The sequence below is a fragment of the Chinchilla lanigera genome, unplaced genomic scaffold (assembly GCF_000276665.1).
Source record: "Chinchilla lanigera isolate Chin_1 unplaced genomic scaffold, ChiLan1.0 scaffold00121, whole genome shotgun sequence".
NCBI classification, from domain to species: Eukaryota; Metazoa; Chordata; class Mammalia; order Rodentia; family Chinchillidae; genus Chinchilla; species Chinchilla lanigera.
The window spans coordinates 3,170,848-3,242,522 of record NW_004955522.1 but is presented as its reverse complement, the minus strand read 5'-3'; the positions used below and the strand labels follow the sequence as shown (position 1 = coordinate 3,242,522).

Here is a 71,675-nt window from a genome sequence, read left to right as displayed (position 1 = left end):
GTATTAAAATATAATGGTTTGTGTCCCATTCAGATTTGGAGAGCATGTGCAAGTAGCTGGAAAACCAGTGACTCTAGATACCTCCATTTCTAAGGTGGACAAATAACCTGTTTCATGGGGACACACTGATTCCCCTTTTATTCTCAACGCCCTGCCATCCTACCCACTTCCAAGGCTTTCCTGGAACAGGCTGTTGCCCAGTCATTTTTATGTGCTTGGTAGCAATAGCATTTGGAGAGCTTTTTAAAGGTACCCTAGAAGGTGGTGAGAAAATGCCAGGTCTGATCAGTTACCAGTGATTTGCTGTTAAATGGGCTGCAACAGCTTCTCTGGCACCCTGGGCCCTGTTATTTTCTCCTGTATCAAACTGACACAATTTCTGTGAGTGTGCATGAGAGGGTGTGGAGTTCTGAAGGATCTGGCTATCTTGTATTAGCCCTGCTGAGCTTGAAAAGGGAAGTACATGCTACCACTTCTGTCGCCAGTTCACCTGTCTTGGTGCATGGGTTCCAGCAAAGGGTGTCACACCATAAGTGCTACATTGCTCTTAAAAGTGACATTCCTGGTTTTTAGCCTGATCTGAAGGATTGTCAGATTCATGGACTGTTTGGAGGTTATTCTGGCATCATATCAGGAGTAAATAGACATCACATAAAGGGTCACTCTCTTTCCTTTTTTCTATGGTTTTGATCTCATATTCTTCCTTTTTTCTTAGAAGTTGCTGGCTATGATCCTGGGAAAGTCATCTCACCCCTATGCCACCCATCTACTCATCCATTCATCATCCATCCATCTATCCATCCTTACATTTATTTACCCACCAACCCATCCACACACCCATCCCTCTATCCATCCACATGAACCAATCAGGCAGCTACTCAAGACATATTTATTAAGCGTGTATGATGGCCTAAGATATCCCTGTCTTTAATGACATATAAGCAGAAAATGCTAATTCAGAGAGACCAGTCTAAGACGAAGGGTGTTCTTAGAATCCACAGGGCAGCACTCCATCCAGTCTTATGAGTAGAACTGCCAGGAAGTCTTTCTGGAGGAAGAGATCCCTGAGCTGAGTTTTGAAGGACAAATAATAACCAACCAGATACAGGATAGAAGGAGGACATTGCAGCATGAGACACTGCATGTACAAAGCTCCGAGAGTCCCGAGCCCCATGGCATGCTCAGGATGATAGCGACTGTACACAAGGAAGAAAGAGTGAAGCTGGAGCTGGGTAGAAAACAGATCACACAAAGTTTATATCCCTTGATAAGAGATTTGGACTCTGTGCTCCGGATTTGAAGATATTCGTCCAGTGAAAAACTGTTAGTACGGGTCCTGAATGGAGCTGAATGTTAAACAAGACACTGCACTTCTAGTGACATTCTAGAAGGCATTAATAGTAGCAAACATTTAAAAAATCTTTTTATTACTAATCCTTTAAAGATTTTAGAATAATGTTACATGAACCATAGCCAAGAAAATGATGGGAAGATTTTGAAGTTAATAACCTCCCCCATCCTGACTTGATCTTTGTGAACACTCCCCAAGATAAAAGAACACAACTTCCAGGTGTGCACCTTTCAACACCTTTGTCATCTCAGTCAAACCCAAGCATGCATGTACACAAACCTGTAAAATAGAGCTTTATTATTTACTTGAAAAAATAGAATTGCTTGGTAACTGTCTTTCTTTCTTTCTTTCTTTCTTTCTTTCTTTCTTTCTTTCTTTCTTTCTTTCTTTCTTTCTTTTTACTAATGAGCTTCCAGATCCATAGAATTAGCTCTAGACCATTCTTTTCAATGACTATATACTATTTCAGGAAGGTCTACAAAGATTTTATATTCATTATTCCTTTCTCAATAAATCTTCAGGGTTGTTTTCAGAGTTTTTTTTTTTTTTTTTTTGTCAGTACAAACAAACCTGCACTAAATTTTTTTTTTTTTTTTTTTTCACTAAATGTTTTTGTGCAAAATAGATTCATGTGCTGGTAGTTTTACTGTTACACAACGGCCCCAAATCAAAGTTTCTGGGATCCAAATATATGTTTGTATTTTAATTTTAATAGATCCTGCCAAGTTACCATTCTAAGTGGTTGGGTCACTTGCTCTGTCTTCTGCAATGCCTGAGAGTATCTGATGACACAGGGCACGGCCGGAGAAATGAAGCCAGGCCAGGAGAGGGAGAGGCTGAGGGGAGGGCAGGATGTGATGAGAGAGAAAGCACAAAATAGTGCTCCGTTGTGTATAAATGTCATGTTTTCTTCAGCCGGTCACCTGTTGATGCGCATTGTTATGGCTTGTGTTAGACGCCTTCTGAGAGGCCTCACACAGTCATAGGTGGGGCTTTTTCAGAGGTGGCTGGATCTAGAGTGTGTGACGCTGGGGTGAAGTGTGTGTGATTACTAACTCAGTATACTGATTGGTTTGGCCCCGCCCTCATCCTGGCAGCCTAGGTACAAGACAGAAGGGACAGAGAGAGGCTGTTAATGTCCCCTGCTTGTTTGCTTTTGTTACCTTCTGCCCCCATAAACTGTTTTACCCTTTGCAATGCCCCCCCTGCCATGGAGCTAGTGATTATAGAATGAAACCTCTACAAGCAGTGAGCTAAATAAGATTTTTCTCCTTTAACTTTGGGTGTTGAGTATTTTGTCTCAGTAATGAGAAAACTAAGACAGACAGGTAGGCCTCTTCCAAGCTTTAGCTATTATGATTTGTGCTGCTATAAACATGGGTGTGCATATATCACTGTGGTATGATGTCTTTAACTCTTTCGGGAAGATGCCTACAAAGGAATAACTGGCTTAAATGAATTTCTAATTTTAGTTTTTTTGAGGAGTCTCCACATTGATTTCCATAACGGTTGTATTAGTTCACATTCCTTTTTCTCCACAACCTCACCTTTGTTTGACAGTATTTGATTTCTTTAGGATAGCCATTGCTTCTGGGGTAAGGTGGACTCTCAGTGTTGTTTTAGTTTTCAGTTTTCTAATGGCCAGAGATGTTGAACATTTTTTCATCTATTTATTAGCCATTTGCACTTCTCCTGTGAAGGGCGTATTCATTTTACCTACCCATTTTTTGATTGGCTTTTTTATTTGGAGGGGAGGATCTATATTTTTAGAGTCAACTGTAGGAAAAAAGGGTGCACCTTGAGACCATGATGTTCAGTGAAATAAATCAGACACATAAACTTAAACTTTCTTATAGGAGAAACTTAAAATATAAATAAAGAGCAAACTAAAAGATAGATGATAGGAGGTAGGGAGATAGATCTTTTGCAAATGGCAAGGGGACAAAGAGGTGGAGGTAGCGAGACAGGGGAGGAGAAGGGGATGAAAAAAGAACTAAGATGTGTTGTGTACATCACCAACTCCCCAGAAGGAATGTGTCATTATGTAGTGCAAGCATGTGCTAATGAAAATCGAAATTAAAAGGGAGATGGCGCAGAGTGGGTGGTAAAGGTCTTTGTCTGTCATGGCTGTACATCCTGCCCAGATCACTGGGCATTGTCCAGGCTTGAGTACTGAGGGCCATGCCTGGCTTTCTCTAAACAGCAACTCCTTCCTTTCTGGACAGCGACTGGCCGTGTTTTCCTTTGATCTCTTCAATATTTCTCCCCATCACTCTTCACTGATTCTTCGCTAATTGGAGTTTTTTCATTTTCTGCCCTTTAGTCTACCTGTCCCGTGATTATTAACCGATGTGCCAACAGCACAGTCCTGGAGGTAGAAAACGTTGCAATACCCCCTTATAAAATGGTAAGGGTTTTCAAATAGCTTTGGATTTATTGAGGAGAACAATAATTTAAATTAGAGACCCAGGGAAAAATGTGGACTCAAGATTTACGTGTAGGTTGTCTGGTTGGTTGGTTGATTTTTAAGTTAAACCTTAAGGACCAAGACATTATTTTGTTCTAGGCAGAGCTAAGGAAGAAAGGATTCAATCACATGCAAATCCCTTTGAAAATAAGTATGTTTTGGAGGTTTATTCACCAACGGGGATCGCAGTGCAGTTAGTGTAACTCTTGGTAGTGTCTATGCCTCTTGGAATGTCCAGAGCAGACACAGTACCCCGAAGCTTCTTCAGGTGCTCAGTAAAGGATTGTTGAGTAGGTGGGAAGTTACCGATGAACTGCACCTGGAAAGAGTGTGCAAACGGCTTTGTTATTGAAACATGGTGAGCGCAGGACATTGCAAACAGACTGCCTTTGAAAATGTGTTCCAGTATTTTGTTCAGTAAATAAAACCAAATGAAGGATTGATTGCTTTATGTTTTTAGAACTTCAAAATTCACCTTAAAGATCTAAACTTTATCTGTGTATAAATGAGATGTTCTAATTCTCTCACTATAGGTAACCTCTATTGATATTTCTTACAAGAAGGTATGTATCTATTTGAAAAATGCAAGTAATTCAGAAAGACATGACATGAAACTAAAATCCCTCCACCAGCCTTTGATCCTTTACAGCAAAGTAACCATTGTGTTGTGTATCCTTTTGGGAAGAAAAAGTTCTACATGTACACATATGCATACGTAGAGTAGTACACACATATGTACATATATATATATATATATATATATATATATATATATAGACAGAGAGGGGTACACATATACATACACACACATACTTACTATCTTGACACTTTCCATATCAGTGTGTATAGCTCTGCTTCACTTTTAAAAATCTTGAAGTTTATATGCAAAGCAAACCCATTGGAATATACACTAGATAATTTTTGGTAAATATAAGGACTCATGTATAAACCATAAAATAAGATATAGTATATTTCCATCATCTTGAGAAGTTCCCTCATGCCCCTGGTTACATTTCATTCCAGTTTGGAAATCTATAGTTTTCATTCTCTGCTATTAATGAGGTACTCTGATTTTCTTAAGATTATTGCTTTCATGATGTAGTTTTATATCCTTGGATCCTTTTAACTCTTTATATTTAAAGTAATTTTTATGTTGAGAATCTATAGTCAGGATTTGGTTTTTATAAAATATTTTTGTCTTTGAATTATTTAGATTGCTTACATTTAATGGAATTATCCAAATGGGCTTGACTTTTTGCCGTCTTGCTTTTTGTTTTCTATTTCAACTATCTATCCTTGCCCCCTTTATACTCACAAAACTCACTGAAAGTTTTTGGTGTTCTATTTTGCCTTCACTGGTGAGTAATTATACTGATTTGTTTCATTTTCTTGCTGATTTCTCCAGGGTTTATAATGAGCTGTGTCTTCAAGTACTAGTATCGTGCTTTATGTATCGTGTTTATGGTACACTTCCAGTTCCTCCTTCTGTCTCTGTGCCGTTGTCGTGCATTTAATTTCTCTGCATGTTGTAAACCCCACCCACAGGCAATGATCTTTTAAAGAAACTAATAAAGTGAAAAAATGCATTAAAAATATTTTCCAATGTATTTATCTCTTCTGGCATGTTTCATCCCTTTTGTATATATTCCCATTTTACCCACTGTCACTTTCTTTAGCATGAGGAACTCCATTTAATATTTCTTATACTACAGCTCTGCTGTCTTTGTTTTGCTGAAAAATGTCTATTTAATTTTCACTTTTAATAAAATTTTGTAGGACAGTGTGTCTCACTCTAAGCTGGCTCTTTTAAAAATCACTTTAATTTTTTTTTAATTGTATTCTGCTTGCATTGAAGTAATTCTTACACTTGTTTTCTATGTAATTTATCTCTTATTTTCTACTTTTAAGATTTTTCTGTGTATTACCTGTTTTTATAAAGTTGTTATATCTTATTTGTTAACTGTTGTTTGTTTTTATTCTACCTTAGATTTTCTGAGATCTGAGGCCCAATAGTTTTCAACAGATTTGAAGAATAGTCAAATGTAATTTTTAAAAAGTATTTTACTTTTATATATAACCTTCTGGTATTCCAATTTTATGTGCATAGAGGCTTCATGTTGTCCCACAGACTGATGAAATTCCAATCATTTTAATTTTTCAAAGTTTTTCTCTGTGGCTGTCATTTTGGATGACTTGTATTTTTATATCTTTAGGCATATGAATATTTTCTTCCATCTATTCCACCATGACTTTTTCCTTTTGAATAATTCATTTTACAAATGTAGAAATTCTATTTAAATTTTTTAAAAAATCTCTTATTTTTCTTCTATTTATATGTTTTTCTTTAAATTTCAGATCTTGTTCATAGTAGGTCTTTTAGTCTTTGTTTGCTGATGCCATCATCCCTGTCATCCCTGAGTGTGTCTCTCCTATCTATAAGTAACACCATCCTGCTTCTTCACGTGTCTAGTAATTTTTATTAGATTGTAGACATCATGGTGCTGTATGCTTAGATGTTTGCATTTTGTTTCTTTCCTTTGAAGAGTGTTGAAGTTTGTTTTGGTACAAGTTATTTTCAGGTTAGCTTTTTTGAATTGCTTCTGACATTTTTGGGGAGGTTGGGAGTCTAAAATAGACTACTCTATGACCACTTTGTTTCTATTTCTAAGAGATATACCCTGTTGACGTTCCTTCTCAATGTTCCAGGTTCTGAGTAGTCAGAATTTTGGCATTTTCTAGCCCTATATAAATGCTAGTAATTCTTCAATGGATAGCATCCTCTTTTCATGTATGCATGCATAGCTATTTATTCAGAAACAAATGCAAGGAACATTTGCAAATTTCTGAAGCTCTTTATTTGCATAGATCCCTCCTCTCTTGTGCTATGCCTTAAAAAACTCAAGCTGTCCTCACTTTTCTGGACTTGAGGTAAGTCTTCTCAGCTCAGTGATACCACCATGCCTTGCATTATTTCACATCCTATCGTACAGTACTAAAAATGGCCTGAGGCAGAGACCTGGGGTAACTCTAGTGTTTACTTCTTTTGTTTCCTGACTCTCTTAGGGTTTAAAGTCCTGAGATCCTCATTAAATATTCAAAAACATTCATGTCATCTATTTTATCACATTTTCTAGTTGTTAAGGGTTTACTAGAAAATCCAGTACTCATTACTTCAACATGGTCAGAAATGGAAATTGTCATCATTACCCAATTTTTAAAAATTCTATGTAGTTAGGCATTTTGATAATTAACTTAATTTACATTGTAAGAAAGTAAGCCCGCCCAAGCAAATCTGGGTTATATGCCTGTTCTTTCCTTTGAGGAAACCAGAAAAAGCTGATATTTGGGTTCCTGAGCCCTTTCCTTTTGTTCCTGAGACAGATTTTTCACTGATTTTCAGTCGGTTTTATTTGGGCCCCTGAGTGTCTCAGCTCTCACACATTCCCCTGCTAATTATGAAATAAACAATGCTGAAATGTGTCTGTGATGCTCAGTGTTGGAGAAGGGAACCTGAGAAGGCTCTGCACGTGAGTGTCCCACCTTAGGATAGAGAACAAAATACGTACGAAGTTAAATTTATTTTCTAGTAAAGACGTTGCAAAATAGGACTCAAATGACTCATGAATCTCCCTTAAAAATGCTGTTGTTTGGCTCAATTTAAAGTTCTATTATTCTCTACCTATTTTCAGTTTATCTGTTGCTACTGATGGTAGACATCCGGTGCTCTGGGAAATCCACAAGGATGTCTTTACTTAGGGCACAGAATGAAGGTCAAGGCTGGGGGTCTACTGCTGTGCCATGCTTTGGGTATCTTGGAAGATGTCTTGTCTGGCCCAAGGCTCTCAGAGCAGGATATAAAGAATGAATGGTCCAATGGTCACCGCACTCCAGGGTCCCAGGCTACAGTGCAAGTGCTTAGCCACATTGGGAGCTAAGAGTGTCCCTCCTTTCTCTAGGTCATCTTTTCATTTTGACAGCCTCTTGCAGTAATGTACCCTGTTGATCCATGCACATATTGGCAGCACAGGCAAACCCTAAAGATGCTTAACCAGATCTATCCTCTCAGCCTTGTCTCTACCCACATTGTTTCAATCTCTCAGGCCCCAAGAGCTGACAACCATCAACAAGTGATTCTCTGTGTGGTTGTTTATTTAATGTCCATTAATGTCTCTGCCTCCAAGTGATTATAGGTTCCGTGGAGATAAGTGACGTGGTTTATCATTCTAGTACTGCTGTCCAGCACAGGAATTGGTACTCAGTGGACAGTCAGGAGCCGTTTGCTGTTTGAACAAAGAGATGAAAGGATATACTTAGCTGTTCTGTTTCAGTCTTATTTTAGGACCTAACTAGAGCTTGGTAGACCTGGCATCCAGGCCCAGCTTATTAGTTTTGGGATTTAAAAAGTGAATTTACTTATCAGAATGTGTCAAGCAGGGAAGATTACCTCTGTCTTCATAATTGTTTTTATTATGGACCTTCTTGCACTGAGTTTAGGAGTGAGAAAGCGGATACTAGAAGGAGAGGTATCGGTAGGTATTTGGTCTGTGTTTAGTAGAACCTGAAGAAATTTTTACTCTTTAATGACCCAGATTGCCTATTGATATGTTAACCATGACTTCATGTCCTCCCCTAAAGTCCCCTATGTTTTCAATCAGTCAAAATCTAGGTTTGTGTTCTGTCTCAGGCACTGTCTAGCTCTGTGTTCTTTCAAATTTTCTTAATATCTTTGAGCCTTGGCCCCCTCCCCACATTTTTCGTTTTGTTTTTGTAAAACAGGCTGATAGTATTTCCTCCTGTCTGGAGTAGCAGTGGGGATGAGAGCACAGCATCTGCAGAGGAGGAATAGGCACCTGGGTGCAGAGGGTGCAGCTGCTCTGAGGAATAACCTCAAAAGCATCAGCCCCCAACCCCAGGCCCGGAGAGGTGTCCGGTGGTCAGAGTCAGAGAAGGTGATGTCAGAGTGGTTCAGGATGCAGGACCGCCACGTAGATTAGTGTCATTATGTCTTGGTTGTTACTAGGTAGTGGTGGCTGCCTACAGATTTGTGTTGCAAGGGGTCTGAGGCTGTCTGCAGTCATTGCCCTGTGTGTAGTGTCTGTCTGCATTGCGTACACTGAGTCTTCTTAGTGAAACTTCTCTGACGTGCAATGTGCAGTGCAGGAGGAGAGTCAGGAATTAAATGAGGAAACCTTAGGAGAGGAGGTTTGGGAGGTCTTTGTACCGCCTGGCCTAGCCGCATCTCTTCCTAATGGCTCTCCAGGGTTGCAGAGCCTCCAAAGTGGATCCAAATCTGTTTGTTCAAAGGAGGCCAAGTTTGATTTTCCCTGAGGAGCAACCAGTTGCTTTTTGGCCAATGGTCGAGAAAGCTTTTCCTTTTATTTCTTTGATATTCCTCACTCTAGCTTCGAGCATCACTCTTCACTAATTTTTAACTAATTGGAGGATTTTCTTCCTCTCAGGGTTAGGTTGACCTTTGTGCTGGCCCCACTGGTGATGTGTAATTGTTAATCATCCTACTCTCAAGACAGGGATGGGGGATGTGAGCAAATAACCAGAGACAATCTGCGAAGGACCCCAGCAGGGGAAATCTCCAAGGCTATCCTAAGTGGGGAAGGGAAATAGTCAGCAGAAAAGCTTGGGAAATCAAAGTCACCTTGGAAATGTTTACTATTTTATTATTTTGTATAGGTTATTAAAAATCACCTGTCCTCCTGGTACTTTGCAGGACAATTTCTTATTCTGAGGTCTTGACTCAAACATTACCTATCTCGCAGAGATGCCCTTCCCGACACCCTATCAGAAATTTTCTTCTCTCCTCCCATTGCCTATCATCCCACCAGTGCTTTTCCTTTTTTTAAAGCATCTATCAGCAGTTTAAGTGGTTAGCTACAGATGTTTTTAGTGTTTCATTGCCTACTTATTTTGTTTGCTTCACTTTAGACCCACAGAAAGGACCATGTCTGTGTGATTCACCATTCTATCCCCAATAACTAGTGTATAGTTGGCACATAATAGATGCTCAGTAAATGTCTACTAAATAAATATTTGCAATAAAATGTGATCTAGCAGTAGCATTAGCATGAGACTAGAATAAGTGCCCTGATGGGTTCATGTCCTGGGTTTATGTCTTATTAGTTGTGTGATATAGGAAAGTTACCATGGCTAGAGATATAGCTCAGTGGTAGACCTAGAAAGTACCAAGCCCTGGCATCACCAGTGTCATATAAAAAGAAAAACAAAAAGAAGGCAACCAGGAAAGTTAGCTAACCACTCATGCACAAAAAGAGGAAAATGGAAGAGGAAGAGAGGAAATGATGAATATAAACCATGGCGTGCAGTAAATAAAGAGAAGCACAAATATTATCTATTAGTATTATGATGGTTAGATAGTAATTCATTCCTTCACTCATTCAACAATAATTTATTATGTGCTACACTTGGGTAGAGAGATTTTAATTAGGAGAGAGCTGTGTGTGGAAGCTTTTATTCCTCTTCTTGCTACCTCTTCCCTCTCTTCTTACCCCAAGTCTAGACCAATCCACCTGGCTCAAGAGCAGCTTTTAACTTTCATCCCAATGCAGCGTGGTCTCTTACTTCCTTCTTCTCCAAATAAGCACTAGTTGATTCCATGGAAAGAGATTCCACAACAAGATAAACTTTGGTCTACATGGAGAACTATGATCTTGTTGACTACTGGTGAAAGCTTAGACATTGATGTCAGCTAAGGAGGAACACAATAAAGAATACTAAGTTAAAATTCAGATCAATATTAAGGACTCACCTAATGAGTGCCTACTGTATGCCTAGTGCAGTGTACTTAGGCTTTCTCAGTTTTTATTTCGAGTTTTCTACCATCTTCTGAAATTCAGCAGATATCAGTTTTCCCTGCACCTCCAAAGCCTGTTTGTTGTTGAATACTAAATCACATCCCCATCCTTCCACATGCAGGCAATCAGCCCCTGTGAGCCCCAGCATCTCTTCTCATCTCTTTTGCTGGAATTTGCAGGGACGTGAGGATTTAAACTCTCAGTTCCCTCTTGAAATTAAACAGGCGCATAGAGAGGAAGATATACTGACAACTCTGGGGGGAGGGCCCTGGAATTCTAACCCTTCTGTTTCTTCACCTTAAACCCATGAAAAATCCCTGGAGTTTGTGTGAGAATCTTATTCTGACTAGACCCTCAAGAGACAATGATATAGATAAGGGCCCCTGTGTTGATACGCTGTGGGGAATTTAACTGCTACAGGGCAGGAGTACACGCTCTAGCTGTCCAGAGGCATCCTGGGTGCTCCTCCCTCCATGGAACCTCCCACTATGTCTTGATGCTCCTTTTAAACAAACGGCATCATCACTTCGTCAACTGCCTCAGCCTGTCATCGAGGACATATTCTTGGTACAGTCTTCTTCCTCACCCCATACATCCAAACAATCTCTAAACTCCCCAGATACAGCCTCCTACATGTGTCTCAACTTGACGCACTTCCCTCTGCTCTTCCCCGACTCCCTACATTCAGATGTTATCACCTCCATGACCTCCTTGCCATCTAAATCTCACCTTCCTCACTCTCCATAGCCCTCTACACCGTATCAGAGTGATTGCTCCAGAACAGTTTGGTGATTAAGTCCTATCATGAATATCTTAGTTACTTTTCTCATTGCTAAGTTAAAATACCTCAAACCTACAAGTTAAGGGAAGAATGGTTTGTTTAGATCATAGTTTGTAGAGGTTTTAGTCTGTAACTGGCTGGCTGGCTCCAAGGTAGGGTGGCATATGGCAGACAGGCATCACAGAGGAGGAATAGTTCATGGTGGGCAGCAGGTAACAAAGCAAGTGAGAGACTTTACCAGAGTCCTTTTGCCCCTTTTATATTGTATAAATATAAATTAAGGATTTATGGGATTGAGGCAGTGCCAAACCAATTAGTGGACTGATTTAGTAATCACACACCCTTAATCTCAGCATCACATACTCTAAATCCAACCATCTCTGAAAAAGCCCCTCTTATGACTACGTGAAGTTTGTGGGGGACATCTAGACACAAGCTATAGCAATGAACTTCTGTGCAGTTTCTGGAATGAGCTCTTCTCCCTGTTTCTAAAAGGTGAATGAGCCTGAAGATGAGTCTAGCAGTCTACTCCTGATCCTATCTCACTTTTTAGCTGGTAAGAGATCCAGGATCCAGATCCTTCTTGTTTGGGGTATTTCCCTCCCAAGGATTCTGTTCCCTCTCTTCTTCCTTGGTTACCACAAGTATGAACAATGCACTCTAGTGCCAAGTATGATTATATTAGTTAGTTTTTTCATTGCTTGGACAACATCTACAATTTAAAGGAGAGGACTAATTTGGTTTATTATTTCAGAGGGCTCAGTCCATGCTTGGCTGGCTGCAAGGGAGGAACATTATGTCAAAAGGATATGACAGAGGAAAGTTACTCAATTCATGGTGGCTAGAGGCAGAGCATAGGGAAGAGCATTAATGAGATATACACACCCAGGGACCCACCACCTCCAACTTGGTCCGACTTCCTAATAGCACAGTTAACTATGAACATCCGTGGATTCATCCACTGATGATTATAGCCTTCCATGATCCAATCATTTTTTCTTGAGTCTCATAATCCAGTCAAGTTGACAATTAAACATAGCTGTCACATTGCTCTTTGGGAAGACTCCCTTAATAGGCAGGTCTTTATCTCATCTGCCTCCCTGACACGGCAGGCAGGAATTAGGGTCTGCAAGAGCTCATTCTTAAAGTCCTTTGGGCTGAATCCTGCGGAGAAGGAAAAACAGGGGCTCTTCCTTGGGTTCTGATTTCAGACAAGCTGGTGAATATTCTTAGCAGAAACATAGTTTGAAAAATATATGTCCTTTGGCAACATGAAAACACTTTGGGAAGGTTCCTTTTCAAGAGGTAATGACCTTTATCACAGGTCTACCTGAGCACTCACTAGGGGACTAGGTGTTAACCACTCCCCTTGAATAAAGCAAGAGGCATCTTAGAAATGAGTCTCAAATTAGATGACAGATTTCTGGAAGATCCTGGATACTTTTCTGGAGAACTAACATTTTCTCCTACAGACTTTACCACCTCTACAAAATTCTGTCTCCCTTTCTAGACTCTTATTTCCCAACAAGGTCCAATGGGACTGTTATTATTTACCCCATTTTTAAAATAATGAATTTATCTGGGCATGGTGGTACACGCCTGTAATCCAAGCACTGCGGGAGATTGAAGCGGGAGGATTGTAAATTTCAGCTCAGCCTGGGGAACTTAGTCACTTTAGTGATGCCCTGTCTCAGCATTACAAATAGGGGCTGGGATTTGAATCAGTGCAAGGGTCCTGGGTTTAATCCTCCATAACTCTCTCCCCAACAAAAAAAAAAAAAAGAAAAAAGGGAAAGAAGTAGAAAAGAAAAGACGTTTGAAGTTATTCCCAATAACATCGGAACCAAGATGTTAACCTTGGTCTTCATGGCTATAATGGCTTCTTTCTATTCTCTGACCTTAATTCCAAAATAAGGAAACCAAAACATTTAATTAATCATTTAAAACCACATATGAGCATGACCTGTGACTATCTTTCCTAATTTCTTCTCTATGGGATGTTTGCAAAGAACAGTGCAAGCTTTCCAGGGGGAATTCGGGGCCTGGAGGACACACGGACTCCATTTACCCACCAACGCAGCACGCCAGGGTCCGTTTCAGTGGGGGAGAAAGAACAAGGGACAAGAACTCAGAGAGGCAGCTACTCAAAGAACAATGAAACATGGGCTTAGTGTTTTTAAAGTTGTAAAACATGGCATTAGATAGAAAAGAATAAAAAGTTTGCAACACCCTATTTGAGGCCTTGTTAAAAGATAGGGAACATCTCTTGTTTGTCTGTCTATCCCTTCATGCTTACTTTCTCCAATCCAATCTTTATTTGCTTTTCTGGTACTTTCCCTGTTCTAACTTACGGTTTCTGTGAAAATGTCCATATCATTCCACGATGCTTATGCATCCCTCTGTGCCCCATCACAGCCACCAATGACGGAGGGCAGCGGGACCCATCATGGCCTCCTCACAGTCCTTTCTCTGGACTTCTAAACTCGAGAAAGATTAGCCCTCTTTCCCCAGAATGCAGAGTATGAGATGAAAGAATATTAAAAACACTTAATACTCAGATTTCTACTGGGTGGTGAATACTACTTGTAGTGATCAGGAATCAGCCAGCCTGCCTGTCCTTAATCTCTGGTTTTTCTTTTCACTGGAAATGGAGAAAAACATTTCACCTCTCTGTGCCTCGAGGTACAGATAAAATGGTGTGGTCCTGAGGATTCAATCAGTTCACCAAGGGCAAGCGCAGAGCTCTATGATGTGCGCACTCTTGGTACTATACAAATATTTATTAGCAGGAGATGTAGAATCATGCTAATATTCTAGGGGAAGGGTGGGACTCCAGCTAGTGAGATAACCCTTGTGCTGGCATTCTTGTTTCTTGGTTCATTTCTAAGATCTGCTGCAGATCTTAGGGCTTGGACTCTCAACTTGCCTTAGATTCTGTGAGCCGATGAATTCCATTTCTGTCTTCTCCGGCTGAGCTGTTTTTTAAACTTGCCACAACAGCCCAATAACTAACTTTACTGAGCATTGGCATGTTGAGCATAAATGAGTCAGTCATAAAAGTAATTTGATAAAGACTCCTGACCATTAGTTAGAAGTAACGCTCTGACATTTTTGCTTCGGATTTTACTCTTTATAATTATTTTGACATAAAATGTGACAGATTGTCATTGAAGCATCTATTACCCCCCATCAGAACCATTTCCCTTTCTGTCTCCAGGGAAAATGAGTATCTTGGCAGTGTCCTTCCCTCCCACGGTTTTATATATTTACTATGTGAGTGTGTGTCAGTAGGTAACAGGTGATACTAAAATATATTTGTGGAATATCGGGCAGCATTCATTCTTCAGCAACTTGTTTTTGAAAATCAACATAGATGTAAATTCAGCTCTTTCATTTTAGGTGTTCATTTTCATTATTTGAGTGTGATATAATTTGTCTCTTTCCTTCCTGATGAATGCTTAGTTGCTTTATTTACCTATGAATGTATTTATTTTACCCTCACAAATGATCAGCATATTGGTTGATTCCTTCGTGTGTGTGTGTGTGTGTGTGTGTGTGTGTACACTGCTATACAACCCATGCTTTAGAGAAGTGTATACACTGGCCAGCCAGGCCTGGGCATCTTTAATATTACTGAAAATTGCCAAGATCCACATGCAGCAATTGTGTGTGCATGGTCCCTCCAACCCTTGGGATTATCACTTAAAAATGCCAATCTTTTAGATGTAAAGTGATATATTATAGTTGTTTCAGTGATATCTCTTTGGTAAACAGAAAAGTTGAGGAATTTCTCATAGGTTTCTTGATTATTTCTATTTGCTCTCCTAACAACTAAATTCTTGTCACTTTTGCTAATTTTTCCGTTGTGTTATTTGCCTCTTCCTTATTGTAATAGTTAGGGTTCACTAGAAGACTATATCTCATGTAATATCATACAAATGACATATAAAGGTTTAACTAAGCAGACTTAGGACTACGATGATGAAAGCATGGAAGGAAATGCTACGGGGTGGAGGGGAAAAATGAAGAAAAAGTGACATGAATTTAGTTGTTAGAGCAAATAGAAATAACCAAGAAACATATGAGAAGTTCCTCAACTTTTCTATTTACCAAGGAGATATCACTGAAACAACTATAATATCTCACTTTACATCTAAAAGATTGGCATTGTGTCCATGTTGTGCAGCCACACACAGGGGACACATGTCCATATTGCCCAGTCAAGAGCCCAAGTGTGGTCAGTACTTGGGCTGTGAGGTGCTAGGAGGTGCTCAGTACTGAGGGCTGTGAGGCGCTATGAGGTGCTCAGATGATTACAGCCCCCAGCTCCACTGTGCTCATGCCTCTTGGAGCAGAGATGGGAGGTTCCACCAGGAACCTCCTAGACAGCAGGTATATGAGCAAAGCCAAGCCCTGCTGTCTGAAGCCACTTCAACTTGAGGTGTTCCCTAGCACACAGCATATGTTGCCACAGCGTTTCCTCCTAATCCCCCTTCACAGTTGTCTTTGGTGTTTTGGAATCTTTCTCCTTTCATGTAAATTTTAGAACTTGTTTGTCAACTTCCATGGAAAACAGTGTTGGTATTTTCATTGCAATTGTACTAAATTTATTGATTAATTTGGAGGTAAGTGGATTCTTAATGGTATTACTTTTCCCACTTAGAAATGTAGTTTATTTTTCATGTTTAAATTTTTAGATCTCTCAATGATTTTTAATAGTCTCCCCACAAGTCTTACACATTTTAATAATTTCATTCCTTGTTAACAGTAAAGTACTAGAACTTTTTCTATAATATTTTCTTGCCTCCTTCCTTCCCTCCCTCCCTCTTCTTCGTCTCTTCTTCTCCTTCCTTCTTTCCTACCTTCTGTCCTTCCTTCCTTCCTTCCTTCCTTCCTTCCTTCCTTCCTTCCTTGTGTTGAGGATTGAACCCAGGGCCTTCACACTGAGCTATATCCTTAGCCCTTTCAAATAAAATTTCTTTAAACAAAATTTCACGACAAGGCACATTAAGTTGCACAGGCTAGAGTTGAACTTGAGCCCGTCCTGCCTCAGCCTCCCAGAGTCCTGGGATTACACTTGTGTGCTGTCATGCCTGACATTTTTCTATAATATTTTCTAATTGACTTGTGTTGGTTTATAAAATTTTTATCTATTAATTTGTTGTTTTGAACCAATATCTAGGAATTTTGCTAAATTATCTCTTCAGTCTTATTAGATTTGCTTTCCTGTATAAATTTTAGGATAATTATATAATTCATATATAGACACAACTCCATTAATTTCTAATCTTTAACTCTTATTTCCATTTCCTGGTCTACTTTATGAACTAAGCCCTGTGGGACAAGGAATACTACTGAATATAGGGGAAAACTTGACCTTTTTTTAGCTTTCAAAACAATGTTCCTAATATTTCACAACAAACCATGAATCTTAGAGTAGATTTTTATGAATTGCTTTATATCAGGTTAAAAATTTTCCTTCTCATGCTGAGATGTTAGATCCTGGTAGTGTTTGTCTAGCATAACCCAGTTCTTGGGTTAGAGACCTAGAACCATTACATTATTTTCCTTCTCTTTCTAGTCCCCTAAAATTTCCTTCCATGAAACAATTAAAAATTTTGTAAAATGTTTTAAGTGTGCCTTTTGAAATGATTGTTTAATACTATTGAACCATCCTTGCATTTCTGTGATAAAAATCTGCTTGATCACAGTGCTGTTTTCTGCTACATATAGCCATGAATACAGCACAGTAATTCCCTTTACATTACAATATCAGAGTTAGCTGAAATACTGACAACAGTTGGAAACCAATCACCAATGACTTGCTTACTCTTTTTGATTCTCCACTGTATTCTAAATCTCGTACCAGGTACCAGGTCAACTTGCGTCTCTTTCTGGGATGTTAATGTTGATCAGTGTATCAGATGATTCAGATGTGGTTGGGTCATTCTCTCCTGTGTAAAGTTTCCCAACAGCCTTCCACATTGGTAACCTTTGCTCTAGTTCATCCTTTTACTACAGAGTTCAAAGCGGGGGATATTCTAAATCTATTATTTTCTTCTTCATTTAAAAAAGATTAGAGTCCTTATGAAAGAACTTTTCTTCTCATCTCTCTCCTCCTCTTTCTTCTTATTCATTTAAAATTGCTCTGAGGTAGAATTCATTTAGTAGTTTGGGATTTTCCCTCCTCTATTTTCTGGTTTTTAAAATGAGTTAGTTTCACTGGATCCTGTAGAGGTTGCCAATATTTTAAAAATATCAGTTTAAAGCCGTAGGTTTTAACGGGATTGCTGTCTGTGTTTCCATCAGCTACAGAGAGTCAGACTGCCTTGCCTTTGCGTGATGGAAGTCACTGCAGGAGGACTCCCGAGTCCCTCTGACGTCACCCCAGGAGCCTTGGTAACTTTCACTTCCTGCTTATCCCAAGGTCAACTGGTGCATTTCCTTGCTAGATCTGAGCCCAGTCATTTCTGCAAGAAGCAGGTGCTTCCTGTAAGTGGGAAGTGGTGATGGCACGGGGAGGGCTCTTTTTATTTTCTTTTTTTTTGTGTCTTTTTGAGATGATCTCACTGTGCAGTTCAGGCTGGCTTTGAGCTCAATTTGTAGCCCAGGCTGGTCTTGAACTTGCAACGATCCTCCTGCCTCAGCCTCCTGAGTGCTGGGATTACAGGCGTGCACCCCCATGCTGGCGAGAGCTCTTTTTATTGGGCTGTCCTCCACACAGGTCATTTTATAAGTGCCTTTAGGAGAAACATATTTTTAAGAAAAAAGTACTTTGTAAGGTGATGCTGACAATATAAATTATTTAAAACATCCATATTTGTGGTCCATTTTGACCCTCGGGCTTATGCATTTGAAGCTCATCATCAGACTTTTTTGTTCGTTTGTTTGTTTGCTTTTGGTACCAGGGGAATCAAACTCAGGACCTTGGGCTTTCCAGGCAGGCGCTGTTCCACTGAGCTATATCCCCGGCCCATCTTCATCAAATTATTGTGTTTTAGTTACCTGAAATAATTTCATCTCAATAACGTCCTATTTTACAGTAACATTCATCGTTTTGTTTAGTTTTCAATGTTAAAGTTCTTTTTCTTATTCTGATTTAAATTGTAAATACAATTCGATTAGACATTTGCATGGTTTCAAAGACATGAAAAACAAAGGACAGTCAGAGAAATCTGGGTTTCCACCCCGATCCCAAATGTGTCTGTTTTTATAATTTTTGACACACGCATGTGATACACATCTGCTTCTTAAGTCAAAGAATACTTGTCATGTATACTTGACATGCTTTTCTTCTGTTTGTACTTTTAAAATTAACTATATTGTCTGTGGTCACTGAGTACATAGAAGTGTGTTCCTTTTCATAGCTGCATATTAGTGCATGTTATTTCACCTGGAATGGGCACTCTAGTTTAACCAACTAACTGTACTGGTGGCTTTTTGCACCCTTCCTAGGTTTTTACTCCGAAAAATGGAGCTTCAATGACTAGTTTTTTGTATCATGTCTCCTTTTTTTTTCTTTTTGTCAGTGTGTCTTTGGCATTTCCAAGTGAAAGGATAAACGGGTATATAATTTTCCTGGATATTGTAAAACTTCTCGCCGGAGAAGATGTAGCATCCACAAGTTCTCCTCGCGAGTACTAACGGCCCTGCTCTGGCTCCACCAGTGTGGAATGCGTGCACTCACACTGCCAGAGTCCCTGCAAGTCTTTTCTGCTTCTGGTGTCCCCTACTTCCTGCCCATCCCCAGGTCTGGGCAAGGACATTTCCCATGGGCATTTTGCATATTCGTTAGGCACGTGGTGGCTGCCTGTGTGTTTTCCTGTGAGGCCATTTCTGACAGCCTCAGTGTCCCCTCATCTAAGATTCCCCTTCAGATCTTAGACATTGCTCCTGAGACTGTCCCATTGCCCACTTTTTGCCTTTGGTTGCTGTAAAGGACATTTATACCACAAACACAGTTCAGGGTGTTTTGCATTGTGTGACAGGGTCTGCCTGTCCTGTGCGCCTGTGGTCAGTCTGAAATCTGTCTTCAGCTCTTCTCCCATCACCCGGCCTTGTCCCTCCTCCTCATTCCCCAAACCACCAGCCTCCTTCCTGCCGCAGTGCCTTTGCACGGCAGCTCTTTCCACTGCAAAGTTGCTCTCAGGGCATCCTCTGTGCTGGCTCTGTCTTGTTCCAGATGTGGCTCCAATGCTGCCATTGCAGAGAGGACCCTAGAGCTTCCCACTGAAGCACCTGACTGCAGCTGCCCTCTGCTGTCTCCCTCGGACTTGCTGTCTCCATAGCACCGGCCCCTGCTCTCTGGTGCAGTGTGTAATGTGACAGCTCGCTCATGGCTGAGCATGTAGCAGCTACATAATAGATACTTGTGGAGTGAAAATGAGCCAGCCGTGCACTCGTGCCCACCGTGGGTGTGCACCTGTGTGCTGAAGGTCGGAAGAGGCCCGGCATTGGCACTGAGTGGTCCCGCACATCTGCAAGATGGTCCTTTTAAAAAACTGCCTCTGGGTACTTCTTTATCTAGCTCATCTGTGTGCCATCCAGAACAGCTAGCGGCTCTCCCTTTGCGCAGATGGGGAGGACGTGCTGCTAAGCCATTCGTCATTTGCTAAGTGTTCTTGCTTCCACAGCCCTTACCTGAGCCGGCCTGGGGCTGCTCCTGACGGCACCGCCGGGATGTCTGCAGGTTACTTCCCCCTGCTCGAAGCTGGGGGTGGAGAAGGCCCAGTTAAAATAAAGTGGACTCCGCAGGGCGCAGTACCCAGGGAGTCTTCCAGCGGCATGAAGCAACATGAAATGCAGAGACCAAGTCTGAACTGAGAAGGGAACAGGTAAGAACGCAAAGAGCTCACTGGAAGGATTTTTAGTGAGAAGACGGAGCGAGGGAGCGGGGTGGGGGGGGGCGCTGGAGTGGCAGGATTCAGCCTCAGCCCCTCCTGCGGCTTCCCAAACCCTCTCTCGCTCCCTCCGCCCCGAGGGCCCGGCAGAGCAGTGAGGTTTATGGGGTGGCAGTAGCCCAAGTTTTATTTTCTCACTTTCATCAAGATTGGGGAGATCGGTGTGTCCCCAGGTTGTTTCTTGATTCTGTATCCTCAGCTCACAGGACACATCCCGGCCCTGGCAGAAAGGTGAGCGGGGTGCCGGGGTCCCGAGATCGCGCCGGCAGGTGCTGCTCGGGGAGGCCATGTGCGCAGGCCCTGTGCGCTGCCTCCTTTGTTCGAAGTCTGCTCTGCGAGGGACAAAGCACAACCAACGCCGACCTAAATCTGGGCCCAAATTCTCAGACACAATAAATATTTGGGGACAAAAGTAGAATTCAGTCAAACACATGGGTAAACAATGATTCTTAAACTGCCAAATTGCCAGTTAACTCACTTCTTCCCTTGAAAAAGCCCCTTTGGGTCTCTGTGGACTGTTGGGTTGCGGGAACCGTTTTATGGGCATTTTATGATTTTATGGTGTTCTTAAAATGTTGATCTCCATCTCGTCGGGAACTGGAGGCAAAATTCACTGGCTCCTTTTCTGCCTCGCGGCCCCTTTTCCTGGAGATATCTTTAGCTTTCTGCTTTACTTTCCTTTTAATAAAATATTGAATATCATTTTCCCTAATTATTTCTCATTGAATGGACTCCCTAAGTCCCCCTTTTTCAAATAAAAAGAATAAAATGGACCATGTAATGGGACAAGGGTTCTATCACTACTGATAATTATACACTTTGTTTTCATTGTAATTGCCCTGGTTTGAACTGTGCTTATTTTAGCAGAAAGCGTTCATTATTTTATCAACAACTGGCAGACCTCGCTGGTATTTACTGACTTTTCTTTAACCAAAACAAGGATTATGGCTCCTATCCGCGGCTCAGCTGCTAAATCTTCGCTAAGAAATTTGGGAACCCCTTTTGAATGAAACCCAGTACAAAGCTTTAAGCACTCTTTGCAACTGAGTTGTATTAAATGATAGACAAAAAAAGCCCTCTGAAGAATTGGTGCTTAATTACAACTTAATTAGCATAATTATGCATGCTAATAGCATCTCAAATGAATAGCAGTTGTCAGGAGGTTGGGACCATCTGTAAGAATGTCGGATTAATACATCATTTTTTATTTCTAACAACGCTGTAACTCTTTCCCTGAAAGTGATTTTCATTAATCAAGTTCATTTTTATTATATAGAAAATTTGGCATTTTTCATTATGGGCCATTATCCGCTTCCCCGTGCAGCCCTAATACAATACTAATGAGCCCCCGTGTGGCCGGTCGGCGTTGACAGTGGAGGTACAGGTGTATTACTATAATTGTTACAAACAGCGCATCGCACCTCCAGAGTAGCGGAGTTCGAAACTCCTAGCACCCGCATTTCCACTTGGTACCTCCCTAGGGCCTAGTACAATTTTCAGAGCTTTATGAAAAACATACATGTTTGTGGTTACAAGGAAGCTATTTAAAGAGAAAGAGGCCCACGATCACCTGCAGCGGGGCTGCTGTTTTGCTGAGAATCCCTTTCGCGCAGACTGAAAGGGGAGGAGGTGTGGGTCCGCACCCGCGCCCCGGCTGGGGAGGAGGGAGGCGGGCGCCTCGCTCCCCCATGCAGGGATGCAGGGAGCATCACTCTTTGATAAACACGGTCATAAAACTGCGGGGGGGACGCGTGTCTTCATGCTGCTTGGTCCCAAGAAACCCCCCGAATGGCAGACTGCAAATTCACATCTGGATGCCCCCCTCCCCTCGCCAGCTTGCGGCAGCGGCCAGGCCAGAGGACACCAGGCAGGCAGTCCGCGCTCAGCTACCTTTACTGTCGGCTCTGCCTTGAGGTAGTCTTCAGGGTTTATTCCTGTCCCTCCTCCCCAGCCCCCCGATCTCACACAGCAATAGCCAAACGCCTCTGCTTTCCCCAGGCGAACCCCTGCATGCACTTGGCTGTTTTCGGAGGAGCCTCGTCTGTCCCTGTATTTTTTCCCCAGACTGAAGCTCAGGGCTGTACCCCAGACTCCTAGGGGAGGGCGGCGGGTCCTTAGGCTCCTCCACCCTCAACCCAGCCCCAGGGGGCATCAGCCCCGGCCCCATGCAGATGTAAATGAAATGGCTAGCCCCGCTGCGTCCCCTCCTTGGCTTTCCGACGGCAGCAGAGGCGAATCACTGACCTCACAAAGGAGCCCCCTCTTTAACGTCACAGCGGCGGGCTGCTCGGGGTCCCCTGGGGCCGGTTGGGGCTAGTCTCCCCTGAGCACCTGCAGGTGAGAAGGGGGCTGCGGGAGAATGGGGCTCACGGTTCAGCGGGCCAGAGAGGATGTGGACCACTCAGGACTGCCCCCAGGTGAAGTCTGGTGATCCTTGGAGCGGAGATGTGCGTGGGACGTGCACACGCTCAGGCGACGGGTGGTCATTTAACTGAAAATCAGAAACAACTGCTCTCTGTCTCTCTCTGTCTCTCTCCCTCTGCCTCTCTCCCTCTCTCTGTCTCTGTTTCTCTCTCTCTCTTAGTCTCTCTCCTAACTTGCTAAGTTTGGCCACATATAACCCAGCCTTACATCTTGCCCCTGCCTTTGTAAGCTGTGTGACTGTGGGTAGATTCCTAAGTCCCTCTATGTCTTTGTTATCCTGTAAAATAAGGACAGCCCTCCTTACTTTGGAAATGTTTTAATAATCGTCGGGCACCTGGAACAACACAGGCAAGAGGCACTCGTGAAGTGACAGTTGTTACTGTTGCCAGGCAGCAGGGGTCCAGTTCAAGACCTCCCTTCCGTGTCCAAGTGGGTTGCGTTTGTGACCGCTACTTGTTTGTGTTACCATAGTGTTAACACTGGATTTGCTTTTTTTTCCTTCTCTTTTCTCCTCTCCTCTCCCCTTCCCTCCCTCCCTCCCTTTCTTTGGTACTAGGGATTGAACCCAGGGCCTTGCCACTGAACTACATCCCCAGAGTTTTTAAACATTTTTTGAGTCAGGGTCTCCCTAAATTGCTAAATTGCTCAGATTGGGCTTGAACCTGTGATACTCCTGCCTCAGCCTCCAGAGTGCTGGGATTACAGGCTTGCTTCGCTTCAACTTAAACACTAGACATTTTTGAAGCCAAAGGCTTGCTGCTGTCCTCCGGGCTCGGGTATTTGGCCAGGCCTCAGGGACAGGTGCGGTGCGTGCAGCTTTCCTTCCTCCGGAGCTTGCAGGAGGCTGGCAGCGACAGGGGCAGCTCAGAGCAGCAGCTTGGAGCCCGTGCAGGCTTTAGGGCTCTGGGGTCCCCACCCACCAACCCCTGTCAGCAGGCTGTTCTCCTTAGCGGGAAAAGGTGGCGATTACAAAACACAGCGAACAATGTGGGACCTGGGCTCAGGAGTTGGCGGAAGACCGTTGTGAGCCCTTCTGCTACGATTTCGCATTTCCCTGGACCTGTGCATTGTGTTTTCAATAAAGGAAAGAAAATAGCCACAGAAGAAGCCTCCTGCGCATGTGGCAGAGTGGGAGCTGTCTTCTGGAGGGGGCAGGCTGGAGGCTGGGAGAGCGTGCGGATGGTGGGGTGCAGGACACCCCTCCCGCTGGAAGAGTCCTTCAGATTCCTTTGCATCGATCCTGTCCCTGGTGCATTCCTGTAGCTGGTAGAACCAGCCCCTTGCTGGTTTCCCTGTTTCACTTTGTCTCACGACACTAGAGAGCTTCCCCTGAATGGGACGTGCAGCTGCCTGTCTTGTTCCTGACACTAAAATGATCTGGGGCAGACGAAGACAATCTGAATGCCCTGAGAGGACGAAATCAAATTAGAACCAAGAAACAACTCTGTGTAAGATTCTACTTGGGAGGCCCAGGCAGGAGGGTTGCAAGTTGGATGCCAGCATGGGTGATGTAGCCAGACCCTATCTCAAAATAAAAAATAACAAAAGGGCCTGGGGACCTAGCTCAGCAGTAGAGAACCCCCGGTTCTGAGAAAAAAAATCCCTCCTTTGAAGAAAGGAGTGAATCGTAGGCAGCTTTTGGGGAATGCTCATCCTGTGTCCGCCCAAGAATGGATCAAGGGGATACTGGGCTCCTCAGGACTGCAGGGAGGAAACTGAACTCCAGCCGGGAGCCTTGGGCCCCTGTCCTGCTGGAGGCACTGTGTGGGACAGAGAGGACTTCTTTCCAGCCGGGTAGAGCAGCTCCTGACCCGCGCCGGGTACGACTTCTGGCCATGTCTCTGGATGACTTCTGGGCGTGAAGGTTAGGATACAGTAACAAGTCCTAGTGGAAGAGGTATAGCAGGGCGTCCGAGTTCCCTGGGGTTGCTTTGTGCCGGGGGCTGGGGACAGAACCCAGGATCACTCATGCTAGGCAAGGGCTCTACCTGGAGCTCCCCTGAGCCCAGGTCTGCTTTTCTTGGTTTTAGTTTACTCATTTAGGGCTTTAAATTTTCTTTTTACTGTGGACATTTGCAGTGTGCAGTGTTTGCATTCGTTTTAGGGAGCTGGTAGGTAGACATAATATTTCTTTTTGTTGTTGTTGTTGTTTTCTCTGGTACTGGGGATCGAACTCACGACCTTGCACTTGCCAGGCAGGCGTTGTGCCACTGAGCTAAATCCCCAGCCCCTGACACAGCATATCTTAATTGTTTTTGTCTGTCCCACCTTCCCTCTGCTCTGTCTCTAGACCCTCTTCCTGTTTGCAAAAGGTCTATCTCCCCGTTTCCTGTTCTCTTTTATTTTGTTGTTACACTTTTACACTTTGGATTTCTCCTGTAAGAGAAACCATGCAATATTTGCACTTGCATATGTGATTTACTTCACTTAACATTATGGACTCAAGGCGCATCCACCTTCCTACAAATCACTCAAATTTATCCTTCTTTATGGCAGAGTAGTACTCCACTGTGTGTAAGTACCACATCCTTTTTATCCATTCACCTGTTGGTAGACATATGGGCCTCTTCTAAGCTTGAGCTATTATGAGTTTTGTTGCAGTAAACATGGGTATGCATGTATCACATACATACGACACGATGTCTTTAACTCTTTCGGGAAGATACCGAGAAGGGGAATAGCTAGGTGGAATGGAATTTCTCGTTTCAGGTTTTTGAGGAGTCTGCATACTGAGCTCTACCATGGTAGTTCTGTGTACACCCCACCCACTCCCCGCAGCATGGCCGGCGTTCGTTATTATTCCGTATCTTGTTGGTGGCCATTCTTTCTGACGTGAGATGGGTCTTACTATTGATTTACTTTGCGTTTCCCAAATGGCCAGTGATGCTGAGCATTTTCTCACGTAGTTATCGGCCCTGCGCACAGATCTGCGTTTGTTATTTCTGCTTCCTGCAGTGTTCGGTCCGCGGGGACAGCTTGCTCCCGAGCCCGAGCCGGCCGAGCCCTTGCGCCCACGCCCGCTCCGGGCCTGCTGTGGTGCTGGCGAGAGCCCGGCCCGCCTTGGGGTGTTTCTTACCCTCCTCCCCAGAGTGGCCCCGAGTCTCGTTACCGAGGGCTCGCGGGGCCAGCTCCTCCACTCCAGAGGGCAAAGTTCGCTTGCTGGAACTTGCCCGCGGACAACACTGCTTTATACAAAAGGAAAGGAAGGCAGAGGTTCTCCGCGGCGCCCGGCGAGGGCGGGCAGGCGGTGGAGGCGGCGCTGTTCTCTGGGATCCCCGTAGAGCAATCAAATCTTTGCATGCCGCAGCGTGTTACAGCCTGCAAATTAATATTAGATCTGATTCTGAAATAAGCCTAATGAGGATGACTTTTAGAGGGGGGCGTTGTGTTTTTTGCTGCATTTCGCAAAACCCTTTCTCTGCTTGACACATGAAGTTAAAAATACGACTTCTGCCCTTCAGCTTGCTGGTGGCTTCGCATCCGGCAGCCAGGGGCCACAGGCAGGGCCCGCGTCTGTGCTCTCAGAGTCCTTGCTTCGGAAACTCTGGGGCGGTTCCGGCGCGGACGTGCATGTGTCCCAGAGACCTCCGGCCTGTGGGCGATGGGGGTTGGGGGCAGCGCTGTCTTCCAGGGGGTGTCCTCGGAGCTGACCCCGGACGCTGTGGGCTGCCCCCCTTGCACGCACACATCTTCCACGAGCCGCTTGTTCTTCCTCAGCCTCTCCGCTGCAGTATCACCGCCCACGGATTCTATATCTCATCCAGTCATACAGTGGAGTCAGCTGCAAGGGCCAGAACTGGGGAGTGGGTTAACTAAGAGATCCTGCTTCAAGATCTGGCCTGACCCTCAATTCCCACACATGATTTTCTCTCTGCTTGGAGTGCTATGCCCCGCTCTTCTTTTATCAAGTAACAAACTCCTACCCATCTCACAAAACCCTGGTGAAATAACCCATTCTTTGTTTTTCCCTTTTTCTTTCTAGAGATTGACTTCTAACCCTGGGCTCTCAAGACATTTGGACACCCCTCTATTAAAATGATATCTGCTGATTTCTAAATGCGCATGCATGATGCCCAGACCTGTGGCATCTGGTAGGATAGGCAGTAGCCACCTGTGGTTAGGTCACTAGGCATTTAAACTGGTTCAGATTAGACACAGAGTAAATTCAGGTCCTCTGTCCCCCAGCAACATTTCAAGTGCACAGCGGCTGGTGCCCACTTACTGGGCAACACAAGCGACCACTTCCCACCCCCGGGGGGTGGGGCATTCTGTGGAGCTGTGCTGGCCCAGAGAACCGGCTCTTTCTGGCTTACACTCCTGTGCTTCACCCCCAGTGAACTCTCCTCTGACTGAGAGCAGCAGGCGTTTGACCCGTTCTCCTCCACACGGCCTTCCCACTCTCTTCCAAACCCTGAATGTCTGTGACTGGGACTGAAGGTGATGTGGTAGGTGGAATGCTGTCCACACTGTTCCTTCCCAGCTAGGGGCGGATACACCTGCTAGGAAGTTCTTGGGAGTTCTGATTGCTCAGTACTGCCTAGTCACAATGCCCCTTTGTTCTTTTTAGCAAACTGTAAGGCATTTCCTTTTCTTCTCATCACTGCTGAAATAGTGGGAACTGCAGCAACCATTTTGTGGCATGAGGTGATAAATGAAAACACTTGCAAAAGACGGCAGATAACAGAAAGGTGGCATGTACTATGACGGCACCTTTATATCAGCCCTGGGCCGCACATGTCCTCAGATTTCTCCTTGTATATAGCCAGAGTACATGCCTGTTTTTAAAAATATTAGTAGCTGAGTTTCACTTGCCTTGCAGCCAGAGGCAGTTCTGACACACAGATGGAATGAGGGGAGCCCCAGGCCTTCCTGACCTAAAGATGAGGAGGATTTTTCTTTTTCTTTTTTTTTTTTTTTTGTCTTTTTGAGACAGGGTTTTGCTATGCAGTTCAGGCTGGCCTTGAGCTCACTTTGTAGCTCAGGCTGGTCTCAAATTTGCAAAGATCCTCCTGCCTCAGCCTCCCGAGTGCTGGTATTACAGGCGTGCACCACCATGCCCGGCGAGGATTTTTCTCAAAGCACAGTGCTTGGAACCTCCAGCTATGGGCTGGAAGAACAGAAGGCTGTGACATTTCTGAGTGAACCATTAAGGGACTGGGTGACTGAACCCCAGGAGGCTTGGGACAAGGGCCCCCCAAATTTAGCCAGGATGGGTCTCTGCCTGTCTGTTCTGCTCTCAAAGTCCTTAGGTGCCCGTGGGGGCGGCTTCTCCCTGGCTCCTTCTGACGGACGCCCCACCCACCTGTCCCCAGCCATCCCCGCAGGGGATACTGAACACAGGGACGGTTCTGGGGTAACTTCGGTGTCTCTCACTTGGCAGGGCTCTCCCACAGTGCTTTTGACCTAGAGTGAGCCGGAAAGAGTACCCTCTTCCACTCAGACACAGGGGCCTTTGTTTGGTTTTTGCAGTCCCCGGGAGTGAACCAGGCAGGGCCTTCACACTGAGCTACGTCCCAGCCCTTTTTTTTTTTTTAAATTTTGAGACAGGGTCTTGCTAAGTAGCTAATTGCCTGGGTTGGGCTTGAACTTTCGACCCTCCTGTCTCAGCCTCCCACTGTGCTGGGATTACAGGTGTGCACCACTGGGCCCAGCTAATGAAGTAAAGTTTGTGCTCTGGAGAAGACAAAGGGGACATGGCTTTTAGCTCAGCCGGGCCTCCATGCAGCCCATCTTCCTGTGCACGGACAGGATGCCTGCGGCGTGCTTGTCCTCCACAGGGCAAAACCCCTGCTGACGTGAAGTGAAAAGGGAGAGCACAGCAGCTCCGTCACACTCTGTCCCCGCAGCCTGCCCTGCTTTGCCCACCGGGTTCGGCAGCCTCCGGACCCTGCGTCCGCTGCCACGCAGATGGACGGCGAGCTTGCTTTCAATCAGCACGCTCCGGATTTGCCGGGATTGTGCGCAATAAATTGCTAGCTAATAAATTTCCCATCGCTTCCTTTGGTAAATGCCAGAGAAGGGCCTGGACGTTCCCGTGTAGATTTAATTACACATTTAGTGTTCCTGTAATTTTGAATTAATTACATGCCAAACAGATTTATGTTCTATGTACTTAATAAACCTCCGTAAGTGCCCTTTTTAGCAATCAATTGGTATTTAGGACCCGGTTTGTTTTTTAAAAATAATGGTTCACGTTGCTAGGTCTTGTACGTTCCATATGTTTGGGTGTTGATAGAATTAGAGGCGCCAGATGTTGATACTGCCGTGAACGCAGACGGCAGAGATAGCGGGGTTCGGTGCCGGGCGAGGGGAGCGCGTATTCGGACTTCAGAGAGCCGGAGTGCGGGCTCCTCAGCGCCTGGGTTTCGCGCATCTGTCCAGGACGGACGTGGTCCGAGGGCTTTGGGGCCGCGATGGACGGGCAGGTGCAGTGTCCTTCTATGTCCGGCAGGGGGAGCGCTTGTTGCTGGGGGTATTATTTTGTCCTTCTAGTGGGCTGGTCGTGTCCCCTCTCTGGGGAGCCTTCCTCCCAGGCTCCGCGGGCATCTGGATCGAGTTTATTGAGCGTCTCCTCTGGGCCCAGCACGTGCGGAACGATCACTGGCCTTATCTCCTGGCTTCATCTCCCGGCCTCTCCTCGCTGCCGCCGTGGTAACGAGTCCCTGGTGTCTCACCAACGAGGGGCGGGGGGAGACAGATCCAGGAAGCCAGGCCACTGCTGGGGTTCCCGGCCAGGTGCAGCAGGGACTCAGACTTCGCAGGACAGGTGGGCCCCGCACCCTGGGTCACCATGGTTTGTTCCTGGGAACGGCATAGGGAATTCCAGAAATAAACAGTGCATACGTTTTAAATTGTGTGGTGCTCTGGGTCCGGTGCTGAAGTCTCACACCCTCCTGCGGCATCCCATGCGGCATGTGAGTCGTCGGGTGTCCAGGGTACCCGTGCCGTGTGCGTGCGCCGTGTATGTGTCTGAGCGCGCGTGTGCGTGATGCGCCGAAGGAGACCGCAGTCACGTAATTATACTGCACTGCGTTGTTCTAAGCACAGCGGGCGGAGCCTCCGTCCTCCCCGCAGCCCCCGGCGTCTGTGAACTCCGTCCCCGAGCGCGGAGGCCACTGCAGCTGCTGTGTGTTGCTCCTGGCTCAGCGCTGTGCCCGGTTGGCTTTCTGTTGTTATTAGCCTCGAAGCTTACCTGCTTGGAAGTGTCAAGTGGCTTCCGTGTGAGGCCCCTTGCTGGTGGGCTACCGCTGCTCCCTTCTGGCAGTGCCCGGCAGGATGGAAGCAACTGGAGCACAAGGCACGGATGCCACCAGAGACTGACCCACACCCCAGCCCAACTTCGGGCGCCTCCCCAAGCAGGGCAACTCAGGGAGCCCGTGGCCCGACTTGCCTTTGCATTCTGAGCCCACCAAGCAGCCCAGCGCTTCCAGCAAGCCCCTGTCGGTAGGGACACCAGCAGCAGCGCCTTTGCTAACAGGGAGAAAACCTGGCTTGGGCTGGGAGAGGCTGTGCTCTCCCAGGTGGAGATGCATGTGGGGCTGCGGGGGGCACAAGGGCAGGTCAGAGCAACAAACGCGGGGGCCCAGGAAATGGAGAAGCAGGGGTGGGATGGGAATTCCAACCTCCACAGACTCGCCTGGGTTCTCTTTCCACACGTGGAGTCTGATGTCTCCCTGGAAGAGGTCACAGGCTGGTCCGCACCGCAGGCTGAGGGATACTGCGCTTCACCAAGCTGCTCCTTCACGTTCAGAGAGCGGCGCTCACCTGCGCTCCACCCACCACCTCCTGCGGAAGATGCAGCAGCCAGTCTCTCCCTGACCACCTGGAACCCTTGCTGGGGAGACTTTGAAAGGAGCTATGCTAGATAAAGAATGTAGCAGGGCATGGTGGTGTCCACCTATAATTCCAGCCCTCTGGGAGGCTGAAGCAGGAGGATTGCAAATACAAGCTTGGCCTGGGAAATTCAGCAATGTACCAAGACTTTGTCTCAAAACAAAAAAGAAAAGAAAACAAGTAAATAAAACGAAACTTGCCCCTTTTGCTTGGTTCCCTCGTCACCTGAAAATCCACTCAGACCTGTGGAATGAAGCAGTAACCTCGCATGCGGCCATCATTATTGCTAGATAATTGACTACGGATCCCGAGTGAAACAAAGGTGGTTACAGAATGGTAAAGTCAATTATCATTTATTAATGGTGGTTACAGAGCATAGCAGAGCAATTTATAAATTGAATTTTTAGATTGAACAGCTTTCTATTTATATTTTTAAAGGCAGGAGATAGGCTCTATGGAATAAAGTGTGTGACATTTAGCTGGTGACATGGCACACGTGGTTTTTTTTTTTAAATTCTTTTGAAATGAGTTCTTAATTAGGTTACTCTTATAATACACCTTTACGGTGCACCTTGTTCCTTTGAATGAACCTGTTAAATGTGCTAATTATCTGCCATCTGATGCTAGTGAAGGGACCCGGCACCTATTAGTGTGTGTGTATGGGGAGCAGAGTACACCTTGTACCCACACCCATAGGGGGGTCTTTAAAGAGGACGTTTAGAAACACATGATGGGAGACAGAGAGCAGCCCGAGGAAGACCCGGCCAGTGTGCGCCAATCTTGTGAGACTTTTGATCACAAAGAGCCATTTCACTGGCTCTGAAACAGAAAGAGATGGATGAAAAATAAAGAGAAACATCACTAATATCACACAGTGGCTTAGGCTCTGCTGACTTCTGAAAGCATTTTTATCTTTGGGTCAGGGGACTAAGATATGCAGGGAGAGGAGGGGAGGGTGGTGAGAAGAATGAAGATGTGTTAGGTATAGGTCCCAACTCCCTGCGATGACTGGAATTATTCTGTACTGTGGACATGGACTGATAAAAATTGTGAAAGACAGATTTGACTTGTTACCATGATTAACCAACCTGCCGTCAAGCAGGGCAAGCCAAAGGGGTCTCTTTAGTTTTTGTTTCCAACTCTGAAGAGTTAGTGGACCAAGAGGGCACTGTCTGGGAGTTTGCAAGCAGGTGGGTTCTCTCCTCCGTGTGGGTGGCGCATGCCTCTGTCGTCCTTGCAGGAGCTCTTGTTTCCTGTGTGACTTCCCAGCTCCTGAGACCCTTGTTAATCTAAGTGCCAAGTCACAGTCCCACCTATCCAGCCCCTCCCGACCTGAGCCAAAGGAAATGTGTCCAATGTCTTCTTCCGGAACTCCCGCCTTCCTTTTTATTTGTTCATTTGTTTTATTTGGTGGTAGTAGAGATTGAGCCCAAGGTCTTCTCTTCACTGGTCTTTTCCCAGTTCTTTTATTTTATTGTATTATTTTATTTTTATTTTGAGACGGTGTCTCTCTTACTAACTCACCAAGTTGCCCAGGATGGGCTCAAACTTGAGATCCTCCTGTCTCAGCCTACCAGAGTGCTGGGATGGCAGGCGTGAACCACCATGCTAGAATCTTATTTATCACCTGACGATTTAGCTCATTCTCGGGGAATCTGTTCTGTTGCACAGCCCTGCCTGTCAGACCCAACAGCTGTGTCTCCTCTCACCGCTCTGATTAGATATTTGCAGCACAGGCCACGCTGCTAGTTCACTCCCTTCCTTCACCCTGGTGTTCGGGGGCCCAGGAATATCAAGCCATTTATACAGATGTTGCCTCATGTGTCACGAGCCCAGGGGACGAGTGCACAGCTGGAATTCCCGTGGACTCTCATGCAGTCTGCAGCCAGCGCTTCCCTCTGCGCGCCTCCAGCTCCCCCGTCAGCGCATCTGATTTCTATTGCAGGGTCTCTGGGTAGAGCCCTGATTAGCTTTTCTTTTGGAGCTGATCCTCACATTGCTTACAAAACGAGTGCAAATCATGGAAACGATCCTAAACCGAACCCACGAGCGGGAAGAGCGCGGGGGAGGGGAAGCCGCGGTGGCCGAGAGGCTGTAAACACGGGAGGTCGTCAGGACTCGGCTTCTCCGTGGTGTTTCTGCTGGGAATCGCGGGGCAGGCCCTGTCGGGAAGATTCCTTCTCGCTTCTTAAAAGAACTGCAGTGACAAAGACAGAAAACCCATCCTCTCTCCCAGCCATCCCACTTCTAGCTTCTTCAGCCCACTCTGCACTGACTCGGAATTCTTTGGCCCCAATTAAACCTTTGTGCCTGTTTGCATAACAGCTGGGCCCCGCTGCGGTGGGAGGGACGGGCTGAGAGACAATTTTATGCATTGTGTCTGTGTTCCGTGATTGGGTCAATAGTCCATCCCCTGGAATAAGAAACATAGCTACGGAGGAGAACAAAACCATCATTTAAATTCTCCACACAGCCGCTCCACCCACCACGGACAGGGCTGACATTTGGGAAGGGTCCGGGCTGAAGGCACAGGCGGCTGACATCCTCCAGGCCCGGGCCCAGCCGGGAAGCGCATCCTCCCCCACGGCTCTGCTCAGTTTTAGCCAAACTTCCCGCACTGGTGTGAAATATTTAAAGCCACATTCCACAGAGTTTACAGATGGGAAGTTGGGAAACAGGTCCTGTGTGCTGCACTTTCCCTGTGCCAGGGTCCACCTGGTCTGCATGGTAGAGTAAGGGCAGCAGCACAAAGCCAAGAAGGAAGGGAAGGAAGAAGGAAAGAAGGAAGGAAGACAGGGAGGGAGGGAGGGAAGGAGGAAGGAAGGAGGAGATGCAGGCAGGCCAGCCTTCTGGGCAGGTGGGCAGGCCTGAGGAGGACTACTAGCCCTGTGAGTGGCCACTGCCACTTTTTGATTCTTAGCCTTGAGTGCTGGACATGGAAGGGATCGCTGGGAGTAGAGTCTAAAGCACATGTCTACTTCCCATCTGTGCAGGGAACCTGTCCCTCTGCCAAACAGCTCTGCCAAGGTCTGTGCTGGGTTTGGGGGATACAGGGCTTAGAAGATACAACACAAAAGGCTTCACCAATACAAAAGGCTCCCTTTGCAGGACAAGGTGACACACGTGCCAACCTGGAGCCCTGGAGGCCAATCAAGGTGTCTACAGTGTGCTCCGGGGGCTCGCAAGACGGCTCCATTAGTTCAACCCATGGTAGAAGCATCTACTGTGTGTTGTTGGGTGAGTCAAGGTGGGCAAAGAGAAACGTTTTTGCAAGAAGTTCATAACCCTAACGGTAGAGGGGAGGCGGAAGGCTTGTGGAAGAAACAAGGCTTCTCCTGTCGGCAACCATTGTTGGCATTTGAAGGTAAGAATCTTCCAGGTAAAAACATGGTAAGGGGAGGAAAGGGGACATCCTTGGCTGAGGATAGTCAAGGGCCAAGGTGTGCAAACAGCCAGTGCGATTAAGGAATGGGCGGAAGCCCTAGCATTTCTTCAGACTTGCACATAACAATAGGCCAGGGCTTCATAGACCAAAGAGAACTTTCCAGATCTCCCCCTGGCTAGACTGGTTCCGTGCTGTGTTCACTCAGGGAAGGAGGCACCTTTCTTGCTGCTCCATCTGAGGGAGCCTCATGGGTGGTCTCCCAAATGCACCTCATCTCATCACTCTCTGAGCTCCACCCGGAACACAGCAGGCAAGATTCCTCCTCAGGATGACAGCTGTCGCCGGTTGCCCTGGCTCTGGAGCTCATTTTGCCTTTCTTGGCCACCTGGACAGGCAGGGCCAAGGGTTTTTCTGACAGAAGGCACGGTACCCGAGCTCTGCAGGAGCGAGTCTCAGCATTAAAAGCGAATCTCAGGTTCGGGCCCTGCCCTAGGGGTAGCAAACATGCGGCAGTTGTAAGCTCCTGAATTGTAGCTGAGGGCCACGGGAGGGCTCAGCATGGGAACCCTGAGCCAGGAATCAGCTTCTGGCGGAGATGAGCATCCCCCTTCCATGGGCAGAACTGCGCCAGTATGACCTCAAGCCTCGATCAAGAGACCCCTTGATTCAACCTCAATAAAACTATATTTTAATAATATAAAAATGGGGCTGGGGCTGGCACTGGGCTCAGCGGTGGAATGCTGTCTAGCACATACAAATCCCCTGGGTTCAACTGCCAGTACTGTAAAGAAAACAAAAGAAAAACAAAAACCAAAAAGAAGTGTTTATAATGTGTAAACTTGGCCTTGAAAACAATCTTGTCTTTTCTACTCTATTTTTCTCCTTTGATGAAAAACCAATCATCTAAGTACGCTGGAGTTTACAGGGAGTCTCTTATGTGTATGCTTCACAGGAACTTCTTAAAAACCACAGCAGAAGTGGTTAAACAAGATACATAGGGGAGAAAATTCAAAGCCAGACAGACCCCGTGGCACACACTACAGCTTGTGCCTGATTCTGCCTGTTTTAGTTCCCCTTGTTCCTCAGAAGGCGTGGGGTGGTCTGCGGAAGGATGTAAGTCCGATAAGGATTTGAACAGGATCGCAAATCCTAATCCAAAATTTGATGGAGTGCCTCGCTGGGAGGCAGTGGGACTACAAAGGCTTCACTTCTTTGCTGAGTTGCTGTGGCTGCCAGGGACTTATTTGGCTGTCGTGGAAAATGTGTGTCTTGGGTTCCTTAAGCAATGAGTTGATTCTGTGATCACGCTGCCTTTCTTTTTATTAGTACTGGGAAGTGAACTCATGGACCTCACGCTTGCCAGGCAGGTGCTGTGCCGCGGAGCCTAATTGCGCTGCCTTCTGCCTACAAAGTCAGAAAGGTGGGATCAGGCATCTGCTCGGCAGCGGTCCCCATACACTGGCAGAGTCCTTGCTGGGTTTAGTCTTGTCCTCTGAGGTCACCGACCTCAGTTCACAAACTTAAGTCACTCCACGATTCTGGGGAAGATGGTCAAGGTTGTGTTCATTGCTCAGTGCAATTTTTGAATGGAAGCAAAATCTTGCTAAATGCTCAGCAGAAGTGTTCATGAACTGAGGTAGTCCTGTACTCAGTACTGGCCGGAAGGAGGCTCCTCCTGATTTTGGAAGTTGGCTTTTTTGATTCCAGGTTGTTGTAACATTCATCCCAAGCACCAGAACCTTGTCCTCTGCCCACGAAGCAGGAAGTGTTCTGAAATCATTGTTTTTCTTCTTAAGCATGGCTGCTCTTGACTCAGTTTTGAGCTCGTCCCACTCCACGGCCTTAGTCCTTGTCCTCACCCCTCATCTGCTCTCTGAGAGGCTGCACCCACTAAACATCATGCGGACCCCAGGTGGTCAGGGCTGCACTGTGTTTGGGGGTCCCAGAAGATGAGCGGCTGCAGTTATTGTCGTTTCCTTCTGCCTCTGAGCCTCAAGGCTGAGTCCATACACACTCATCCCATTTCACAAGGCTTAAAACTTCTGGCCCATTGTTATACCTGCGTCTACAGTGGACAAGCAGGAAGGGGGGCATGGAAATTACCTCCTTTCTGAGCCTCACCCTCTCTCTCCTCTCACCTCTGCCCACCAGTATGTGGTTCTTATTGGATATAAATATCTGGTAGCCCTTGCAAAGTTGGGTCACCTGATTTCCCATTTGGATCTAAGGTGCTGATGGTTTTATTGGAGTTATGGGCCTTTAATCTGCTCTGTGGTGCATTTCTGCGGGAAAGTAATTCCGAAGTGAAATTATTTCTCTTTGTGTAGGAACCTCCAATCCTCTGGCTCTTCCTGGGCTGGTTCTACCAGAATTGAGCTTGTTTTCTGGTCCTCTGCTGGGTAGGACAGATGGCTGGGAGTGGACAAGGTGAAGGTCAATAATCTGTGCTGTAGGATGGTCCTGGCCAAACACAGTGCAGTTCCCTAGATGAGAGGGCTTCAGGCATGGTTATTTTATTTATGCAGTGAGATGAGGGATTTTTGCACAAAGACTTGCAGCTGCAGATCTTCTTCTAGGATGAAGGCCAGCTTCTCAGACACCAAACTCTACTGGACAGCAAAAGTTACCACTGCTAACCACAAGTCTAGGATCTGGATGTAATAATCAGACTCTCCTTGGAGTTATGTTTTATTTTCTCTTTAAGACTTCCCAGCATATGGGCAAGTTAAGAGGGCAGGAAAGTTTGGTAGGATCTGCTGATCTGTGCCACGGTGACTGGCTTAGAATTTTAGTTTCATCTATATTAGCTTCATGACTAGGCATAGGATTTCATTTCTATCTTCTCCAATTTCATCTTTCTGAAAAATGGGGATAACATTGCCTATTTTTGATAGGCTAAAATGCCCCTCCAAAGAAACCCATGTCCTGGAACCAGATGCTCCTGGAGTCCCAGCTACTTAGGTGACTGAGGCAAGATGATCACTTGATTCCAAGAGTTTGAGCCCAACCTGGACAACAGGATGAGACCCCCCATCTTAAAAAAAAATTATTAAAAAAGAAATCAGTGCCCAAATTCCTAGAACCTCCATATGGTGGCTTATTTGGAAAAAAAGTACTTGCTTAATTTGAGAATTTTGAGATGAGGTGATTAACTTGGATTCTCCAGATGGGTTGTTAGTGCCAGAAGAAGGGTCCTTCTAAGAGGAGAGCAGAGGGAGATTTTACAGACCCACAGAAAAAAAGAGAATGTAAATCTGGGAATGAAATAGGGAGATTTGAACGTAGAGTTTTGGATTTTGGAGTGATGTTACCAGGAGCTGAGGAATGGCAGCAGGCACCAGGGTGGGAAGGGCTAAGGAATAGATTCTTCCTGTACCCTCCAGAAAGACTGGGCCCTGCTGACGCCCTCATTTTATCCTGGGGAGACTGAGGTTGGGCCTCTGGCTTCCAGCGCTGTCACAGATTTCTGTTGCTTGAAGCTGCCATGTTTGTGGTAACTTGCTATAACAGCTGCATGAAACTAACACTTACCTCGATGGTGTTATTAGGAGGATTTAACAAAATAGTGCATGTAAAATGTTTTGACGCCTCTTTGGTATTTCATAGTAAGCCTTCACTAAATATTGGCAAGTATTATTCTAGATTTTCTTGGGACAGTGCAAACAGACAGAGTTTCCAGTGGGTGTCCTGGCTCGGTCACAGTGACTTGAAAGCTCAAGTTGAACTGCTCCTTACGCCTTCAGCAAAAGGAATTGAGTGAGTCCTGCCCTGCTCTCCTGCCCAGGAGTTGTGTAGCTCCAATGAGTTAATGACATGAAAGTGGTTTGCACATCACCTGGGTTAAGCTGTGGTCACAAAGGCCAGGACCAAACAGAGGCAGCGTCAGAGAGGTCAGGGCTGGAGCTTTGTTCCTCTGGCACTGGGAGGTGAGATCATCTCTCTCAGCTTTTGTTCCTGCTTTTCTGAGCTCATTTGTTGGTTTTCCCCTAATCCCAGCCCCTCCATTCCGGAGTGGAGCCCCAGATGACAAATCTCTAACTGTCCCAGCCAGCTCTGAGCCTCCCCCGTGGGGCACATTTCTTCTTGTTTCTATTTTTAAGAGGCACAAACAAAAATAAAAACAAACCCTGAAATATACTAATCTTAAAAATGATTTATAGTGCCTAGCATAGACATCGGGTCAATAGATTCCGATTTAACTTTACTGAGGGTTTGAGATGTTCCCGATGTGTTTTTATTTTAGACCAGAGACCCAGAAGACTGAGCACCAGGATGTCAACTTAGGTGGAACAAGTCAACCCTTGGCAAATGCTTGAAAGTGGTGAATTCATCTGTAAAGATGCCCAGCCTCCCAGGAAATGTGCTGTTTTAGCCTGAGTAGGTAAAGGAAAACACACAGGAAGCGAACAAGTCATGTCTACCCATCATTTGCTTTGTCTTTTACGGACGTTTCCCTGGCATCCCTCTCCCTGAGATGGTCACAGGCATGCTTTATGCCAACAGCCTGTTCCTGGGGGATGTGGCAGATTCTTCCGGGTCATGTTTTTCAGTCTGCTTGTCCACTCATCTGCATTCAATCAGGTAAAGATATATACTGAAAGCCCACCATGTTCCAGGCACTGTGTTAGGAACTGCGGAAACAATGCCCAGGGTTGGTATCTGGAGTTTGCAGTCCACTGGGGGTGACAGTGTAAGCCAGTTGGTGACAGGACACTGACAGCTTGCAAGGGTGCAATGAAGGGACAGTTTGCACCGCAGCATGTCCCTGGGGAGGAGTTAGCTCTGGGGTAGTCAGGTCTGGGGTAGGAAGAGAGATGAGGTGACCCAAAAGGGAGTGGAACATGTTAGAGTCAGATTAGCGTGTGTAGAGGTCCCAAGGTGACAGCAATCATGACAGATAGGAAAAATCAAGAGGAAGCAAGCATGGCGGTGAGCAGAGGGAAGAGAAGGTCTTGAGGTGGAGCTAAAGGAGAAGTAGGGGCCACAGTGGTGGCCTGGTTGGTCATCTTAGGGGGACCGGTATTGGGGGAAGATCTATCTCCCCATTCCTGCTATCCTGAGCATGTGGGCCTTCACTGCGCCTGTCTGATCTCCAGCTGGTGTGGGTCAAGCTGGGGCCATCAGAAAGCTGAGCCTCCAGAGTGAGTGTTCTGTGAGTGGCGTCTGTTCTAAGTCTCCTTCTGGCCTAGATCATCCAGGGGGGTTGGCCTCCATTTCCCCGCAGGTCTATGTCTTCATTCTGACCCACACATCTTATTTTTACCTTGAACCCCACTCTGTCCCTGGTATGTTTCTTTCATTCCACAAATGTTTATTGAGCACTTAGCACAGGGCAGGCACCAGGCAAGGCCCTGGGGATGCTCTGCTGATCTGAGGGAGGCCTGTACCTGCCATAGGGAAGCATCAGGGCCAACATGAGGGAGAGACAATAGCTTGGACCCTCCATGATCAGACGTTGCTTTCTCCTTGAGCCATGGTCCATACCCTCACTATGTCCTCCAAGGACAGCCCTCTGCCACCTGCCCTTAGCACGAGAGCATGACCATGGGCCACACTCAGACCTTGCGCAGTGCCTGGCAATGCCGTCCCCATTGTGGACCAGCATAAGTCTCCAGCTCCGTCCCAGCTCCATCCTCGGGCTGCTTGACTGCGTAGGCCTGCACTTCAGGCCGGAGCAGAGTCACTACAGGTACCTTTCTGAGATTCCCACCATGCATTGTGACCCTGGGTGCGGAAAGGCCACCTTCCTGGTTCTTCTCCCCTGGGCACAAGTCCCTGCTCACTGGGTGCAAGTCTTCTGAAGGAACATAAGGACTTTCAACCACAGCCTGGAAGCATATTCCCACACGCCACAGCTAATGAACTGTTCCCAGGGATGGTTAATGCCCTGTGAAATCAGTCATTAATTGTGGAAACAACTGATTTCAGAGACGTCGTGGCGATTAGGAGCTGCATATGACGGCGGTGGCAGAACAAACACACTACCATGTTGCCCATTCGTCACGAGTGCAAAGGCCAGCAAGGTGCCTGGGAAGCTGTCCTCTAACAGGGAGCGGTCACGGGCTGCTGGGTCCCTACAGCTCCTGCAGCCTCACTCTGAAATCCCTGGTGACACACACCAAAAGTGAGCAGTGCGCATCTGGGAGAGAAGGAAAGGCTCACCTCCCAGTGGCCAGCAGAAGGAGGCAGCATCGGATAATGGATAAAGCTACTCTTGGTGGAAGCTGCTGCTGGTGCTGGTGGCTTCTGAACTGCAGTCCTGGGCACCTCTGAGGGCCGGAGAGCTGTTTCTGCATGGTCTCCCGGTGGTCTCTGGGGATGATGGTTCTGGGACTCGCTCTCCCCTAGGTTTGTTTCTGGGGAGAATTTAAAATAAACAGCTTTTGTTAGTAGTGTATCCAGAATGTGTTTGTTCCCTGGCTCTGTTTCTAACGCAAGTTTCCCCCTCGCAGGCCAGAAGTCAGCGGCATTAATAGAAACTGATAATCTTTCTTGGAGCTGACCCTACTCATCCCCTCCTTCCGCCCTCGGTCTCCGGCTATTTCTAGAGCCCTTGGGAATGGCTTGTGTGAATGCTGGAGGACAGCCTCCTGGCCACTTCCTTCCTCTCCCTGGCTCCATCCTCAGCCTGGTCCTGGACCTGGCATCAATACCTACCCACCCCAGGCCTGTGCTTACAGGATCTGGAGAGACAGAGAGACAGAGACACAGACAGAGACACAGACACAGAGAGAGACAGAGAGACAGACACAGAGAGAGACAGAGAGACAGAGAGAAGGCCGTAAAAGAATTCTAAAGTAGCCAAAGAGCAGGGCCACTGCTGTCTCTTGTGAAGGTCCTCTAGATCGCTGTATGGAAAGGTAAGGATGCACCCTGGTTTCTAGTACGGAAGGGCTGGAATTACCCTGCTGATCAACAACTTGGAGTTAGCAGAATGCATTTTAGTCAAGAATGTGGACTCCTATGCAGCATTTAATAATTATTAAAACTTATGCTTCTTGACACAGAAACTGCCTATGGCTTATTACTTGGTGGGAAAAAAACCAGCATCCAAACACACAAGATCCCATGTATGGAAAGCCGTAAGCATGTAGGTGCATATGTGTGCAGTGAACAAGTCCCTCTGGACATACCCCAACACACGAACACTGATGGTCTGGGGAGATCTAAGGTGGCTTAGAAATTTCTGTTTTTGCTTTCAAAACGAGTCCAAATTTATTGCAGTGAGCATGTCTCGGTTTTATAATAAGCAAATAGATTTTATTTTACATTTCATTGAAATCTGTTCTATTTTACTCGGGTAATAAAAAGACACCCTATCAGAATTTTCTAAAGCTATTTCCAGAACTTGATTTTAGCAGCCAAATTAAGACAGACGACTAGTAGAAAAGTAAACCTTTTAGATTCAGAAAATAATGACATCTCCAAAAGTTTTTAAAGATGAGGTTGTAAGCATTGAGAAATAAATGGCTCAGAATATTTTATGGGTTATGTCATAAATCAAATCTAAATATCAGTCAGACAGCGTCAGAGAAGACAGACTTGGTGGGGTGGAGCCAGTGGAGGCCGGGGCAGTAACAGCCAGCAGAAAATAATGCTCTTAAGGCGATGTCAGTGACATATAAGGCTCTGTCCTGACCACAACAGTGACTCTTGGCCAAGAAAGTTTGAGACACCTGGCATGACTGAAAATTTCACTTTAAATTTAATTTTGATTTTTTTTGAATTTGTGCCTCATTTCTGATTCAGGGAAGCCTTTTACTGTAATCTTTGACTCATCTCTAAATGTCGGGGGAATTCTGCTTGGGCCTTTTATTGAGAATCGGCTGCTACAGACACCCAGGACAATGATCATCGTTTCCCAAGTCTCCTGACAGTAGGTCTTTTTCCTGTTTTACTTTACTACACATACACCTCACCTGAAAGTACTGCAGCACGGCTGGAATTTCAGCCCATGATGCTTCCAAATTCCAAGCCAGAAAGTTCTTTCTTGAAAGAACAGGGATGCAAAGTGCAAAACCTAAAACCCAAAGTCAAGAATATGTGTCAAATTTTTATCAAACGTAAAAAGGAAGCAGCTGGGAGTGGGGCAGGTTTTTTTTTTTTTTAACTAATTAAACAAAATCAAATATTTTAAAATAATCACCTCTGTGGCAGAATATAAACAACAGCACACATGCAAGACAATCAAAATCATCTTGGTAATCATGGTGAGGGGTTAATTCTAGAAACTGGGATAGCAATATGGACTTCAGTAGCATACTACTAGTGGCTAAACAAAAGCAGTACTTACAACTCCAATTTTTTTTATTTAAAAAAATTCTGTATTTTGTCCAGAGTACCTTAATTTTGAGAATATATCTTATACATAGAAAAATGCAGTAAAAACAATGCAAAACCTATTCAGACTGGAAGGCAGAGGCCGCTCACCAGAAGGTTGCAACATCGAGGTCAACAAGACAAACCAGGTTCTCTTCCAAACTACCCTTTCACAGCACACCTCCCTCACCAACGGCAGAGGTAGTGGGTTCTTTGTGCTCGGCATGAACCAGTTTTAAAATAACTTCCCTCATTGTTTCATGTATCCATATTTTATTTCTCCTGAAAGATTTTGGGCTGAGACCAAGGGGCATTAGCGCTCTTTCTCAAATTTCCCACCTTGGTTGTCAAGAGAGCTGGGCGTGTGGCACATGAGTCACAGTTATTTACTCACTGGATAAAAAAGAGTCTGAATCAGAAAATAATAGGTTCTGTAGGCCTTGCCACTGTCAGCTCATGGATGAGTTATCAACTTCTTGAAGTCTTGGGCTAAGAAAAGTTTTGATGATAAGTTGGGCTCAGCAGATAGAATATTATGGTTGTTGGATAATGTGTGAGAAGCATAAGGATTCCTATGGTCTGTCTGGTCCCTGTCCCTAAATACTGCCCCCCACCCCCAGCTACCAAGCTCAGACTTTGTGTACAACACAAACACATCTCGTTATTTCATCTGCTTTCAATAGGTTTTTCTTATAGAACTTGCAGCGCAAGGCTTCCTAAGTTATATAACCTTCTATTCATCCATCCCAAAACTTCAACAATTTTTTGGCTGAGAAATGACGAGGTTTTGCTACTAAAAAACTGTACATTTTAATAAAAAGCCACATCAGATACAGGGTTAGACATTTTTCTCAAATATTAATTATTCTAATTACTAACTGAGTAACTTCTGCCTAACTTTTTTTTTTTTTTTTGTCTTTTTGAGACAGGGTCTTTCCATGCAGTTCAGCTCACTTTGTAGCCCAGGTTGGCCTTGAATTTGCAGTGACCTTCTTGCCTCAGCCTCCTGAGTGCTGAGATTACAAGTGTGCGCCGCCATGCCTGGCTCTGCCTAACTTTTTATAAAGCTCTCCAAACCTCTGTTTTCCAATTGCAAAAGTGGGACCATAAAACCCAGGATGGCCATGAGAATTGAGGTAACCCTGGTTCACGTGAGTGTGGAGCACAGCTGGTACCTGGGGCACTTGGTGGGGTGCAGCCCCCACACCAGCCTTCTTCCCTTCTCTGGCCCCAGAAGAAGTGCTGTCCCCTGGGGCCACTTCGTGAAGCCCACTGATTTGGTAGCTGAGCTCCCGAGGCTTGGGCAGAAGGGTGGCCAGGCTTTCCTCCTGCGCAGATGGATTTCCTCCCCAGGCTGCCTGGTCATCCTGGCATTGCGTCTCTTTAGCTAGGGTGTAGTGCAAAGGGAATCTCATCAGGAGAAGAAATTCAGCGCAAACTAATATACAATTTGGAAACCTTCTGGGAGTAGAGGCAGTTTACACTTTGGAAGATTTTTGCCTTATTTTATTACTGGGTCTTCTGAAAAATTAAAGGGAGATGAGTTGCCTTGAGCCAAAGAAACACGTACAGTTGAATTAAAATTTAAATCCTGCCTGTGTTTGCTGTCAGACCAATGGAGCTTTGTCAGAAGGGACTTGAGTGGTGTGACTCTGTTTGTTTGGTTTTTTTTTCTGGCTTGGTCCAAAAGAACCTTATTGACTTTTTCTGTGATTTGTGTTGCTCTGTCACTAGGATGTCGTTCTCTAAGATAACGGAAAAAGCTGAAGCTGTAGGGAGGATGATTTAACAGTTAGGAATGGATTTCATCATCAACAAGACTTCCTAATAATGAGAGAATAATTTGAAGTGCAGGCGAGGGTTGAGTATGCATCCAGCCCCCGCTGCTTAGCAGCTGTGTGACCTCCGGCAAATTGTTGACCTCTTCGAGCCTTTGTTTCCACATCTGTGAAATGGAGATGATGCTTGTAATATTTAATCATGGCTGTAGAAAAGCTCTCCCAAATTCAGTGGCTTAAAACAGCAAACATTTTTTATTCCTCCAACATCTGTGTGCCTAACGGGCTCTTCTGTGCTTAGCTGAGGGCTCTGCTGGTCTGGCCTGGACATGTGACTGCAGGCTGGCTGGGGGTCACCTGGGGTGGTTCTGCTCAACATGCCCCCCCAGCAAGTGAGCTCTTCTCATAATGATGGCAGAGGGGCCACAGCAAGGGCCCAGTCATGCAAGCATGAGAGAAGAGTTCTCTCAGGCGTGCTTGCTTTTCACTGGCCAACACAAAGTCAAGTTAGGTTCCTCGCTTGGCTCTGGATGCCTAGGTGATGAGATTTTTGAAGAATAATTAGTCTGTTACAGTGCAGTGCTAGTTATTATGGTAGGACTGAGTGGAATAGTAGATGTTGGTAGGCGCTCCCTAGTACAAAAGCAGAGGCATCTACTTATTCTATCATCTCTTCCTCAGTGAGGTATGTGCCTACTCCTTGTTAATGTAGCTAATGACTTCAGGTGAGAAATCTGCTCATGATGGATAAAAAATAACCTGGGAAGATGGTGGCTTAAAATATCTCCACAAGTTTTTGGGTACTGTTCTGTTCAAGAGGTGGGATTTAAATTCCTTCCTCTTGAGTGAGGGGTGAACTTCGTGTTGCATTGTAGGAGCCAAGGGGAGGGGAAACGTATGAAGTGACCATGTGCAGCTTTAGAGACTATTCCATGAACCTAAGACCCAGTTCTGGTCAAGGAGACAGAAAGTGCATTCCTTGGGAGGGAGTCCATATAGCTTTGGGTTTCCCAGTGTATATATGATGTGGTTGATGTCACCCCGGGCCATTCTTGTCTTCAAGCAGACATGCTGGCTGTAGCTCTAGGCGCCGTACTGCAACCAGAAGAGAAATGATGAGAGAATTACAGAGGTGCCTGTGTTGACATTGTTATCCAAAACCAATGCTATGTATCTCTAGATTTGAAAAACAAATTAACCAGGCCAGTTTTCTGTCACATACATGTGAAAATATTCCTAACAAATACAGAACATGGACGTAGCAGGCTGAATAATGGCTCTCAAAGATGTCTATCTATGTGCTTATGGCCAGAGCTTGTGAAGATCACCTCCCAAGGCAGGAGGGATTTTCCAGATGTGATTAAACTAATGATGCTGATATGGGGAGATGATTCTGGATTGTGGAGACTTTGCCCTCTAAAAGTAGCCACAAATCCTTTATAGAGTGGGGAGAGGGAGATGAGGGAGCAGGCCAGGTGATGATGGAGACAGAGATGGTGGTGATACAACCACAAGCCAAGGAAAACAGGTGGCCACCAAATGTTGGAAGAGGCAGGGAAAATATTCTTCCCTGGAACTTGCAGAAGGAATTGGCCCTACCCACAACTTGACTTACCCTGTAAGACTCAGGTCAAACATCTGCCACCCGATCTGCAAAAGAATACTTTCGCATTAAGCTGCTAAGTCTGTGATAATTGGAACACAGCGAAGGGAGCTCCTCCACTGGGTGAGGGAAGTGAGGAAAGTGCCAGGATCTTTGCCAGAGTCCAGCGGGGAATGCAGGTGTGGTCTGAGGAGGTTAGAAAGATTTTCCTGTGGGGCTGGTTATTGAGCAAACACGGAATGATGGGCCAGGCATACCTGGATGAAAAGCAAGGAGGGGAAATTTATTTGATGCTTCCTATGTGCCAGTTGTGCTGAGGAAGATGTCGTTGTTATTTCTGTTGTGTAGATGGAGAAACTGAGGAGGCTCTCCCTTCTCCTTCCCTGCCCCTCCTGCATACCATGCCTCCTCCCTGTCCTCTTCCTGATTCCTTTCCTTTTTCTCTTGGTCTCTGTAATTTGAGGGGAAAAGAAGCCATGTTTTATTAATCTCTATCCACCTGACCCTGTAGATCCGTGATTCCTATGGACCTAACAACATATGGGAGCTGCAGTGAGCTCATGTAAATGTGTGCTGTGTGTATACACACATGCATGCATATGCACACACACGTGTGCAGTTTGAGGGTGTTGGACACTCTATTTCTGAAAAAATATGGCCTGTGTCTGTCAAATGCTTCAGGAGAGAGGAACATTTCTCTTTTATGTGATCATTTGCTCAAAGGCGGATACAGTGTTGGTTTCAATGTTCCTTCTTCCCTGATTATCTTCTACAAAGCTCTCCGCCTGGGAATACTTGCAGGGCTCCTTGTCATTTGCAGGCTCTGGTTTATATAAAAATGGATCGTTTGTTGAGGCAAACTTCAAAGCCAGAGAGTGGCCTATGTTAGAAATGGTTCCGTCTTTTAATTCAGACGTAATCCTATTAGAGACACAGCTCTCGGGGCTGGGGAATCCTTTTAGGACTCTTTGATCAAGAGGGCACTTTTGAGTTCAGTGGCTTCAGCTGTCCAAGCCCTAAAAATAACAGGGAACCCATTTGCTATCTGGAAATGCCAGTCTCACTTCTGGAGAAAGAAGCATATTTTCAAGTGGACCTGTTCTTGATATTTAGTTCAGGGGAAAAGGAGGAAGACAGGAATAACACTGTGACTTTTTTCCCCAAGTGTGGGGGTCCAACCTTTGCTGGTATGGTGGCATTAAATTTATGTATTTATTTATATATGCATTGTAAATATATTATTATTTTATTATACATACAGTACACTACGTAGGTGCACCTGCTAATTCATTGAGCATCTTAGAACCATTTTTCTGATTCTACGAGATGAAAGGTCACTCTGGTCTCTGTTTTGAGTGCTTCCTGAAATCCTGTTAATTTCTGCCCTTCAAGCAGGGCGCTCACCAGTCTCCACCTGAGCTCTGCAAGGCCTCTCTCTCTGCAGTCTCCGCCTCCCCATCCCCACCACTCCCTACCCATCCAGCCAGCTGTCCTTGCCTTTTGTTCCCACCCCGGAAAGGGTTCCCACCAGGAGACTGAGCACCGCCTCTGTCCCGGAGGCTTCCTTGCTCCGAAACCTAAGTGGCTGAATCCCTTCCTTCCTCTGTTCTTTAGTAGAATGCTGTCTTTTCTGTGCAGGTGGCTATGTCTACTCGATTTCAGATGGCCCCTTCATTTGAAAAAATGCACAGAGGGCATGCCATCATGCCGTCTCTGGCATTATAGAACGTTTCAACATCCTACGTATTATATACTTACTTGCTTATTGTAAATCTCCACTGAGAGAATGCAAGCTTTATAAATGCAGGGATTTCTGTGAGCTTAGCTCCCTGCCACACCCACAAGATTTAGAACAGTGCCTGGCAGGTAGAAGGTGCTCCTTAAATTTTTTGTGGAACAGATGAACATGAACGGGAGAGCTGGTGCTTGACTCTTCCGAGAGAGAGCACGCAGGCAGCACCATGTCACCCTGCTTTGTTTTCATGGCGTTTTTGCCTACATCTCTTATCCACGGCAAGTGACGCTAACATCTGGGCCCACACTTTCTGGTCTGAAATTCCGTTAAAATTCCACATTGTGATTCCCGAATTATCTTTCAAGGCTGCAGAGATCATGGCATTATTTAACACACTCTTGGGATTATTCCCAGTCCAGGTGAAATATAGATCTCATTGTGTTTTGAAATGTACGTTTTGAGGCCCTACATCAAGATATGCTTTTCATTTTTTTTCCCTGAGTTTTTCATATGATAGCCTATATTTTTCAAGATTTGGAGAATGAAGTTTGTTGACAGGGGGGTGTGTGCTCGTTTTTCCTGGCTTGCTTCATATATGACTGTTGGATTTATCAATCAAATTTACCTGTAAACCTTACCGCAGCATCATCTTGGAAGTTGGCATCCAACAGTAGTCTTACCAGTGATCAGGCATGTGAGGCGTGTGCAGAGTATGTATTTAGAAGGGACTCCTGTGTCCCAAAAATGAAGGGTGGTGGAAAAAATGTTTAGTGAGATATACAGTCTGAAGCCTCACTTTAAGAATCGCTTTGCAGCAGAAGGCTGTAATTCTAATTAAACAAACTTAGATGTACCTAAACTGTCCACATTCAACATTTTAGTCCATTTGCGGTTGTTGTAACAATCTGAGACTGGGTAATGTGAAAAATGGAAATGTACTCAGCTCATAGTTCAAGAGGCTGAGAAGTCAGAGAGCATGGTGGCACATCTGCCTAGCATCTGGGGAGCGTTCTTGCCCCATCCTAACGTGTAAGAGGGGATCATATGGTGAAACAGAGCAAGTGTGCTAGCTTGAGTCTCTGTCCTTCTTATAAAGCTACTAATGCTCATGACCTCATCCAATGTTAATTACCTCCCCAGTCCTCCCCCTCCAAGTACCCTAACCATATGGATTTAGGGATTAAGTTTTCAACACATGAACTTTTGGAAGACCCATTCATTGAGATCATAGCATGCAGTGACCCAATTAATTCATTACACAAGACATTTATTGAGCTCCCACCATATGCCAAGCGTTGTAGTAAGAAACATAAATTCCCTACCTCCATGGAGTTTAAATTTAGTGGGTGCGATGACAAAGAAGCCAATGCCCACAGATGTAATCTCACTGCAAACTGGGGCAGCATCTTTGAAGGGAAAATGCAGAGGGGACAAAGACTCTCACAGCAGGGTGAGGTCTCTGGCTGAGATTGGCAGTGAGGATGCCTATGATGCAAATTGGTGGTCTGAAAGTGTCACACCGCCGCTTTTCCCCAGACCCTTGTCCACCCCCGTGTTTCTTCCTGTGCTTTTCTTACCCACTTTCTTCTCCTTGGCAGTTGGTTATCAGCCCTGCTGCACCATCCAGGAGAACTTCTGGGGTTCCCTGCACCCCACACCAAATAACTCCCTGGAGCCACTTAGCGCCATTGCCAGCTTCTGGATTGCCTCTGCCGTTATTGGCTGTCATTGTTCTGGTGTCATTGGACATGGACCAAAGTCACAGACTCACCTGCCCGTCTCCTTGACTTGCTTGGAGGCTTCTTGAGGGCAGGGGTGGACTGTCCGTCTCTATATCCCCAGCATGCAGCAGGGAGCTATTTGCCATGAAAAACTAGTGAATGATAATCATAGCTTATATGACACTTCCTGGGTGCTCATAGAATTCTAATACATAACTCATTAAATCCCTCCAGTTCCCCAAGAGTTACATATTATTATTTTGCCTGTTTATGGTAAACAAAATTGAGACAAAGAGTTTAGACAACATGTAGCTAGCAATGGCAGAACCAGGTAACATAATCCTGGGTCCAGACACTTGACTACCAGACCTTAGGTGATTGAATGGATGAATGGATGGATGGATGGATGATTGTTTTGTAGATTCACCTCATTTTATCTTTAAATAATTAGTGGGTATTATGTTGGGAATGCCTGTAGGGTGGTAGGAATTTGTGCTCTCTACTCTCCCACTTTTTTTTAAGCCATGTCCATCTTTGCCTTTGAGGATTTCATTACAATTTCTTGAGGTGGTCACGGGACAGAACATTTGCAGTAGTAAATTCCTAGTTAATGACTCCTACTTTCTTTCTTCCCCCATGCAAGGTTGCTGTTCTCATGGTGCAGATTGTTGAATTGTCAGTATCCACAATTGGTTCTTCCGTGGGACTAAAGTAAGATATGGGAACTGATCATAGTTTACTAAACCTAGTACTGCAGACATTTCCTCAAGTCCTGCAGTGTCCCGGAGCCCCTTCCTGCCCTTTGTGCTGTGGAATAAGATGCAGGTAGCATTCAGATAACACCTGCCGTGTGCTGGTCTCCACACTGGTAATACACCCGCCATTCCTAACGCCAGGGCATCTTCCCCAGAAGGGTGGGCTCTCCCATCCACCAGACACCTTCTAGTTATCAGTCCTCAAACTCTGGTCAGATAAAGATCACCTGGAGAGCTTGGCAAACACACGAATTCCCAGGCACTGTCCTAGTCTCAGGATCACAGGCCAGATACAACTTCTTCCCAGCTGTGAGACCCTCTGCATTAAGGGTGCATTGCATTTGGGGTGCGTCAGAGTGACAGGGTGGGGTTTTTAAGTCCCCCGTTCCATAGCAATGTGGACTCCAGATGATCTTGATTCAGGATCATAACACATTTTGGGCTTCATTCCCAGTACCCGCTGTGTTGGGATGTGGGAAGGTGAAGGCGGGCGTGTGCCCCAAGTCCTTGGCACCCCACCCCTCACTGCCCTCACCTGCTCTTCAGTGTGCTGTGGGACACCTCGAGGCACCGACATCTGGAGACGAAGCCTGGGCTAGTGGCTGTTCTGAAAGCAAGGAGGTCTTTGCCTTTCATTTCAATTACAATGTGTTTTTGCTTTGGGTTGGTTCTCTTTATCGATGTCCAGATGAGTAGAGTTTACTATAACTTTTAGAGCCCACAACCAGATTTCTTCTCTATGCCTTCCCTTGTGGGGGTGGAGTTAGGTTTAAGGTTAAGCTTCTGGTAAATCTTCTCTGATTCTAACTTAAGCAAGATTTGATGGGACCATTTCACAGAAGAGTTGATTGAGGTCCAAGACAGAAGTAATGACCTGCTTGGGGGGTCAAGGTGAATAAGTTATAGGACCCTGGAAATACCTAGGGACATTTGGATTCCCAGTGGTCCTGAGTAGACAGAGCTGAAGGAGGGGTTTGGGTGAGGACTGTACCTTATAAGACACTCACAGACTTTAGCTTCTTCAACAAGCCATGGCAACACTAGCTTAACTTATGGTTCTGGTAATAAATTGGCATTAATGAAATCTCAATATATACCCACGAAGAGAAAAGCAAAAAATCTATAACAGCCCCTGATAGGCCATTAGGTGTTAATAGGAATAATACAAACACCCCGCAGAACCCATTACTGAACTAAGTGAGCCGGCACAGCCCAGCACAATCTGTAACTTCTCAATTGTTTCTTGCTATACACGTGCATGTGTGTGTTGGATTAATAGTAATGAAGATCATGGAAGCAAGACCGTACACACTAATGATAGAACACTTTTCCCCAGTAACGGAGGGAGTGGGCTTGGGCAAGTTACCGAAACTCTCCAAACCTCTGTCCAACCCCCAAAATGGGACCAATCACGCTCTCTTCCAGGGCTCCTGGAAAGACCCAAAGAGGCCTCGGCGTCTCACGTTTGACTTGCATTGCCCTGGTTTCTCAGTGGAGTGGATACCTTTCCCCAGATGGCGGGCTATCTGGATTCCTCTCTGCGAACTGCACTTTATGTGCTTCGTCCAGGCTTCCTTTGTGTTTTTGACCTGTGCATCTGTATCTTAACCCTTTTGTCATATATGTGCACATATAACCTCTATCTTTCTCCTTTTGAAACAGTTCTATTGAGGTGTAATTCACATATCATTAAACTCAACCATTGTAAGTGTACAATTCAAGGATTTTTGCAGGGCAAGTTTATAGAATTGTTGAACCATCAGCACAATTCAGTTTTACACTTTTTCCAGCTGGCTTCTTTCACCGTGTGCCATGGTTTTGGGTTCACCCATGTGTGGCATGCACCAGGACCTAGGTGCTGTTTATTGTTGCATAGTAGCTGTGTGTCTTCTCCAGTCTCCTTGTGCATGTGCACAGACTCAGCCATGAAATATACTGCCCCCAACCTGGGCGTAGCCATAATCTCAGTTGAGAAGAACTACTGGCCCCCATATTAAGATTGTCACCTACATAGATAATGCTACTGGTGTTGACCCCTTCAACTAGGGCAGGGAAGTTGTCAATCCTCATCTCTCCACTCTTGCTCTGGACAGAGACTGCCAACCTAGCTCACAGAGGAGCAATAAACTGGCTGTAGTGGTAATGCTAATGGTGGTGGTAGTGATGATGACGGTCTTGGTGGTGATAGTGATGGTGGTGATGCTGGTGGTCTTGACGGTCATGGTGATGGTGGTAGTTTTAGTGGTGATGGTCTTCGTGATGGTTATGGTCTTGTTGGTGATGATAGTGGTGATGGTGGTGGTAGTGATGATAGTCTTGGTGATTATAGCCTTGGTGGTTATGCTCTTGGTGGTGTTGGTGATAGCAATGATGGTGATGGTGGTGATGGTCATAGTGGTGGTTATAGTCTTGTTGGTGGTGATGGTTGTGGTGATGACAGTGATGAATGATGCGTGTAGTCACAGGCCAGAATTCTGCAGTCTCACTGTTCTTTCCTATGTAAAGTCCAGTAGTTTTATAAGCATAAACATTTATCAGATTCCTGTGTGCCTTTGGTAATTTTCAGAATCCTAAATGGTTTTCTTTGGCACTTTTGCCTGGCTTTTGAGTTACTTTTGGTAAAAGGACTCACTGCTGTCCCTACTCAGCTGCATCAGGAAGGTTCTTCCTGCATCTCAGTTTCCTGAGTGTCTTATCTTAGCTGTATTCTATTGTCATACCATGGCTTTAATCTTCATGTGCACATGTATCAATATTTCTATCCTGGCATGAAGGTTTTCATCATGTTTGGGTAGACTGTCCATCCTGAGATCATTAATATATCCTCTTACATTTTCTTCTAATATTTTTGATGCTTTCTGCTTGACACTTAGAGGTTCTTGATTCATATGAAATCACTTTGTGGACAGGTTGTACACACTTATAATTCCACAGGAAAATCATAGGAAGCTTTAAAATAATACATTAACTAGTATTAAGGTTTTCATGTATTTACTCACCATTAAAAATGATCTTGTTTTAGGTACCCAGGTTATTTGCCAAATAATTCTTATGAAGTTTTAATAATGGAAAATATTGAGCCCTCATTTATACTATTTGTTGGAAAAATAAGTATTTCATCCAGTTTTTTGATTATTAAGTAAGCCTTTGCATATAATAGTAATATAAAATCATTTTAGCAAAGTATGAGAATAAAAGAAAAAAAAAGAAGAGCATAGCTTCATTTACATCTTAATATTTGTGTTTTTCTTAGCTGGTGTATGTGTACACACACATTTATCCAAAAAGATCACCTGGCATATCATTTTTCAGTTATTGTAATGTGAACCTCTCCTAGCCACTTCTGCAAGACAATTTAATGATCAGAAAGTGCTCTGTTACATGGATATACTGTAATTTATTTAATTCACTTCCCTTGGTTGGTCACTGGTTTCTTTGCAATATTTTACTCTTCCTCTGAAGAACAAACCGATAGCTAAATCATTATGGATGTCTTATTTATTTCCTAGTCTGCTTTGCCAGAGAGCAAACCAATTTCTGAAGCTTTTGATACAGGCTGACAAATTGGCCTCCAGAAAACTCATTCGAATTTACATGTTCATTGGTGGTATGTAAGAGTAACTTTAGAAGTAGCAGATATCATTTTGAGAGAATCTGCAAATTTGAGGAGCAAAACTGTAGCCTTCCAATGTGTTTAGAATACACTCATAAATTTACATATTTTATAAAATATGAGTTATGTGAATATATGTGCACATGTATATATATATATATATATATATATATAGTCATAACATGATGCAGATCACACATACTTTTAAATGGTCATTATTTAGTCCTTAATGAGGTTGGACATTTTTCAGGTTAAGCAGTTACATTTCTTCTCGTGAGCTTCCTCAGCATATCACCTGCCCAATTTTTAGTGTATTGATCTTTTTATTCTTTACTTGGATTCTTTATTTTTACTTTACAAATATGTCTATGTGGCTTTGCAGCATGCTTTGCTATTAGGACACTAGGCAGTTAATATAATATCATGCCAATAATATGACTTTTATATTAATATCAAGAAGATTTTACCAGTTTACTTCCTCTTATTTTCTCCCTAATAATCATTGATGTACTGCAGCCATAAGTGAAAGTCCCTGGATCCCCACCCATCCTCCTGACTCTATCCTTTGCCACACGGCTCTGCAGGTCCTCCCCTGGTCTGTGGGCTCTTAGGTCTGCGCTGGCTCCTTGACTTGCTTAGCCAAAGGAGGGGTAGAGGGGATGCTGTACCATGCCAGGCTCTGCTCTCTGTCCTCATGTGCCAAGCCCAGCTTAGCCCGTTGGGTGATGAGAGGCATTTGGCTTTAGCATCCAATTGTCTTAGCAGATGACAAACCAACTGCCAGACTGGTAAGTGAAGGTCCTTGATGACCAGGCTCAGAGGACATGCCCGCTGACCACAGCTGCGTGAACAAGTCAGGCTAAGCTCAGCGCAGCCGGGTGAGCAGGGCCATCCAGCCATTCCATAGCATCGCCAGGAACAGGATACAGTGGCTGTTTTAAACTGCTAAGTTTCGGGGTTGGTTTCTTCTGTAGCCACAGATGCATATACAGAATCTGATTTTTTTTCTACTCTGCATGTTATTGTGATTTTATATGTGTCTTTCAATGGTTATTTTTATATCACTGTATCTGTTCTTTATAACCATATGGAAGTTTTTAACATTCACCACCATTCATTTCATACAATGTGCTAATGTTTTGAGTTTAATTTCTCCCTTGTTCTATGATTCTGTACATTGATAGGAAAAAGTCATGATGCAGTGTTATGTTTAAATGTTTCTTTTACAGTCACCATTTATTTTTACTTGCACCATAATTCATACAAGGTGGAAAAGATGTATTTTCTGTTGGTTGGTTTCATTTGTTTTATAACCACATGAGGATATGAGCTGTTTTCATATTGGTGGAGATAATTAGAACAACTTTAGCACATTTATGGTGGTGATGTGTTTGATAATAAACTAAAATTCAACTCTCTAAAACAAAATGAGTAAATAAAAATTTCCATTATAAAAAGTTACTGTTGTTTCTAGTTTAATATGATACAGTGAAAAACTAGACTCTTACATCAGAGTTTCAAATAAATAAACTAGCTAAGTTCAAGTTTGTCTGAAAATCAACATACTTCTAATAGGAAAGGACTTTTACCTCAAATTGGATACTATTGATATTCCCATGTTGAAGGCATCTGATTCTTTTTTAATTTTGACCCTTGCTTTTGTTGTAGATGTAATGACTTTGTACATCTTATTTTCACAGCTTTTTAAAATCAACAACTAAAACTTCATAATGTCTCAAGATTCTGTGTGACGCTGTGTTAAATTTGATTTTAGTCATCTAAAGTGTGACAGTTATAGTTTTACATTGTTCTAATATTTTAGACATTTTCTCCCCTAAAATCATAGATAAATGTTAAAATGCACATCACTACTTGTCTATGATTTAATCCATCTCAAGATGCCCTTGTATGTTTGGCTGGGTATAACATTCTCTGCTTGCTTAGTTTACTCCCTGTTCAAAGCACCACGAACATGGACGTTGTTTAATTCTCTTCCGGTACCTATCCTTGGAAAGGCAGCATGATTTCTTTTTCCTGTGTGGGTAACCAGAGCATTCTGCCTTGATACCATTAGTTACCTTCTATCCTTGAATTAAGAAACAAAACAAAACGAACAGCGATAAAACATGTTCTGTCTGTTTGTGGCTTCCATGTGCTAATGTTCCTGCCTCCTCCATTGTGGAATAAATTGTTGGGCCGATTGCAGCTTTGCATTTTACTTTCTCTTGTTTGCATTTCTGGCAACATCCACTGTCCATGCTTTGGAGCTGGGTCTCCACCACTTTGTTTTTCTTACCTATCAACAACGCTCTCAACAGCTATTTGCTCTTTTACTTGGTGTTCTGGGAAGGGCTCACCGGTGACTCCACATCGTTTAAATGTTGATTTTAGTCTTCACCGTTTTTATTTTTATTTTTTAACCAATTCCTTCAAATCTGTTTTTTTTTTTTTAATTTTGAAGATAAAAGGACAAAGAACATAATAACAAACACACATATTTATAAAATAACACAAAAACAATACAAGCAATACTGAATTTCAGACAAGGTGATAGGAAATTGACAATGGTTATTGTATTACATATTAATATCTTCAAAGTGGCGTCACTGTTTTTAATGCTGCTTTATTTTTAGTTCAGTTGGGGGATTTTTAAATTTTCCCTTTCCTGTGTCAATGGCCGTTATAACTTTCCGGGGTGTGCTCTGAGTGTGAATTACGTGGGTCCCCACCCTGGGGGTGGCTCTTGTGCACGGACTTCCTGTGTTCGGGAGATGCAGGCAGCCAATAAAGGGAAAATATGAAGCCAGCTAGCAGGACAAGCAACTAAAGTGAAGTCCCAAAGTGAAACTCTGGGGAATGGTGCAGAACACATGCTCCAGGTTTTTCTTCCCAAGGTGTGAGGAACCTGGGCTATTTGCTCCTGCACTTGTGAGCCACAGGTTAGGAGCTCTGTGCAGGGAGTTAATTCCATAGGCACCTGCTGCTCGCCAGGGCCCAGGACTGGAGGGGAGGGGTGTTCTGCATCCAAACCGACATAGGTATTGGCCTTGTAATCAGGCGCTGTGCACAGGAAGTGCGAGGAGGTTGGAGGGGCCACACAAAGAGTGTTTCTTCTGGCTCCGTTAGGGAAAGGAAATCGACAAAGCTGGATGCTGCCTGGAGAAAGCTGTGCCAGCCAGGATGGACGGAGCCCATGGTGTGGAGCTTCTGTACGGTGGCCTGTGATGCTCCATTTGCCTTAGCAGCTTCCTGGCTGCACCTGCTCAACATTTACAAGAGCTCCGTTTCCCTAAGTGTGAATTAGGTATGCTCATAGAACAGCCTTGAGGGATTTCACCACGCAAACATGTTCTAATCAAATGTGATGGGGCCCGCTAACTCAAATATGCAGCTTTGAAAAAAACCTCAGCTCCGAATTTACCTTTAAATGCGGCTTTGGCCACATCCTTTTAACTTCATTATGTAAACAATGTAAGGTGTGTGTGTGTGTGAGTGTGTATGTGTTCCTCATCTTTGAGCCCCTTTAAGGCCTCTCAGTTGTTACATCTCTAAAACACAATAGAACCAGCTGAAACAAGACCTCAGGCCTCACAGCCCTTGCTTTGAGTCTGGACACTGTAACGTGCTTTCCTGTTACATGTAAATTCTTTTCTATACCAGAGTAACCTTGTGAGGTTTGGTGAGTGATGAAAACTGTGCTGAGAGTGGTGAGGGGATTTATGCAGCACCCCCAGGAGGAAACGCCAGTCAGAACCGGAGCCAGGCCCCTCTGACGACTGCTCCAGTGCTTTTTCCAGCCTGCTGCCCACTTTGTGCGGCAGAGTAATGGCCCCCAAGAGGTCCCTGAGCTCAGTGTACGTCGTCATAGCACAGGGCATGGGGTGTGGCAATGTGGCTCCAGAGCTCTAGGTGGGCTGTGCAGCTGGGCATTGTGCAGCCATGGGACCCTTAGGAGAGGGAGGTGGAGGACGGGGAAACAGAGAGACTTAGGCATGGCCCACTGTCCCTTCTGGCTTTCAAATGGAGTCAGAGAGGCCAGGAGCCTGCAGAACTGCAGAGGTTGGAAAAGGCAGGAAAACAGATTTTCTGGAGCTTTCAGGGACACCAGATCTGCCCACACCTGGATTTGAACTCCAGGAAGCTCATTTCAGACTCCAGGTGCAGCCACTATAGGGATCAGTGGGGACGCCTTAAAAAACTAAAACTAGAAATTCCATTCAACTCATCTATTCCCCTTCTAAGTATCTTTCTGGAGGAGTTAAAGACATCATAACACAGTAATCCATGCATACCCATGTCTAAAGCAGCACAGCTCGTGACAGCTAAGGCTTGGAAGTGGCTTAGGTGTCCAACCACACATAAATGGATAAAGAAAATGTATTTACACACATTGGAGTACTACTGTGCCATAAAGAAGGATAGACTTGAGTCATTTATAGGAGGTGCCTCGAATCCATAATATTAAGTGAAATAAGTCAGACACACAAGCTTAAATATCACATGATTTCTCTTATATGAGAAAACCAAAGTACAAATAATTTAAATAACAAAATCAAAGCTAGACAGTAGGAAACAGGCAGACAGATATTTTGCAAAGGGAGAGATGGAGGAGAGAGAGGGAAGGGGAAGGGAGATAAAAATAACTCAGATGTGTCAGGTACACATAGCTCTCCCCTTAGGTGAATGTAATCATTATACATTGCAAGCATGTACTAAGAAAAATTGAAAATGAAAAGCATTATATGGTTCTAAGCCCCTGAGTTACAGCACTGTGTTGCAGCGGCCGCAGGAAGCGGAAGCACTTTGTAATGTGAAAGATTTACACACTCACTTTACTTTCTATGCTGCAGGCAGTGAACGACTATGTATTGATTTCTCATGCAAGGGATGGTGTCAGGAAGGCCATGCAGTGGGTGCGGAAGCCCAAAGGTCAGCGATGCCTTTGCTGGGGGCAGGGTGGAGGGAGGCCCAGGGTGCTGGAGCAGTCCCAGGCTGAGGTGCTCCAGGCAGAGCTGGGCCCAGGGAGGGAGGAGGGCCAAGAGGCCCCAGGGCAGCTGGGGCTTGGTGAGCTCCTCTGCTGGCTCCTGCCCCAAGGGCTCCCTGTGGCACTAACCTGGGCACCAGACAGTGTCCCTGGCATCTTCCTGCAGGTCGCCCGACTGCAGGTGCTTTGATTTGACCTGCTACATGAGCGCACAGACCCTCAATCAGCACAACAAAGGAAACCAGCTGTCCATCATCCCTAAAGCACATGGTCTCTGTGAGCACAGCACTGGGATACGTGGGCTACAGGAGACCTGCCTGCACCTTTGAGTACTTGGACAGAGCCCCAAGGACAAGGGCTGTGCTTCCTGGATAGATAACAGGTGCGGCAGAAACCTGAAGCCATAAAGCTGACCGTTGTATTGTGAGGCGAAGCCAGGTTCTTTCCCCTCCAAAGTATCTTACCCAGGAGACGTCGTTGCTAAGGTTCCAGGTGTGTCACATCTGGTCTCAGCTGTGGTCACGGGTGTATCCTCCACGTGAGAGTCCTGAACACCTGAATGTGGATTTTCTCCATCTGCCCTGCCCATGACAACAAAACTCACACACTAGCTGGGCAGGGTGGTGCACACCTGTAATCTCAGCACTTAGAAGGCTGAGGCAGGAGGACTGCCACGAGTTTGAGACCAGCCTGGGATATCTAATGAGACCCTGTCTCAAAAAACAAAAACAAACAATCGCAAGCCAACAGTTTGCTGTGAAATGTGATGGGCTCGTTTAGAAGTGTATTTTAGAGCAAGCACTTTCATTATTGTGAAAAGGTAACAAAGATTCAGCTACTGACTCTGGCATGCTTAGGGGTTCTTTTAGCATTCCCGGCCTGGTTTAGTTAACCAAATTGACTGGCAGTGGCTTCCAGCTCTCGCTCTTCCTTGTGCCCGGTGGACGGAACCTGACACTCACAGCCTGGGCGTGTTTCTCCTCTCCCTGGCGCCTCCCGAATCATCTCTCTTCATTATTTATACCTTGTTTATATAGCGCACCCTCCGTGCCAGGCACTCCTTTAAGCACTTAGAGATATTAACTCATTTAATCTTCTTAACAACCGTGCACGGCAGGTGCTATCATTATAGAAAACTGAGGCACAGGGACAGCAATAAACCTCCAAGGCGTCCTAGCCGGGCAGTGGCAGAGGTAGGAGTCAAGCAAGTGTGGCCCAGGGTGTTTGGCCCAGCGCTGCCTCCTCAGGACTGGAGGATGTGGCCACACTGCAGTGCCCGCTGACTGCTCACATCGCATGAGGGCTGGAAACCACATTTCTGCACCCAAGGTCTTCTGCCCCTCTAATGCTCCAGGCCGATCCGGCCCCTCTGTCATGGCCCGAGTCTGTCTTCAGCCTGGTCGCAGACTTGGCAGCCCCAGGAGGCCCAGGGTGGGTGCGGGACGCATCCACTGACAACCACTGGGCCCTGTGCCGGGCACAGGAGGGCAAAGTTCCAACAGCCTGGCCTGCCGCCACCTGCTGGGGTGCCCGGCCCTCCTCGAGTGGAGACAGGTCAGTTCTCTTGGGTGTGCACCCTGGGGCCACCGTCTCCCACCCCTCGCCTGGAGTTTAGGGCGCACTCACCCATGCCCCTTGGGGGTCTCAGCGTAGACCTTGCCCCCTCAGGAACGGGCCAGTGTCTTGGGCTTGGTGGTGGTGAGTTGAGCCTGGTCCCGCGGCTGCACCTTGGGAAGGGCAGACCTCGCACATGGCGTCTGCAGCCTGCACGTGCTGCTGCGTGAGTCTTCAAGGTCAGGCGTCTACCCGGCCAGTTCTCTCGCTTCTTCTCTATGCAGCAAGTAAGACGCAGGCAAGCCCGAGTCTGTGCTCTGCACAGGGAACCCAGAGACAAGCAAGCCCCAGTTCCAGTCTCACCCAGCTGCCAGGCTTCCGTGAGGTAAAGGAGGAGTTAAGTCCAGGATGGCCATCTGAGAATGTCTTTCAAGAGCTGGTGCCTGGGCTGGACCCTAAAGGATGAGTTGGGGTTACTTGTGCAGAATAAAGGAGGAGAAACTGTTAGAGCCCTGGAAATAGCAAATACAAAGACATATGCAAAGAAGAAAATATTTGACATGCAGTCATAGTAAGGTTAGGATTATCAAATCGAATGGATGCTGTGATATCAGGAAGTGATGTTTGGTGCTGCAGCAGCTACCTTGTGATCTTGAGGCTAAGAGCCTGGGGATTACAGTCAGGATTTGTGAGATTTTGGGTTAAGTATTAAATATGCTTAGCATTTAAGCCTCTTCTTTTTGGTTACTTTCAAATCTGAAGATACTACAGTATATAACTATGGTAAGGAATTTGATTTTTATGAGCGACAAGGAGAGCTAAAATGGTGTTCTAAGAGTTTGTTCGCCCAGGATGGATGCATGTGTGTGTGTGTGTGTGTGTGTGTGTGTGTGTGTGTTTGTGTGTGAGTTTGAGGGTTACACACTCCAGCTGTGTCTCTGCTTTATCTGTCTGAGTGACTGTCAATCTTAGTAGAGGACAGAGGCAGACAGCCCCCAGGTAGGTCCCTGTCCCCTCTCTGGGAACACAGACCCCTGGTGTGTCCCCGAGGAGCACCCCCACACAGGAGACTGCTGGCTCTCCCCACTCGCGCCCGCGGCTGGGGGAAATTTTTAAAGTTCATCATTATTTATAAAGTTAATACTCATAATGAAAAGGTTTCCCTTTGATGTGGGAGCGCTCGCCCAGCCTGGCTGACCTATATTGCCGACGTACTCTGGGTATGAGGTGGGCCCGGCTGGGGAATTACCCGTGTTTAATGAACACTAAAATTAGAATTTGACTGAAATCCACAGAAATGGCTCGACAGCAAGTTCGAGATGCCCCTGGGGAGCTGTGGGCAGCTCAGATTTACCCACAGGCATTTTTGAAAATGTTTTCTTTTTTTTTTTTTTTTGAATCAGCACAGTTGGGTCTTTTGAGCAGGGAATGCTACTTCCGCTCAAAGGCCCCTGTCCCCTCTGCCCACCCCAGGCTCCGGGCGCTGATGCTTTGGGGCCTAAGCGCCTCTGAGGGGCTCTGTCAGGCTGGTCACGGGTACAGGGCTGGACGCCTGGCAGAGGTCTGTGTCCCTATCTCCAGGGGCCACAGTCCTCAGGGAGAGTTCTCAGGAAAGCCGTAGCATGGAGGCTGGCCACATAGCTGACTGAAGAGGACCTAGGAGCCTCTTGTTGAGGGTCCCCAAAGAGGAGGTCTTGGGGTAAGGGGTTCATAGCCTAAAAGGCCTCGTAACAGCTCAACGTTTTACAGCCTGGTGGGCAGCAAGGATCCCTGAGTTGAGTTTGCTGACTGTCACTCCAAACCCAGGACCCTCCGGGGCCAGAAGCTCTCTAAGAATGCTGACAAGGAGCGGTGAGGAGGTGCAGCTTTAGTACCACAGTCCCCTGTCACAGAGGCCCGAGCAGGGGAAGTAGCCGGGAATCAATCAAGGCGGCTGGATGTAGAAGGCCGTGTCCTGGTTCCAAGGCCACCTGGAGGCCCCCGGGGGTGGGCGTCCCTCGTGCAGTGGAGGCCTCCAGTCCCCAAACTGCATCGGTGTCTGCAGGGAACGTTTCTGTAGACCCCAGGAATCATAAAGCTTTGCTTTACTTCTAAGTTAGAAAAGCATCTGTAGAAACGACAGTGTTAACAAGTAAAAGAAAAAAATATATTAAAATAAATACAATCACTCTTAACCCTTTTTAGCTTGCTCCTGACCAGGGAGGTACTGTTGACATTTTCCTGTATTTTGTAGCTTTTCCTTATTCTGTAGCCTTTACTATTCTTGTATAACCATGCAGATGCAGGTATGCAGCTACATATTTTAATGAGATATTATATTTTACCCAGCATTTTTATGTAAGAATACATGAAAAGCATCTCTGCTTGTTTGTATGCATGATCTCATTTTTCATAGTTTCATAATATTCTACAATATGGACTTGTCACATTTATTCACCATTGTTGACCAAAGCTCCATTCGTACATTTTTTTTTTTGAAAATCCACTTCAGTCAGAATCTCCTCTGTCACCAGCCCCCGGTCCAGCAAGCCTAAAGCTGAGGCCTGTGGGGTTCACCCGGAGGGGATTATAACTCAGAGTGCGGGGTTCTGGTCCAGGCAGTGCTGGCGCAGCAGCCTTGGTGGGCCTGGGAGTGGACATTGTGAAGGTTCGGGGTTGGGCGACGTTACTGGGCCACACACTGGGAGAGGCTCTGTCGTTAGTGCGTACACGGTCAGCCCCTGGCTCGTCTCTTTGCTCTCTGGCTTTGCCTCCACCGTCCAGCGCCCTCGGAGCTCCACGTGGTGTGGTTAGGAGAACCTTGCAGAAGTCGAGCTCACTGCGCGGATCACGGCTGCCCGCGGAACGCCTCAGCGCCAGCGCGCTGTTCACGCGTTGGTCCAGCAGCTCTGCCTGCTTGCTCGGCTCTAGACACCCAGAAAGCAGCTGTGGCATAACGCTTACTGGACAAGGTGGGACTAACCACTGCACGGACTTTGCAGACTCTAAACGGCTTCGACAGACTTGGGGCGTGTTCGTGTCCTTTAGGGCTGCCTCGGGGCCGCCTGTGCTTTACAGGAGTGGGATGGATGGAAGGGTCCCCGCTGAGCTGCTCTCCAGGTGGAACACGAGGGATCTCTGGAGACGACATCGTCAGCAGCCCGCTGCGGCCCGTGATGCTTATCCTTGAATCCAGACCACGTCTGCTGCAGGTCCTGGCTGGTCGCAGCCCGGAGAGCACCGGTCTGAGAGGCCTGAGCCACAGCAGGGTGGGTGGAGATGACGGCGAGGACCTGGCCTTCAGCAGCGGCCTCAGCCCTCCCCGGGATCTCCCGCCCGCCTCTCTGCCCTCCGGGTCTTCAGCACAGCCCTTCCGACGCCTCCACGATCTCCTTTATCCTCGTGCACCTTAAGCCCTGCCAGGAGCGGACAGATAGGAACCACTTCCCATGCGTACAACCAACCAACCCAGACCTCATGTCACACGCTCAGAAGGTTCCGGGGAAGAAACAGTGAGCCGGGCCCACCCTGCAGCTTTCAGCTCGAAAAAGAAATCCTCAGGGAGGGAAACAGCCGTGCCACTCAAGACCAGGTTAGGTTTCTCCCCATCACATAACCCTTAGAGCGCATGCGTGCGCGTGCGTGCGTGTGCGTGTGTTGAACCTCCTCCCCCTCTGGATGGTAAACTCTTTTAGGGGAGAAACAACGATTGTTTCTGGCTTGCCTTAATTCTTCCCTTCCATATCTTCAGTGTCTCGAACAGCAGATGCTCTCCAGCCGGGAGTGGGGCCAGTGCGAACGGATAGGCTGCACATACACCGGGCTTGCGTCACCAAGCCCCTTACAACATTTCCGCTTTCTCACGCAATTCCTCCTTCTCCCGAAACTGCTTCTCCTTTCTGCTTCTGCCTCCTCGGTCTTGAAATCACCTCCTTCTCCTCTAAGGCCTGGTGCCATTGTCCCTGGGGCTCTCCTGAGGCTCCGCGGACGCTGGTGCAGGTAGAGTTTCCCTTCCCTGCGCCGAACAGGGCTGCGACGGCTGGGAGCCCGTGCTGCATTTCGGTCTCCGTCCCTCCTCGTCGTCCCCGGCCGTTGCAGACGCTCTCTGCTCCACACTGTTAACCGGCGGCCCGTACTCTGCTAGTTGAAATAGGTAACGTAAGCCAGAAAGAGAAAGTTACATAGCACACGGCTTCACTTCTAGGAGAAACCTAAACGATAACTAAGTAAGTAACTGCAGAAATAAGAAAGTGGACTTTTGGAGACAGGAAGAGACTGGGCAGAGGGGTCAGGGGGGAAGGACGAGAAATCAAGTTATGTTAGAGGTATCTACTCATCCCCCCAAACACGCATCGCTATTCCGTGTTGCAAACATGCATGGATAAAAAAGGAAACTTAGAAAAATTTAATGGCATTATCCATCAGTTCAACACCCTGAACCAATCTCTTAAGTCAAGGTGCGACAGCGATGCATACAGCACACTATCTTGTTAGAATCGAAACTGTGCCTAGTTTTCCTTGGGGCGCAGCACCCAGTTAACGTGGATTCGGTTGACCCACCACCTTCCTTTTCAGCAGAGCTACTGGAAGATGATTCTTATCCCAGCCACATCCCAGAGTCCAGTCCTTCTGTTGGCCCTGAGCACACGTCATTCTCATGCCCTACTGAGTTTATTTGGAAGGTCACGTGGTTCTTTATTTGCACATTGTGTAACAGATGTAGTGCATAGAGAATTGGGGGCGTAAGGACGCTTTCCTTTATAAACACTGGTGGGGAATGTTGTACTAGGAAGTACTCACATCCCTTGAAGTTTGCATATTGAAAGTCAAAGGTGTTCTGCTAGCAAAATGTTAACAGGGGCGGTGTTCCCTCTAAAAACACAGCCCGGCTGATCAATACCACCACCTGGAGGACTTGTACTTGTCAGTGATATGCCTCCTCATCCCGGAGATTTGGACTCAAAAGGTCTGAGGATCTGGGTTGGGCCCTGGAATTAATCCCAGCTGTTTCTTATGAACAGCTAGGTCCAGAGTCATTGGCTTAGGCTGTGCTTCCTGCCAGCTGGCCCATGAGGTCTCTGGAGAAGGCGACCTTGGGTGCCCTTAGGCCACATGCTCGTAATGCAGCAGAAGTGTTGAATGGCATGAGTGCATACAGCAGGTGCATCATATATGCTTATGCAGAAGTAGCTGTGTGGAACCAGGCTTTTTGACTGACCTTGCAAGGGCCATGTACCTAAGGAATCATTCAAGGGTGTTTTTTGGAGGGTGGGAATTCAGGGCCTTCACAGTGAGATACAACCCCAATCCTTTTATAATTTTTTATTTCAGGACAGAGTCTCATTAAATCCCTACCAAGTTGGCCAGGTTAGGCTGGAACTTGTGATCCTCCTGCCTCAGCTTCCCATAGTGCCGGGACTATAGGTGTGCATCGCTGTGCCTAGCTTCAAGTTATTCCTTGAGGAGAGAGCTGGGATGGTGCTTTGGACAAAACGTTCCCTTTACCTTTCCTAAGTCCCTCAGGTTTGGTGATTTTGCAAGACTAGGAGTTTCTTGAAATACCTGAGAGCCCAGAGTGAAGCTGGCCCTTGCTATAATCGTTACTGTCGCCTGGTTCTCATATCCTTCTGTCCACTCTGGGGCCAGGTGGAGCTGGTCCAATAAAGCCTCCTGCCCTTGACCCTGGGGTCTGGAAGCCTGCATTTCACTTTGCCTCTCCTGCAAATCCAGGGCTGCCTCCAGGGCCTCACCTTTCATTTTATTTTCCTGAAACCCTTCTGGGACTTCTATTTCTATCCTTGTGTTTGAGGTGTCGAGCTTGCTCAGGATGAGGCCTTTGCTCTAGTACAGCTCTCCTTCGGGGGACGGAAACTGCTGTCCCTGCGCGGCCACCTTGTAGCACTTACCTGGGGACACAGGAGGGATCCCTCCTCTCCTCCCTCTTCCTGCTGTACGCCCAACAAAGGCCATCCCTTCCTCGAGAGGACGAGGGCGAAAAAGTTGATGTGTGTGTTTCTGAATTGCCTGCTTTGCTGCATCAGTCAATTTCTCTGACCCATCGCTATTTCTTAGCAATCATTATCTTCTACCTAATAACATTCCACTTTTATTCCTGTACTATTCTGTCTCCGCAGAAAGGCTTTTAAACTCAGACCAGGAGTTGGTGTCATCTACCTTGGGCCTCGGTGACTGCTCAGACACCGCCATCAATGCTTAACAAATCACGCAGAACAAAATAAAATTGCAATGGTTTGTTTGTTTTTTCCCAAAAACATCTCAGTGTCGCCTGCTACAGTGAGAGATACACAACCCTGGCAGCCTGGCCTGCTCCTGTACCTGGAAGAGAGGTTGCTGAATGTGTTGGATGTGTCAAAATCCTCCCAGGTACAGGGGACCTGCAGGTCTCTATGGTTACATCACCCCACCTTCCCCTCCTCCTGGGACATGGAGGAGCTTCTGGAACTGAAATGTGGTCATGAAGGAAGAGGAGGAAGAGGAGGGAAGGATAAGGAAGCAGAGAAGGAAGAAGAAGAAGATGCAGGAGACGAAGAGAGCACCTGACAACCGCCCCTCACCCATCAGGCTAAATCTGCACTGATCAGTCTTCGGCCCCACATGGTCTCTCTTCGTCCAAGAGCCCTTCAGCGCCCCTTCTGCCGGAAGCCCCGTCTCCCTGTCCTCTTGACCAATGAAGTTCTGCTCATTTATCAGATCTACATCACCACCTCCAAGAAACCTGACCTGACGTTCCTGGGGCCATCCCTAGGAGCACCTTCCCTGCGTCACCACATTTGCATCCTCCTCCTTGGCAGTTCCCGGTTGTCCTGGGGGGCCGTGGTCCTGTGTGCCGGACCTGTGTCTGCAAATAATGCACAGCCCAAGTTCCCCTTCTGGAAGCTGCAGGAAGTGTAGACAGCACACAGCTGGCTTCTTCCTCGCTCACTCAGCTGCAGCATCCTCTCAGCCTGGACAGTCATGTGCAGTCACCGAGCAAGGCGGGATAGGAGGACTCTGCCACTTGCCCCTGGCTCAGGACAGCTCTGACAGGGGGCTGGCAGGTGCCACACCAATAGGTCAAGCGCACATCCCAGCCCTGTCCTCCCTGTCCCTGTCCCTATTCTTCCCTCCTTTCTCAGGAGCCGACCTTAATCAACACCTGCACCAATGTCCCTTTGGTATCTGGTTCTGTGGAGTCCCCAGTATGGTACCTAGTGCCCACCCGGCTCACTGAGGCCCGGAAGAGCGTCTTCTCTATTGTCTTTGCAGCATCTAGGACATGACAGAATGTAAGTGCTTGTCGATGGCTCTGTTGAATGAATGAATGAATGGATGGATGGTTGAATGGATGAATGAAGGAGGAAGACTCCAAAGCACATCCAGATGCTCATTCTCTGACCTCAAGCAGGATGCCCCTTTCTGCCATCCGCTGCCATCTGCCTGTGACGGAAGCCTGTCAGTCCCCTCCCAGTGGCAGTGGAGAGCTGCCCCAAGCTGTGTCTCTTCCCCTTTGTTCTTAGTCCCTGCCTGTCCGGGGTAGGGTGGGCCCCGCAGTAGACAATCCCTTTTATTCCTTGTGACAGCCTGGGGAGGTTTGATGGGGAGATTTCCATAATCGATGAGGGAGCCCTGTCACCCAAAATGCAGAGTCTTTAAAGAGAATAGGTTTATGCAAATTAGATATTGATGGAGTAATGATTAATTGGCCCTAAGCCTTTGTTAATATGCAATTGTAGTAACAGAGATACATTTATAATTATTTTGGTTAATTGTTCAAACAAGCACTCAGGACTTAATTGCACAGAGTAATTGAAGTGCCTCAGTATTTGGATTCTTTCTTTGCAGACAGAAGTGAGAGGTCTTTAACCACTTGGGTCCTGAACTGAGGGGCAGGTGCAGCGTTACCCTCTGCTCTTTTGGGCCTTGAGCTGGGGAGGTGGCGTCCTGTGGCTTCAGCTCATCTGTCTGCAGGGAGTTGGAATCTGACTTTGAATTTAGACCGAGGAGTGTTCTAACCGTGCCAGTTCTTACTTTTCATTAGTACATGTCCGCAGTACATAACGATTACATTCCCGGTGGGGAGTTGGCCCATGGAATAGCGCATCCTAATTCTTTTCATCCCCTTTCCCTCCCTTCCTCTCTTTTCCCTTCGAATTTGCAGGTTTATGTCCCTGTCACCTGTTATCTATCTTATTTTTCTCTCTATTTTAGGTTTCTCATATGTGAGGAACCACGTGATATTTAAGCTTGTGTGTCTGATCTATTTTAAATATCGTGGTCTCAAGGTGTATCCATTTTCCTACAACTGTCTCAGATTTGTTCTTCTTTACAGCACAGTAGTACTTCACTGTGTATGCATACCACATTTTATTTATCCATTTACTTGTGGGTGGACGGACTGGCCACTTCCTTTGGCTTCGTTGAGACGAAGTGTGGCCTGAAAGGAGCTATAGAGGTGAGATACACATGGAGGGAGGATGGAGCGATTGGGTGTGGTCCGCAGGGCTTTGGGAGGGTTAGAGCTGCCCCCGACTGGGCGGCGTTTCCCACACACCCCAGCAAAGCTGGCCGTCACCGGAGGCACTCAGGGAGGAAGCTGCAGGATGTGAGCCTGGACAGCCACGGGCAGCAAGTGCTTCCGGGACCCCTCCCCGCCCGCCACGTGGACAGCTGTGCCGCCTTTGCGTCCCTTCCAACCCCAGGCTTCAGGGCAGAGTGGAGGGGGCACGGGGACGCTCTCTCCCATAGGCGGGCAGGGGCCACGTGCTTCTTACGCAGTGACACAGGCTTCACAGTGAGCCACTCCACGTGGCGAGACTGGTGTTGGTCTCGGTGAGGACAACGCTGAGGGTGCCCCGCAGGCCTCGCCCTGGGCCACATCCTGAGTCTTCTGAGCAGCTCATGCGTGGGGACTTTTGTTCCCCCCATTTCACAGGTAAGCAGTTGGGGCACTGTGAGTGAAAGTGAAATTTGTAATTCCGAGGCTAAAGTTTGCATTTCCTGGTAACTTGGGAACTCCTTTTCCTTGGAATATCCCATAACCGACTCATGGGGGCTCAGATTGTCGCTATCAAAGCTCTACTAAAGACATTTGTCCCCTTTAAAATACTAATCTTGTTAATAAGCTGGGATGAGTGCAGACCATGCTTGAAGCCATTCCAAGCAGGGGACCTTCCCCGTTGCCTGGATTTGTCTCTGTGGGTGGAGGATGGGAGTGTCTGTGCTCCAGGTTGGGGTGGGGCGGAGTCTGTGCCCAAGTTCCCCCCTACCTGACCTACTCCCTCTGGGAGTGTTCGCTTCACCCTCAGGGCGGTCATCCGGGACCTGTCTCCTCAGGGGCGGGGAGAATTGAATGCGTGAAGATGCGCGCGCAGTCGCACACACATGCTACCATGGCAAAGAGGATAACGATGCTCTGGTCTCTCGTTCGCCGTAATTGCTGTTGTTGCTGTCTCTCTCTGAGTGTGGTGAGGAGAGGACCCTGAGGGACCCGTGTGGTGGGGACAGGGGAGCTGGGTGTCACCTATGAGAAGGTGACTGAGCAGGAAGACTGCAAGCAGGTACTGTACCTGGTGCTCATTGTGTTCCTCCTCTCCTCCTTGGTGCCAAGCAAACAATCAATGCATTTGTATTTCTTGCAGGAATGAATGAGTTAATGGATTCGGGGTCCCGGGAGTTGGTGGCTTACAAGCGTTTTACTCAGAGTCTCACACTCTTCTGGCCTCTTCACTCCTCCTCCTCTCTTTTCTTCCCTTCTCCCTCCTGTCCTCACCTCTTTCCTTCCCGCTTTCCTCATCTCTGTTGCTCATAGCACTCCCGGAGAGCAGGTGTCCCTCTGGGTCTCCCGATCTCCCCAGACACTCTCTGCACGTGCGCTGGGCGAGCTGGCAGACTTGTGGTCCCAGACACGTCCAGGGCTTGCTCAACGATGTCCAGCATCAGTCAGCATCTTCTCTTCTTGCCTGTCTTCCTGCCTATCCAGTGGGGGATGCTTCTGTGCCATCCAAATGCAGGGAGGAAGCAACCACCCGCTTGCAGTGTGACACTCTGTTCGTCCTGTGTCTGTACTGTTCCCTTCTGCCCTCCCCCACGCAACCTGCTCCCTCCAGACCGGGTGACCTTTCCGCTCCACACCACCAGGGTTCAGGAAGCAAATCCCCCAAAGAGCAGCAGCCGCTCCTTCAGTTAATTCACTTCCTTGTCTTTCAGGGAAGCGCTCCCATCTTGTGGCCTTGGTCATCTAGGATGTGGCCAGGCTGTGCCCCGGGGAGCCGCTGCGTAATCACCTTTCTGTAAACGCTGCCCTGATTGCTTTGCCCAGCTGCAGGTTCAGGCTCTGCCTGGTGTCACCTGCTGCTGCCTTGCTCCTGCTCTGTCATGGGAATGGCTCCAACCTGCAAATCCCTGTCATCCACTCTGCATCCCCCAGGCGCTAATGTCACAAGGCTTTCTAGAGCAGGGGTTGTAGGAACTTTCACAACTCTCTAATCATCACCTATTTTTTATGTATTTTGGTCTTTTTCCTCCTGAAGATAATGGGACCCGGATAGAAGCCTTTATTTTTTTCCCAGCACTGGGGATTGAACCCAGGCCCTTCATACTGAGCTACCTTCATAACCCTTTCTTTTTTATTTTGAGACACGGGCTTCACAAGTCCCTAAGTTGCCTAAGCTGGGTTTGAACTTGTGAACAAACCTCTTTCCTCACTCTCCCAGAGTGCTGGGATTACAGATGTGCTTCACCACAGCTATATAACAAGGACTGCTTCTTCTAATAGCTGCAGTCAGGACACTTCATAGAGTGACTCTCAGGATTGCCCCCACCTGGCCCGGACAAAGGCCCTACTTCTCATCCACCAAATAGATTTCCTTTGTTTTTCATCTGAACAGCCAATTCTTGGGGACAAAGTATAAAGAGTACTGGATCTCAGTGTCTGTAGGGAGGTTAGTGTGATGTGTTAATCAAGACTCTCTGGTTTGAAGAAGATAGACGTTCTCAACCTAAATCGGCCTACAGCATAAAGGAATTTATTAGCTAACAAAGCAGAAAAATACAGGTGCTATGACTTCAGGTATGGCTGGATCAAGGGACCCCAACAGTGGTGTTAAGGTCTTTTTGTTGGCTCTGTGATCCCTTATCTTGATTTATTTCTCGTGAACGTGGGGTGGCTGCCAGTAGCATCATTCCAGTTTCTCAGTTTCCCCAGAACACCATGCTATTTTTCTGTATAGTTCAAAAATTTATGTTAAACCCCCAGCTTGAGTCTCATCGACTCTGCATGGGTCATGTACTACTTGGCCAGGCTTGGGTCACCGTTCTACCTGGAAGCAGATGTGATGTCAGCTCTGTTCAGGACCACCTGGATGGGGGGTGTAGATGAGCCACACAGGTGGCAGTGAGCAGCATCTTTTGGAAGCAGGGTTTTCTGTACCTTTTTACTGCATGCCCTTTGAAGCTATTGTTAGGCACACACATATTTATAATTGACATGCCTCCTGATGAATTATTCCTTTTTAATTGAGAAATACTCCTTTATAGTACTGTAAATGCCCTCTGTTTATTCTGACAGCACCATCGTTGAACCAGGTGTCTTATACTTACTGATCACTGGGTGTGCCTCTTAGCATCTACTTCATTTCTGGCTCACTGTATCTCTGTACTAAAGATAC

At 46.2% G+C, this 71,675-nt stretch overlaps 2 long non-coding RNA genes across 3 annotated transcripts; one reads left to right on the top strand and one right to left on the bottom strand.

The window, feature by feature from the left end:
• Window positions 1-18,084: 18,084 nt before the first annotated feature.
• LOC106147142 lies at window positions 18,085-22,537 on the bottom strand. Its single transcript, XR_001231906.1, has 4 exons — window positions 21,897-22,537; window positions 20,465-20,658; window positions 20,067-20,136; window positions 18,085-18,166 (listed from the first exon to the last, which is right to left on the bottom strand). It is a non-coding gene; the product is annotated as an uncharacterized LOC106147142 (long non-coding RNA).
• Window positions 22,538-22,617: 80 nt separating this feature from the next.
• LOC102026785 lies at window positions 22,618-40,360 on the top strand. Of its 2 annotated transcripts, none has more exons than XR_001231910.1 (3): window positions 22,618-22,743; window positions 38,212-38,345; window positions 39,897-40,360. It is a non-coding gene; the product is annotated as an uncharacterized LOC102026785 (long non-coding RNA). The 2 variants fall into 2 exon arrangements; XR_264619.2 differs by having other exon boundaries at window positions 38,212-38,349.
• The last annotated feature ends 31,315 nt before the right edge of the window (window positions 40,361-71,675 follow it).